General features: G+C 35.1%; 5 protein-coding genes, 2 long non-coding RNA genes and 1 pseudogene across 10 annotated transcripts; 6 read left to right on the top strand and 2 right to left on the bottom strand.

Moving 5' to 3' along the window:
* Positions 1–3,616: 3,616 nt before the first annotated feature.
* On the top strand, positions 3,617–7,423 carry LOC131020455 (uncharacterized). 4 transcript variants are annotated; one of them, XM_057949262.1, is made up of 7 exons: positions 3,617–4,597; positions 5,165–5,259; positions 5,429–5,486; positions 5,928–5,996; positions 6,096–6,191; positions 6,641–6,730; positions 7,081–7,423. In XM_057949262.1, exons 2-7 carry the CDS (start codon positions 5,165–5,167, stop codon positions 7,168–7,170), a joined length of 498 nt encoding a protein of 165 aa, XP_057805245.1. In that variant the 5' UTR covers positions 3,617–4,597; the 3' UTR covers positions 7,171–7,423. The 4 variants fall into 4 exon arrangements, with proteins under 4 accessions (XP_057805245.1, XP_057805243.1, XP_057805244.1 ...); XM_057949260.1 differs by having other exon boundaries at positions 5,165–5,313; XM_057949261.1 differs by having other exon boundaries at positions 3,617–4,791.
* A 14,142-nt stretch (positions 7,424–21,565) lies between these two features.
* LOC131020454 (uncharacterized) lies at positions 21,566–26,032 on the top strand. The gene is made up of 4 exons (XM_057949257.1): positions 21,566–22,300; positions 23,290–23,442; positions 23,562–24,251; positions 24,668–26,032. Exons 1-4 carry the CDS (start codon positions 21,947–21,949, stop codon positions 25,745–25,747), a joined length of 2,277 nt encoding a protein of 758 aa, XP_057805240.1. The 5' UTR covers positions 21,566–21,946; the 3' UTR covers positions 25,748–26,032.
* Positions 26,033–27,915: 1,883 nt separating this feature from the next.
* Positions 27,916–28,734, top strand: LOC131020453 (uncharacterized). The gene is made up of 2 exons (XR_009100707.1): positions 27,916–28,324; positions 28,451–28,734. It is a non-coding gene; the product is annotated as an uncharacterized LOC131020453 (long non-coding RNA).
* Positions 28,735–29,687: 953 nt separating this feature from the next.
* LOC131023598 (transcription factor MYB44-like) lies at positions 29,688–30,815 on the bottom strand (annotated as a pseudogene).
* Positions 30,816–31,270: 455 nt separating this feature from the next.
* LOC131020452 (uncharacterized) lies at positions 31,271–34,275 on the top strand. Its single transcript, XM_057949256.1, has 2 exons — positions 31,271–33,322; positions 33,404–34,275. Exons 1-2 carry the CDS (start codon positions 31,412–31,414, stop codon positions 34,124–34,126), a joined length of 2,634 nt encoding a protein of 877 aa, XP_057805239.1. The 5' UTR covers positions 31,271–31,411; the 3' UTR covers positions 34,127–34,275.
* A 7,135-nt stretch (positions 34,276–41,410) lies between these two features.
* On the top strand, positions 41,411–41,928 carry LOC131020450 (uncharacterized). The gene is made up of 2 exons (XR_009100706.1): positions 41,411–41,496; positions 41,623–41,928. It is a non-coding gene; the product is annotated as an uncharacterized LOC131020450 (long non-coding RNA).
* Positions 41,929–42,404: 476 nt separating this feature from the next.
* On the bottom strand, positions 42,405–42,962 carry LOC131023597 (uncharacterized protein At5g39865-like). The gene has a single exon (XM_057953140.1). It carries the CDS (start codon positions 42,960–42,962, stop codon positions 42,405–42,407), a length of 558 nt encoding a protein of 185 aa, XP_057809123.1.
* A 9,165-nt stretch (positions 42,963–52,127) lies between these two features.
* Positions 52,128–60,808, top strand: LOC131023596 (uncharacterized). The gene is made up of 4 exons (XM_057953139.1): positions 52,128–52,457; positions 52,582–52,635; positions 53,318–55,258; positions 60,768–60,808. The coding sequence occupies exons 3-4, from the start codon at positions 53,329–53,331 to the stop codon at positions 60,806–60,808; spliced, it is 1,971 nt and encodes a 656-aa protein (XP_057809122.1). The 5' UTR covers positions 52,128–52,457; positions 52,582–52,635; positions 53,318–53,328.
* Positions 60,809–72,089: the final 11,281 nt, after the last annotated feature.

The following is a 72,089-nucleotide window of genomic DNA, read 5'->3' as shown; positions in this document are numbered from 1 at the left end:
TACTCACCTTATCTTTCATTTTCAAGGTAAGCAAAGCTTTAATCTCGTTTCTTCTAATGATCTCATTCTCCGCCAGACCAACGTTGTCGTCCTTAGAATCCCAAACCAGTAACTCATCTTTCAGCTGCTTGATTCTTTGGTCGACAGAACCAAATGTTGACTTATTCCAGGCTTTCAAGATTCCTTTGAGTTTTTTGAGTTTCTCCTTGACCACAAAGCATTTCCACCCATCCATATCGTTCTCAGCCCAAGCTTTCCTGACCACCATCTCAAACTCCGGGTGATTGATCCACGTATTCAAGAAGCGAAATGGTTTCGGGCCCCAATCAAAAGAATTTGTGGAAAGAATAATTGGACAGTGATCCGACAAGGATCGTTGAAGGCCGCGACACCAAGAAGTTTCCCACTCTCGCATCCAACAATCGTTAACGAGAAAACGATCCAATTTACTCTTGCACGCGCCATTGGGTTGGTACCAAGTAAATTTTCTTCCCTGTAACGGGATTTTCGACAGGTCACACCCACGAATAAACTGGTCGAAGTTTCTAACTTCAGATAATCCACCAGTGTCGCCTCTTCCCACCCTTTCATTGGATTTTCGAACCGCATTAAAATCACCCAAAACACAAACGCATCGATCTGCATTTTGCTCAACAATGGTGCTCAGTACATCCCACAATCTGAGTTTATCCGCATAGCTGGACGGGGCATACACATTAACAAAACAACACTCAATGTTACCTTGTTTCCAGCAGCCATTCACCACCACTGCGCCTTGGACATCCCATTTACTCGACGCCTCAAAAGTGTCTCTGTTCCAGGTACAAACAATACCTCCGGATCGGCCCTCCGCATTCCTCACAGCATGATCGAAATTACTCGTACCCCACCATACCTTACAAATATGTTCCTCAAACACCTCCATTTTTGATTCCTGTAGAAAGCAAAAATCAAGTTTATTGGCTTTGATAAGCTCACCAACATCCCTCTTTTTTGCACAGCTCCCAAGCCCCCTTATATTATAGGACATGATATTCATTAATTAACCTCTCTCTCGACCCCCAGACCCTGAGCATCATTCCCATTCATCTGCTGAAGCACTATCTGATCGACCATCTCGTCATCTCGCAGGTCGCTTGAGAGCCCTATCTCTTTGCCAAATTGCCAAATTTTCAGAGCTTCCTCCCTATTTTTTGCCCTTTTTTCCTCTTCCTTGAGAACACCAGAAACAAGACTGTTACCCTCTTGAACACTCTGCTCATTTTGATTTGGCTCAATTTGGGAGATGAACTCTCCCCATCGGTGTATTTCTTCTTGTCTAGTGATTGCACGCAATTTTTTCCTCAAGAATTTCTGCTTACCTTTGTTCCCCCTTTTCTGTGCTGCCAAACCATTTCCTTTAGCTTTTCGATTTGATCCCCCACCTCCTTCTACCCCGTGCGCCTCCCGCGACCCAGCACCTCCACTCTCAGCTCCTACCTTCGACGCCGTGCACACATCACCCCTCCTCCCATCCTCACCATTCGAGCATCCTCCTACTTCTTTATCCTCCAAATTCGTGACATCTTCCAGCCGGATCGCATTTTCCGCGCAGCAAATGCCCTGTTGATTTATCTCAAGGGTTTGAGGCTGTAAAGTTGCACTAATACTCGAGTTTGACTGACCCAAATTCTGGAAAGGTGGGCGTAATAGCACTTTCGTCTGTTGGGCTTCGCACCCTTGGACTTGGGCCTCGGCCCATGCATAGCTAATCTCTTGGGCTTTAGACTGTCTCTCATCCCCATTCGGATATGGTTCTTCTTGCTGGCCCAACTGCACTCCGAGAACCGACCCAGCCGCAACAACCGACAGGTGGGGTCCCTGTTGGTATGGAACATTGCATGATATTCCCTTCGAGCTTTGTGTATCTTCCTTCTCCATAATATTCTTCTCGGTCATCGTGTCTTTGACGACAATTCTTCCCGAATTCGAGAGGTTTAACTGGGAGACTGAAACTTCCCACTCATTGTCGGCGCAATCGTCCTCACTCCTGATGCACGCATTCGCCGGTGCTTGAGATTCGTCAGAATCTGACCACTCGGAGTCAGATTCCGATGGCTCCTCGCCGTCGCCCTGAACTGGCTCCGGGAGTGAATTATCGTTCACTTCTTCAATCCGAATATTAAAACTCGCGCCGTCAATCCGGCACTCCACAACTCTATCAACAGAACGAAGCCCAGTGGAAATTTGAACGAAAGCAAACTCCAGATTTTCTCGATTTCTTGTGCCCTCTTCGATTTTAAGAACCCTCGCAAAGTTAGCACTTACAATGTCGAAAAATCTTGGATTCCAAGCATTAAGGGGAACGCCCAGCCATTTAGTCCAGATCACTCGGTTTTGGCAAACATCAACGTATTTCCACTTACGATACCATTGCAACCAAAAGGATCGCCACTCGTCAAGAACTTCTAACACTGCTTCCGTAGAGGACTCGCAGGTGCTGCATATTAACACCATATTACCTCCCAAATTTCTAACCTTCAGCTTCCCTGCACATTCACTATTGATCTCGTCCTTAATGTCCTCCCACAGGAATTCAGATTTGATAAAACCGGTGAAAGCTCCTTCCATCCACGCCACCTCCTCCTCGCAAGATTGAAATTGAACCACTTCATCTGCACACGTCTCACCCCTCGTCTTCCCTGTCACAACATCTTTAAAAGAGATCCCCTCTTTCCTCCTTCCTTTGGGTGAAATCAATGCCTTGGTTCTTCTTTCATCCACCCCGTTATCCTTCACTTGTGATGCGACTGTTCTCCTGCTGAACCTTGGATTGAAGTTGAAGCAGCAGACTCTCCTGATCCTTGACCTCAACAAACCTAACGAAACCGAAAGGTTTCCCTTTCAAATCTTTTTTCCTGGGGCAGAAAACATCCGCAGGTTTCCTCACCTCACTAAATTTCCTCATAAGGAAGTCGAAACTACAGTCGTCCGGAATGTTGTTAAAGAAGAAGGTAGTCATCCTCTCCATCTCACCAAAAACCTCCTCCTTCGCATGCCGACTCCGACCACTTGCTGCTCCGTACCTGGCTTCATCTCTCTTGTGATTAAGGTTCCTAGGATTAGGATGGAATTTCTGCCTTACCGGGTTACTCTCGGAACGAGGATAAGCTACCCTTCTCTTCCTCACCTCTCTCCATTCGCCCTTCAACATTGGATCCTACAGAATCAATTGTTCTTCTCAACACGATATAACATTTTGAGTAGGAGTTGACCATATTAACTGCACATGATATCAAACATCACACTAATCTGTATTAATTTAATTTATCCTACCTATAAACCCATATTAAACAGGCCTTAAAGGAATCTGAGTCCTAATAGTTAAAGATGGATGGGATTTGACTGGTTCCACATCCACATGCCTTCATTGCGTGACTTTATATTTTTCTCCTTATTTATTTTTAGTTTTAATTTTAGTTTTGTGGGGAAAGGTTCACTCCCCTCCTCCGCAAATGGCCGCCGCGTTTGGATCGTAAGGAAGAACCAGTAAACTATAACTTAAAAAATTATGCGCGTCTCCTCGACAATATTTTTATTTTTCAGTTCAGGTCCCCCTATAAAACCCCTCCCAACTCCCAAATAATATCAGAATGAGTTATAAAACAACAAAAAAGTTTGGTAATACTAGAAACAAACATGTCTCATCCCAAGCAAACATTAAAAGCATGGCGGCCGTTCGTCACTCCCGTCCGAAAAGGAGCCGTGAAGCTGCGAATCTTCGCCTCCTGTTCCTTTTTCAAGACCCATCTCCTTCGTTGCTTCCGTCCCAGTTAATCAGATAATACAAAACACTCATGTCTTCTTCTTCTTTAATTGTTTCAGAGAGTGTCTTCTTCCACGTCAGCTTCTAATATAGGAGTATTTGATTTGAGTATGATGTAATTTGTTGTACTAGTATTTAATTTCTTGAGATGTATCTTGTGTTCATTGCAACTTGAGTATTGTACTTTAATATCGTTTATTCTCATCTCAACAATAACTAAACCAAAATTCTATTGGTAAGAACTAAATGGAAATTAATATTATTAAAAAGTTGTTAAACCTATGAGTAATTACTACTATGTTTAATAATGTTAGCCACAAAAATAAAAATATATTTATTCTAATTTTGTCTTGTGTGTGTAAATAAGTATTTTATCCTTAATAATAAAAATAAACAGAAAATACACTGTCGAAACAGGAAAAATAGAAAAGGAAAAGAAAACATAAAAAAAGTATCCACTCTGCCATTTCCGCCTCCATCCCCAACCTTCAGTTCTTCTCTGCAAATTTTCCATCCCGCCGCCGTACAATCCCTTCTACTAATTTCCGGCCACCACCACCTCTCCTTCTCTCTAAATAAAAAAGGTTTTGATTTTTGTTAGAGACTTTCAAAATTAATGATAGGTGGAAATAGGGAGTGATTAACTTCATCACTCTGCTTCTTCTTCTTTCTTCACTCTGCCACTCTGCTCTCCCTCTCCTATCCGCCGGTCGGCGTTTCCCCGCCTCCGCCCGGAGACTCCACAGCAGCAGTAGTTTCCAACGCCGCCCCTAGTCCAACGGTCAACAGCAGGTAAATCACATCCTCCTTCTCGGCCGCTTGTCGGCGACGATGGGGAAGAAGAAATCCAAACAGGGATTGCGTTTGTGAAATAGCTAATGTAAAAAAGTGATTGCAAATCTGAATTGGGAGTGAAGCATTCATATTTATAGGGGCGAAGCTTGGAGGCTTCTCATCGGCTCCAAGCTCAAAATCTCAGAATTTAGGTATTAACTATCAAATTCTATGTTTACCCAATAGATTGTTAGATGCCAAACCTGGGCTCCAAGACTCACTGTATTCTTGGAAATTAAAGCACAACAATTTTTTATTTTTTTATATAAATACATAGCAGATTACACATTGGACATTTCATGTAAATACATAGCACGTTGGACAGAAGGTAACACCTTCAAACATGGATGTACTCAGCTTTTGTATAGATATAGATATAGATGTATGTATTTATATGTGTGTATTCTATCTGCTGGTACAATTTTCGTCGACTTTGTTGAACTGCATCCTCCCAGTTGATCTCAGTATGTAGTTGTAAACTTGTAATAGTCGTTAATGGCGCTGATTGTGCAAAAACTGATACAGATGAAGTACTTGAAGCCATTGAAATTGTATCAAGAATTGTTAAAGGCAAGTGAGGTCAAAAGAGGCCGTTTGCTTGGCTTGGATGTAGGTGATAAGTACGTGGGCCTCTCTGTATCTGATGATAATAACAAAACTGCATCGCCCCTAAGGTTAATGGTGGCTAGTTTGTCTGTTTCATAATTTCCCCCTAAAAAGGACTTATAAAACGTGTTTGCAAATATGTACATTCTGATTTATATGATGTTGATTTTTGTTTGGCTGCAGTGTCCTTGTACGTAAAAGAACAAATATTGACCTGATATCTTCTGATTTCCAGACTTTGGTGAGCATTTTTAGTATTCTTCTTAGTATGATGTGGTATTACTTGTGCTTTGCACTATTGCTTACCATTTAGAATCTTGATTGGGAGAGATGGATTGATATGCTAAACTTTTTGATATACTAATATAGTAGTGCTTGTTTTCAGTAAAGAGCAGATTTTATGCTACAAAAAAATCTCTAGTTGCAACCATGATCTTATTGAAACTAGTTATTTCAAATTTGTTCGTGACTTTTGTGGATGCTTTAAACTTTTGATACATTGTGGCATCTTCTTGTCATTAATGTATATCCCCTTTAGATGATTCATTGTTAGAGTTGTTTTGTGTTTCTCAACTTTTTTCCATGAAATGCTTGGTGCAGTAATACCTCCCCCTTATGCCCAACTGTTGGTTCTCGTGCTGGCTTATACTCATTTTTGCTGATTATTCTTGTATTCATGCAGATCTCTGAACTTTCCCTGGAAGGCTTTGTCATTGGCTATCCTTTCGACAGGCAGAAGAGCAGCCCAGATGTGTGTGGCCCTCATCTTGCACATCATTCTTACCTTAATTTTCACGCACTTCAATATTTTCTCATTTCATTGTGAGTTTCAAATGTGCAAATTTTGCAGGCAGTGCAAATGAAGCTTTTTATTGATGATCTCAATAAAACAGGGAAGTTTGAAGATTTGAAGTACACATTCTGGGATGAGTGCTATACATCAAAGGTGAAAGCTTCTTGTTTCTACTTTATTTTTGGTTATATCAGTTTGCAATTAGTTAAGAAGATGCTTCAAATACATTCAGTCATTCAGATAACTGTGGAAGTGTTGAGTTTTGCTTGGTTTAGCAATTAGCACCATCTTAGAAAACTATTATCATTTGGACTTGGTATTATATCAAAGTTTATGTTTCCAGCTCTGAGTGCACTTGAAGACAGTAATAAATCTCAATTACCGTGGTTGTGCTGTTCCCGTGCAAGACTCTGGGCATTATTATAAGGATCCTACATGTTCAATTCTTGCGTGTATGAAACCCACATTTTTTAGGGCTGCTAGTTTGTCAGTGATCTGGATTTGTTATTCATTAAGGGTATTTTATATTTCATGATTTAAAAAAAGAAGTTGTAAAGTTTTTATTTGCACGAGTTGAAGCTTTTAATTAATGAATGTTCCAGAATGTTGAGTTTCTCTTGAAGCCATTGACATTACATCCAGTACAACTCAAGACAATTATGGACAAATTTGCAGCTGTGGGAATTCTTCAGGTATCAATCCAATTTCCCCTCTATATTTTTTGGTTACCCAGTTTGGATCACGCATTCCTAATGCATTTAATATGTATCTTTTCGTAAAAATGAGTCAATGTCATGTTCCTCACAAATTCTTGCGTAAAAGTATTTGAAATACTAGGACACGAAAGTCCTGTATCAGAAGTTCAATATTTTCTCAAAGATGATATAAATGTTGGTTCTGTTTCTCAAGGATTAGCAATTTAGCAGTTTTAGTTTTAGCAAAGAAATGGAAGAAATGTATCCGACATATATCATTACCTTTGTATTTTATGTTCCAACATTGTTCCGTAGGAACTTTACGTTGCAGTTTTGATCTGTGGCAGGGTTACCTGGATTTTGCTAGCAGAAGTCGAGGTCTAAATCAAGAAACTGAAAACGTGCTTGATGAAAAATTGAGTGATAATCTCGACTGACTGGACGATGAATACTTGAAATGTTTCATTTGAGCAAAAGCTAACTCATTGCTGCATTATTCTCTCTCACCCACTTCCTTCCTTATTCCCTAATTTGAGTAAGACTAAACTGGATGCTTGTATTTTCTTGCATGTCCATCGCCACTTGGTTATATTTTTAGTCATGGAAATTATTATCTTATGAAGATGACTGCTCCGATGTTGGGCTACATTTTGTTATTTTAATGGATATGTCAGTTAGACTTAGTCCCAACCAGCAATACTATCACACAGGTTTTATATACTTTTTTTCCTTTTTTTCTTGTAATATGTATTCATGCATCTTCTTTAAAAGACACATAATATATTCTCTAAGGTGATCTCAATATTTAATTATTTATTATTTATTCCCGTGAGAGGGAGATAAAAGGTTTCCAATTTGAATACAACTAATACCTTCGCAATTGTTTGGTTTCCAGCATGCATTTAACTTCATTTTTTCAGTTAATTTATATTGTGTATGCTTTTATCCTCATATTTGCAGTTAATTCATATTTTTAGCTCTGATGGTTGGACACAGCCAAAATCAATCGGAATCTTCTCACAAAAAATATAAAATTAAAAAAAAAAAGTCCAATCTATATATGCGTAGGAAAAATCAGATTGACGCGCCACACTTCAAATCTTCAATCCGAGGAATTTTAAAGTTTGTGTAGAATTTACAATTTTATTCAAAGATAATTATTTTTAAGACAATTAACATTTAAATTGGTATACGCGTAATGATTAAAATTAAAGTAATATGAACATCACATCTAAAAAAAGTAGCTTTATTTAGACTCAACGCAACCACAATAATTGAGTTCATAGTCCAACTTGTGAATCACTTGAGTATGACTTAATTAATTGGTCAAACGAATTCACATATTAGTCATAGCTCATAACTTGAATGGGCCAGCTTATAATATAAAGTTCATCTCTTATCTCAAAAAATATATTAAGTTCATTTCTGACTCCTGGGTGCTCTTTATTCCTTGTTACAAATATTCGACATGACATGAGTTGAGTATTTAGAATATTATAAGCAATGATTATTCAATTATATTAGAGTTTATTATATAATACTCTTTTCGTCTCATTATAAGTGTCTTGTTTCTTTTGAACACGATTTTTTAGTAGAAGGTTAATTAAATGAGTGATGCTCAACAGCCACATTGTGATCACCCACAAACTAATTAAATATGATTTTTTTAAGTGAAAATAAGGAATGAAAAATGGTGAGCATCTCTTTTGCGTCAAATATTGGAAAAGGAATGAGACATTTAAAGGCATAAATTTGTGTTATCCATCTTTTTCCATGGATAAATTTATCCATCAAAGTAAACGCAGCCTTAGAGTTTATAATAGTTTTTTTATATTATTTAAGTTAATAGTTAATTAATTTAAATTTAAAGTATATAATTTTTAAATTTAAATTTTTAGTGAAAACTATTAATTAGAGTTTATTATATAATACTCTTCCCGTTCCATTTATAAGTGTTTTGTTTCTTTTGAGCACGATTATTTAGTAGAAGGTTAATTAAATGAGTGATGCTAAACAGTTACATTGTGACCACCCACAAATTAATTAAGGGTTAAGTATCAAATTCTCTCTTATCGATGGCGTCCCTATCACGTACAGGACCCTATAGTCAGGGTCAGAGCTGTTTACTACCTCAATGTGGCAAAATCGCACCAAATACCCTCTCGCGTTTTAACGGTGTTTAACACTGTTGGATTTTTTTTAAGGGTTAAGTACCAACTTCCCCCTATCGATGGCGTCCCTATCGCGTATAGGACCCTATAGTCAGGGTAAGAGCTGTTTACTACCTCAACGTGGCAAAATCGCACCAAATACCCCCCCTGCGTTTTAACGGTGGTTAACACCGTTAGAAAGGGGTACCAAATTCCCCCTATCGGGGGGGGGGGGGTATTTAGTGCGATTTTGTCACGTTGAGGTAGTAAACAACTCTTACCCTGACTATAGGGTCCTGTACGCGATAGGGACACCATCGATAGAGGGAAATTTGGTACTTAACCCTTTTTTTAATTATACTCTCTCCTTGAACCTCTAGCACTTTGACCTCCCCCTTCCACCCTCGAGGCCAGAATCAGATCGACGACACCCCCGTCTTCCTCTGTTCTCCGGCGGATAGCACTACTGCCGCCTCCTACGATCGCAGCAAGGCCACGACTGCCGCCTCCCTCTCTTCCCTTCCATCTCCTCTTCCCCGCCTGAACCCTAGGTCCCCATTCCAGACGCCACTTTCTATCCCCTTTGATCTCCGGCGAACGCATGGCCAGAGAGCCGCCTTCATCGAACCCAGGTCTCCAATCTCAATATTTTCTTCGCTCAGTCGGACGGCAGACCAAGCCACCACCGTTTGTGAATGATTCTTTCCTCGTTTTTAGATGGCGGACGAATTCAAGATGTTAGCGGTGGTGGCGTCCTCCAACTGGCGTACAGGACCCTATAGTCAGGGTTAGAGCTATTTACTAGGCACCGTTTAAAACGCCGGGGGGGTGGTATTTGGTGTGATTTTGTCACGTTGAGATAGTAAACAACTCTAACCCTGACTATAAGGTCCTATACGCGATATGGACGTCATCGATAGGAGAAATTTGATACTTAACCCATTAATTAAATATAATTTTTTTTATTTAACCTATTTTTTAAAATAAAAAAGATTTAGTTGTTTTCTGTATTATGCACATTGTAGTTGTTTTTTGTATTTTTTTATTTAAAAAAATAAAAATAAGAAAATGCAAAAAAATTAAGACAAAATAGGTACAATATAGACCATGGATTGCAATAAAAATAATTAAATCTTATTTTTATTTAAAAAATAAATCAAAATTTTCTTTACTGAACTAGTTTGTAGACGATCACAATGTGACTGCATAAATTTATTGTAATTAAATTATAAAGCAATTTGATGTACAGTTAAAAAGATATATGAACCCCAAATCTTTCACTTTGGAGCTTAATTTTTTCCATTAAAAAATAAAATATTTAAATATTTAATAATAAATATTACTAATAAAATAACAAGATCCTGTACGGATTGAAACTCCACCACATTTTCTTCAAAAAGTGCATCGTGCTGACGAGGAAAAACGTCAAGTTTATAAACGTTACTTAATCCACAAATATAATACTCATAATCCTAGTGGTCACGTAAAACCCAGTCAACATTAATTAAACTATCTAATTTAATATTTGAAAGTTAGGAGTGCCAGCTGTTTACGTGCATTATATATATACATATATACATAAGGTAAATATGAATTAAGAAATAATTTTTTTTTGAAACCGTAAAAGTGCCATTATATTAGGATAAATCCTCCAAAATAATATCGCTTAACCAGCGAGAGAAATCAGCAAACCAACACACTAGTGGCTGACAAGAACGCGCAAACTGCGCCAAGCTATTCGCCTCTCTATACATATGATTCACACTAAGAAGAATAGACGAACGAGCAACACAAAGAATATCCAAAATGTCGTCCTGGTAAAAACTGACCTTCCTTTTTCGGACAAAGAATAGTGTTAGATTACGAATTCATGTTAAAATTTACATATAAATTAGTTGTGAAATATAACACAAATTTGCTGTAAAAAATGAAAAAAAATTAAAAGATGAAATTTTGCTTCCAATTTTATATACTAATAATACTCCCTCCATTTCACTCTACTAGACTCACTTCTTTTAAGCATGGAGATCTAATGAAAAATTCCAAAAAAGAAAACGAGTCTATTAAAATGGGACGGAGGGGGGTACTATATATATACCAATAAGATTTACACTCAAAATCACAAATTCGTACAATAAAGTGATGAATTCATAAGAAATACAGTATTTTAAAATAAAAATCTAATAACAAAGGTATATACTATTTTTGTAGATAAATAAAAATAGCATAACAGAAGACGACGAAAGAAGAAGCGTTGCGGAAAGCGACATGCGATGCGCACGGCTCTTTTTCCCCAAAAAACAATGACATTTCCATTGTTTATTTCCTCATTATTTTAATTGTCTAATATTAATATACTCCATAACTACGTCCGAATTTGTCTTCTACCAATAATTTCCACAAATATAATAATACTCGTCATTATCTGTAGGAAGATCACATGACTTCAAAAACAGGTACGTACAAGTAAAACTTGATTAAATATTATTTAAACAAATATAAATACAATTCATATATCGACTAGACTTGAATCAATAATTTTTTACAAGAAAGATTTAAATGAAAATTTGAAGACCTCAACTTAGATCTCATCAACGACTCACACTATCATTATCTATGCCCGTGACAATATAAATAAACCACCATAAATTTTGAGGGTTTTATTTGTGACTTTAATGACCTAATTTTAAGTTTTAAAATTAATTTTTTGGGGACTATTATGAACCAATTTAACTAATTAGCACTTTTCAAATATGTTTCGACAATTGCACTAAATATTGCTTCCACACAGCTTTCTGAAACAATTTTTATTCCTATTCACAAAATATTTCTTTTAACAACTTTTGGGTACAAAATTATCCAATGTTGAGCATAAAACTACACGTATGATTTCAAAAATGTATATATACATTAACGTTACTTTATGTAAGCATATAATACAATTTTCAATAGATGCATAATTATATATATATATATATATATATATATACAACATTTACTTTATAAAATTGATGAGTACTATAGTACTACGAGAGGAAAGAGTACTACATAATCCTAACCATTTATATATAGAATTAAAATTAATTATCTTCCGCAAAGCTTAAACAAATACTCCCTCCGTCCCACGAATTTTGACACGTTTAGTTTTGACATGTGAATTAAAGAATTGTAGATTAGTGTTTTAAGTATGTAGTTAATAAAATATAAAAGTGATAAAGTATGAGAGAGAAGGTAATAAAAGTGATAAAGTAGAAGAGAAAATGTAATAATTATTAATTTATTTAGAAATATGTCCAGATTCGTGGGACGATCCAAAAAAAATGTCAAAATTCGTGGGACGGAGGGAGTACCTATTACAATACTATCAAAACCTTAACATTAGCGTGAAAGCCTTCTATAACAATATACGGAATTATTTCATTCGAATCTAATGCTCCATCTGTCCCATTATTTAAACATATTTTCCTTAAAATTTGATGAAATTAGTCAACCTTGAATTATAAAGTTGAAATAAATAGTTCCTTTTCTTTTACTACCAATTAACGCGAAAAAGAATCAGAACAAGTGATCATTTTATCAAAGACTATAGCCAGTGTCAAATCATTAATCAATACGAATAGAAATTTAAGTGCGGCCCCAACAGAAAAAGTTGGTGCAAATAAATACTCGATGAATAAGCTTTAATGTTAAAATTCTTGTTTTACAGCCACACTAAGATTAACCATAAATTAGTTAAATAAATAAATAAACTGATTCATTTAATTTATTCCTTCGAGGGTAAACACATTATATTGTTACAATAAGGATTATAAAATCCGTATCTTCAATTTTTTTTTCTTTTCGGATCACAGTCACAGCAGCCTTATCCATATATTATGTAAATTCGCTGATAAAAATTATTTGGAAAATTAAGTATCTTAGATGCCACTAAATTCCACATTGAAAACTAGTATATTAACATACATATCTGAAAGAGGAAGTACTATATACATCGTATTTGAAATGAAATATTTTGTATTATTTCAATATTTTGGAACAGGGAGATACCTATTTACAGACTACAGTATTCTGATAAATAATAATATGGAAAGAATTGTGAGTCGAAGTCCCTAAAAATGATTAAGAATATTGTAAAATTTTTCCTCAATAATTCATTTGTTGTGCATTGTTTGCGTCCGAGAAAGCGAGAACTATCCTAACTAATTTAGGGATATGAATATCATATCTGTAACTGATGATTTATTTGGAGTTATATGACATTCTCACCTTTTTTTCAAACTGTTTGAATTTCTCAAATGAATTTGAATTTCAAGACATAGTGTATTAAAAAATATATAAAATAGTACTATAAAATAAATTAATGTCATCACTGTGTATTACTCAAAATACTTTAAACTGGTAAATTTTCAAATAGGGAAGGGCTATCGTGAGAGCACCTATGAAAATAAGTCACATTTGAGTAAAATTTAACGATGGAAACTTTATAACCTAGATTTTTAGCTCTTTTAATTCTATTGCACCTCTTGAAAGCTTTCGAAGAGAAAAGAATGGCTCGCAAGTTCAATACCATGAAGTCTGAAAAATTTAGTGAGAGCAAATGAAGAAGCCCTTAAAGGAAAAAAGATTTTATACATTGGACTATTATCAGTGTGTGCATTGTAAAAAGGATGTGCTAATCAAGTATATATTATACATTGATAATTTTTGGTTATATTCTTTTGAATCAGGTAAATCTATCTCCTAGAAATGACTTCTCAGAGCTTAATTACTTAGAACTCATTTTCTTTAGTTGATTAAAAAGCCTTGAACATTAGTGTTCTGTTTAAAGAAAACATATATCCAGTTTTCTGTAAGATAAGAATAGTAACGAATAGATGCTTTGTGATTATTTGTATTGATGGGCAAATGATTAATGTTTTCTGCTGGACACCAAAATATGTGCACACATCTTCTGCTCATAAAAAAAATAAAAATAAAAATAAAAAGTGCCCCTATCTCTCAAGCCTCGACGAGTAGTGGGTGGCGGGTATTAGACGAGTAGCGGGTTGGTGGATACTCGACGGATGGCGGGTATCCGCGGGTCGCGGATATGGGTGGCAAATAGTAGTGTACAAGAAGTTGAAATTTTCTCTAAAATTTGTTGCAGTTTCGTGGTGATTTATTGCATTTGTTGGGTGGTTGATTGCAGGATGTCGACGCCGAGAAGCAGCAACGCCCCTACCTCTCAAGCCTCGATGGGTATCCGACGGATAGTGGGTAGCGGATACCCGATGGGTGGCGGGTATCAGCGAGTCGCGGGTATGGATGACAAATATATAGTAGTGGGTGGCAAATAATTTTTTCGAATATATATTTCGCTAAGTCATGTTAGAGATGAAAGTCCTATTTAATTTATTTTTTTATTTTAATTTGATATATAACATAGACCTATGTCATGTTAATACTTATTTTATTGAATAATATTTATCATTTATAAATATATTATGAAAGGGAGGTGGACTTTTTATTTATAAACTATAACATCAAATAATTCTCGTCGAATTTCGACGGACCACTGTTGGTACATCAATTTATTTTCTATGCCTGATATATTTCTTTCCTTATTTCTTTTTCTTTTTTGGGTTGGATTGGAGTTATAAATAGACGTCGCTGTTAAACCAAAATGGAATTTTCCAGTTCCCGAAGCTGGAGCTAGATGTCAAATGCATGCTGAAGAAAATTAATTTATATGTACATATATTTTTCGACGTTTGTTTGCAATAAATCTGCGACCATAAATATCTCCTACAAAATTTGTGATTAGAGCGACATGTTCACATTTGAAGGCTCTAAACTAAAGTGGCTAAGCTGTAAAGAAAGCTTTGATTGCGAAGGCCCAAATCAATGTGTGCTTGTCTTTTCTTTCAATGGCAGAATTTTTCAGTCATCAGCCTCCACCACATGTTTTAATTATCCCCCCTTCCCTTCCCACCATTTCAAGTAATATATACATACATACATACATCATAGAGAGAGAGAGAGTTGAATAAATGCTTTGCATGTGAATCAATTGTCCAACTTTCAAGTCACAATTTTCATGGTAAGCAAAACTATAGCAACTTGCAATGCTATGCTAATAATTAAATTTTTGGAAAAATAACGTTAAAATCCATCAACTTTGGACAATTTCTCATTTTTCCCATGATTTTCAAATGTTAGTGTAAAATACATAAATTTTACACTAACATTTGTTTCTGGCATTTTATCCAAAACGACGTAGTTTAATTTAAGTGAAAAAAGAATGTCATATCATATACTACCGTAGCCATGTCAGCTTGGTACTTCATCAGAAATCAAAAAGTGTGGAAAATTTGAACGAGCCATTTATTGCATACAAAATTTAAAGTTCATGTAAACGCTGTATTGAAGTGTCCCACATTGGATTGAAGATAGTGGCATGAGCCACTTTATATGGTGAGGCAACCCTCTCCCTTATAAGGCCTTTTAAGGGAGTAATGAGCCCAATATCCATTTCTAACATGGTATCAGAGCCAACCCAATCCAATGATGGGCCCCCCAATATCGTTGTCAACAGATGGCGTTTGGGATAGTCCACGCTGCGCGTGCGGAGGGTGTATTGAAGTGTCCCACATTGGATTGGAGATAGTGGCATGAGCCACTTTATATGTTGAGGCAACCCTCTTCCTTATAAGGTCTTTTAAGGGAGTAATGGGCCCAATATCCATTTCTAACACGCTGAAAATCAACTTAAAATTCATGAATTTTAATGTAATTAATCCTATTTATTTTTTAATTCTTAATTTTCGTTTTTTGTTGCATGACTTTGGTGACACCAATGAAAATAGTCTAAAAATCTAAGTGTAGTAGGTAAAGCTGATAAAATGAATGGATCGAGTCGCCTCAAGATCTTCGGCCTCAATAATACACACTTCATCACTATGCCATCATAAATGGACATAATTTGAGCCATTGGCTCAGTCACTTTATAATCAATAGGATTCTACTACGAAGCTCTAAATCTATCATGTGTTATTCCAAAAAGTAAATATAATTAATTATAAAATAAATTAAAAACTTATTTTACAATTGCAATCTAACTTTTAAATATTTGCAGACAACTACTAAATCTTTATAATTTTTGCAATTGAGGCTTCCTTATGATGACGTAGTCGTTAGCTTTCACATGAAGTAGACGTGTATGTTATAGTGGACTAATAAATGAAGTTTTTTAGTGTGCAATTAAACACGAAATTGATACTTTCACATATTATATATATCTTAATCGTGTATTATATTGCACACTATAAACGACATCATTTACTCTTTCTCTATCGGATTTTAATCAATCTATGTCCAAGTCATCTTTTGAATCAATGCGAACGTCCACTTCAATTTTCCGATCATTGAAATATTTGGAGAAACTGCAATTGCAAAAAAACTATAAAGATTTAGTATTTATTTACAAAGTAAGATAGAAATTATAAAATGGATATTAGTTCATAATTTAATTTCTAATTAACTTTAAAAAAGTAAGTTGGAGACATCTATACTATATTAAAAAGGGAGTTTCCAATTTGAAATCAATTTCAAATTAATTTCAAAATTGAGTAGCAATTTTGTAGTTATAATAAAATTAAAGGTTTATGTTTAAACTATATATTTTTTCGTTTATTTTTATTTTCTTTAACTTCTTATTTGTTGTTACATTTCTTTCCAAAATTGTGAAATTCGATTAATTATAAAATATTTAATATGCATATCAAATTAAGGATCACGATAAGAGCTTTAATATGATATATTTTATGAAAATATTTGATTTAAAATGTAAAAATTAAATTTGTCCAAATATTAAAGTTTTATAAATTTCTCCCTCCTCTCTCATATTTTTTGAATAAATATATTTTTAATTCTTTTTAATTAGTATTTTATTTTTAATTTTTTAACTTGTTTTTTTTGTTTTTGTTTTTGTTTTTCATAATATCAAACTTTATAATTGTGATTTTTTTTTTTCAATATTCAATTCAAATACATTCAATTAAAATTAAATTTTTATTATATTTATAAGTATAATAATTGAATTAGTAGTAATTTTATAAAAATATAAAATTTAAAAATATTTTCCCTGCATTGCACGGGATGCAAACGCTAGTTTTTAATTATATAAATCAATTCATCTAGAAACCCTTCTCTCTCAAGTCATATGAGAGCAGCGATTTTCCATGTTTTTTTTTTCCTCTGTATATTCACATTTTCTTTTCAAGTGCACAATTTCATGCAACCTTGACTTTGAGGACTCTATAAATCACATAATAAATGTATTAAACAACAAAATCTACTATACGATCCCCTATATATCGCTGCATTTATTGCTGCGAGAAGTTATAGAAATCTAAAGAAAGATAAATTACTCGAGCCAGGGGCCGAGCCAGGATTTTTTGGGGGGGGGGGGGGCTGAACTGTACCGCCCCCGAAATTTTTTTTTGGGGGCATTCAATACATTTTAGACATTTTTTACTAAAATACAAATATAATCATAATAATAACAACATTTTTATAGATAATATAGTTCAAAACATTTACTAAAATTTTTTTTGGAGCATTCAATACATTTTAGACATTTTTTACTAAAATACAAATATAATAATAATAATAACAACATTTTCATTTATAATATAGTTCAAAACATTTACTAAATTTTTTTTTGGGGCATTCAATACATTTAGACATTTTTTACTAAAATACAAATATAATAATAATAATAACAACATTTTCATAGATAATATAGTTCAAAACATTTACTAAATTTTTTTTTGGGGGCATTCAATACATTTAGACATTTTTTACTAAAATACAAATATAATAATAATAATAACAACAACATTTTCATAGATAATATAGTTCAAAACATTTACTAAAAATTTTTTTGGGGGCATTCAATACATTTAGACATTTTTTACTAAAATACAAATATAATAATAATAATAATAATAATAATAATAATAACAACATTTTCATAGATAATATAGTTCAAAACATTTACTAAAAAAAATTTTGGGGGCATTCAATACATTTAGACATTTTTTACTAAAATACAAATATAATAATAATAATAATAATAATAACAACATTTTCATAGATAATATAGTTCAAAACATTAGCTAAATTTTTTTTGGGGGGCATTCAATACATTTAGACAGTTTTTACTAAAATACAAATATAATAATAATAATAATAATAATAATAATAATAATAATAATAATAATAATAATAATAATAATAATAACAACAACATTTTCATAGATAATATAGTTCAACATTTACTAAAAAAAATTTGGGGGCATTCAATACATTTTAGACATTTTTTTACTAAAATACAAATATAATAATAATAATAACAACATTTTTAGACATATTATAATTTTTTTTTTCAAAATTTGGGGGGGGCTCTAGCCCCCCCTAGCCCCCCTGGCTCCGCCCCTGACTCGAGCCATAAAAATTTTGGTCAGGTTAAGAATTTCTTAATTACCATAAAATAAAAGTTATTTTGTATTATCAATAGTGACTAGTGCAAAAAATTACGAAAAATCTTTCATCTTGTTATCTTTCAATTTTTAGCAGGGGGTATCTCATCCTTACAAAAGTATTACTAACATCTAAAGAGGTTTAAATTTTAAACTAACATTCAATTAGGCCATGCCATAATCACATGAAAAATAAATAAATAAATAAATATCGACACATTATAGTCAGGCCTCCGCCCTCAATTTAGACACTTTATTCCCTTTTCACTCGTGGTCATTGAAAAAATGATTGATGATCTGAAAAATGATGAAGGTGTGCAATGGAAATACCATCACAAAGAATATTGAATTGTGGACGTACATATTTCACATGTATATACTATATAGGGAATACACAATTTTTTTTACCTAAGTTATATACGTATGTAGGGAATAAACAAAAACTTTTTATTACCTAAGTTAGGACCAATTTAAATTATTGATCTATATATAACATACCGTTGTTCTTGTGTATATAAAGATACATTCTAGAAAAAAGCATTGTTGTATTTATTATTGTTTAAGAAGAAATATTATTGTTAAAAAAAAAAAAACATGATTCCTAGATAACTAAGAGGGAGAGTCTCTACATGGTCACATTCCAATCGACAACACGGTACTCTTTCAAAAAATAAATAACCGTATATATTTATTTTGACGAGAGGCAAAAAATACCACACACACTCACAATATATATATATATATATATATATATATATATATATATAGGGAGAGGTTCAGGAAAGAACCATAAATAAAAAAAGATCGGAGAACCATTTTCAGCCATTCGATCATCAAGATCTACGGTGGATGCATCATCTTGTTGGATGAATGCAGATCCTGAGTTCGAATCCTGAAGGGAGCATTTTTTTTTATTTTTTTGAGTGCATTAATTTTAACAGCGGATGCATTAATTTTTACAGTGAATGCATTAGATTTGATGGTTCTCCCGTTCTCACAAATAATGTAGTTCTCTCTAGAACCACACCCTATATATATATATATATATATATATATATATATATGGAGAGGTTCAAATAAGAACCACTAATAAAATAAGAACGGAGAACCATTTTAAGCCATTCGATCATCAAGATCTACGGTGGATGCATCATCTTGGTGGATGGATGCAGGTGCTGGGTTCGAATCCTGAAGGGAGCAAAAAAATTATTTTTTTCGGATGCATTAAATTTAATAGTGGATGCATTAATTTGTATAGCAGATGCAGTAATTTTATTGGTTCTTATGTTCTCACGATAATTGTGGTTCTCACTATAACCGCACCCTATATATATATATATATATATATATATATATATATATATATATATATATGTGGAAGGGCTAAAATAAGAGCATTTCTTAAGATATATTATCAAGATCTACGGTTGATTCGTAATCCTGTTGGATGGATTTATGATCATGAGTTCGAATCCCAAAGGTAGCAAAAATTTATATTTCACAATTCATACCTTAATTTATACAGCGAATTCATACGTATTCTACATAAAATTCATACATTAAAAATTGCTCTTATGTCTTATTTTAAGATATGCTCTCACGGTACCTATATATATATATATATATATATATATATATATATATATATAATTAAAATAGATAGGAGTGGGCTAAAATAAAAACCTCTTAAAATATAAAATAGGAACAATTTCTAGCCCTTAGATCATCAAGATTTACGTTGATTCATAACCTTATTGAATGAATTCATGATCCACAGTTCGAATCTTATAAGTAGCAAAAAATTTATTTTTCGCAATTCATCATTTACACAGCGAATTCATACTTATTATACATATAACTTAGTTTGTTCGTATTATATATTTTAAGAGCTATTTTTATCCTAGCCTCTCACTATATATATATATATATTAAATAAACTAATTTTTAAGATGGTACAATGGACTTGAAGTGGAAATTTTCAGCTTCAATATTAACAAACTTTAGAACTTTTATCAAAAGAAGAAGAAGAAAAAGCATACACAATAATTGTTGCATGTAGTTAACTATTTAAATACGCCCAAGAAAGAGTAATATTGAATTTGTTATTTTCCTAAAAAAAAGGGCCCAATTTGATAAAGTTATCCTTTTATAGTTTTATTGATAACAAAATAAAAATTATTACACATCTAATTAGATAGCGATAGCAACTAGTAACTACTTAGATAGCGAGAATACCATACATTATGTTGATCCACGAATAATAATACATATATCATTGCAATCTATTTGTATAATATACGAGCCTTATTTTACCAAAAAAATATTGCACATAAATCATAATTTGTATGATAATGGCACCTATTCATGTTATTTTTTTCATTATTAGCCATCTCAAATTGACTCGTCTTGCTCTACCTTTACCTCTAAGCACCTTAAATCATGATTAGTACATGAAAAATATTTTTCAACACAAATAAAAAGGTTAAGCTTCATGGAACAACCACTAATAAATCAAAATGAGCCCATTTAAATGATGCAAACTCAGGGATTTGCACTTTGTTGTGTCTGTTTACTTTGGCTCCCATAAACATATACTCCATATCATATAAATATAAATATATCTAATATATTGAAGGGTGTAAATTTATAAGAAATAATTCTATAAATGCAGGAGTAACAAGACATACATAATTGCCAACGAGGCCTTATCAGAAGGGATTTAATCTCGTTGACGTGCAATCTAATTTTTCAATCTTTGTGATATACATAGAGAACCAATTTATATGCGGTCTAGTGATTTATTTGATTTATATATAGATATTTCTTGTAATTTTAAAAAAGGCAAACGTAAACATAATATGTAATCAATCTAATATCTAGCAACATGGGTTATGCTATCATGTTAATCAAATTACAAATTGAAAGAGGATTAGGATAAAGAGATAAAATTTGGATTGGATAAAGACCTAAATTTGAGGCAGGATTACCCAAACCATCTCAACAAACCAACTAACCCAACTCAGAATCCAGATTTTCATTGACCCAAAATATTGCAACCGAGTCAACTTCCTGATTTTCACGCCGTTCCTCTCTCTCTCTCTCTCTCTCTCTCTACATACATACGTATTTATTTGTCTCTTTCTCTCTCTAACATTTGACCAAACGCACATTGCACATAGACTCTACGCGCACAGAGTCCCACAGAATACCAACTTCTACGCACAAAAACATCTCTCTACAGTCTACATACGTCTCTCTCTCTCTCTCTCTAGCTGGTCTCTACAGGCACGCTGCTGTTATTACTAGTATCTTTGAAGGCCAGCAAAATAACGGCATATTCCCCTCTTCCTCTCACACACTTTTTAGAGAGAGAAATCCTCAAATTGAAAAAAGGCATTATTTTGTATATCTGCATTTGCCATATGTAAAAACAACCCATGTACATTCCACTCTTTCTTCTTCTTCAACCAATTTCTTCCGTTACTCCATAAAACACTAACTTCTCCCAATTTTCGTCAATCCTTTTTCCGGCTTCTTCAAGGATGGTGGTGAAGATAATGAGGTGGAGGCCATGGCCGCCTCTTGTTTCGAAGAAATACGAGATGAGGCTCAACGTGAAGAGGCTCGAGTGCGGGGATTGGGTGCATGAGGGCGCAGATAAGGATAATGGTGGACTCGCCGTTGAGATCAGGTGGAAGGGCCACAAGATTTCGCTGGGTTCTTTCCGGAGGAGCGTGCGGAGGAACTGTACTAGGGAACAGATGCTCAAGAGGGTCGATGGGCCCAACGGCGCCGTTTTGGTCGAGTGGGATGAAGACTTCCACACCGTTTGCACCCTTTCTCGCCACAAGGAGAATGTGTTTCATCCTTGGGAGATCAGCTTCAATGTTTTGCACGTCAGTTACTTCTTTTCCCCTATTTTCTTTTTCAATTCAAGATTTTGGGTTTCCTATTTGCGTTCTTGAATCTCGTTAACACTTTTGTTTTGAAGATTATTTTGTTTCCGTTATCTTTTGAATTTGTGAGAAATTAGGCAGATAGAGAGAGATTCAAGTTTGGGATTGATTGTTTTTTTGAGATATTGACAATCTGATAATATATGATTATATTTGTTAGGTTATGTAAGTTTATAGCTGTAGCACAATCCCTATATAATTTCAATTCTATCCAAAATTCCTGAGATTTGTGAGGATTACCTTGATTGATTCAGCATTTATAAGTCTACTTGGAGGGTATTGAAAACTTATAGTATGATTTTTCTGCAAGTCAAAACAGACTTATATATACTCCTACTGTGGGACTGGATGAGTAGTTTTACATTATTTAGACTACAGATTCTGGTTCTGGCATCGCTATGGAAGCTTTTCGATGCTTCTAATTCGTGTATCTATGTGATCCTGTTAAATGCTCTGATCATTCTTTGGATGGTTTTCAAGTGATTATGAACTGTTACCTGTTTTGGTGGGATCTACACTCTTAGTATGCCTTTTCCTTTTTGTTGTTTGAAAGTTTGAGTTGTTAATTTAAGTTGGTTGTTTTCTGTTTAAAGTCTTATCATCTATCAATCAACACACTGCAAATTGGGTAACCTATATCTTTCAAGTCAGTGAAGGTGAAATCCTATTTGGATTTCAATCATTGTGTCATTTTTTTGAATCAATGACGTTTTGTACTAAACATAGACTACTTAGTACTTACCAATAGCAACGAATAGAGTTTTCACTTCAGTTTCAATTCTGCCCTTTTCTGCAATTAAAGTCGTAATTTTCATTGTTGTTGAAAGTTTTAAGTTTTACAATTTTCTAGGGGGCGTGCCTTGGGAATTTTTGTTGGCTTTGCTGATTATTATAGAGAACCATGCTTTATAATTTTTGTTGTGTATCAGGGCCTGAGTCAAGGGACGAAGAACAAGATATCAATTGTCGGTTCAGCGTCCTTGAACCTTGCTGAATATGCTTCCAAGACTGAGGAGCATGTTGAAGTCAAGATTCCTTTAGCTGTTTCTGGCATTGTGGTTGAGTGTCGTCCTATGCTCTGTGTAAGTAGTTATTCTAATTATATTATGACCATAAATATGTGTGTAGCTTTTCATCTCTTGATTCATTGTTTTGTTCGTTGCACACATTAGTGACAACAAATCTTTCACCTGTCTTGCAGTTATCTTTCAGCTTGCTGGAGCTTATAGATGTGCAGGAAGCAGCGGCTGTGGTGCAAAGTCCAGTAATCTCTCTTCCGTCTCCTTCAGCACCTGGAGAAACTTGTGCTACAGAGAAAGATGAGGTTTCTGCTCTTAAAGCTGGTCTGAGGAAGGTAAAAATATTCACAGAGTATGTTTCAACTCATAGGGCTAAGAAGGCCTGCCGAGAGGAGGAGGGTAGTGAGGAAAGGAGCTCTGCCAAGAGTGAGGAGGGTGAATATTCTTATTCTTTCGACTCAGATTCACTTGATGAATACGAGGAAGGAGAATCTAATGAAACAAAGGAGGATTCTGCTGTGAGGAAATCATTTAGTTATGGTACATTGGCTTTTGCCAATTATGCAGGTGTTTCGTGTTATTCAAGTGCTAGAATCAATAATGAGGATGAGGATTGGATTTACTACAGCAACCGACGTAAATCAGACGTTGGCTGCTCTCTTGTAGAGGATATCGCATCAAATATCCCTGAGCAGACACCATTTCAGAACTCTAAACGTAGTATTCTGCCGTGGAGAAAGAGGAAGCTGAGTTTCAGATCTCCTAAAGCTAAAGGAGAACCGTTACTTAAGAAGTCTTATGGAGAAGAAGGAGGAGACGATATAGACTTTGATCGCAGGCAGCTCAGTTCTGATGAATGCGCCTCCTTGGGGGTAAGAAATCTTATATTTTCCTTTTACCTTAACTAAAGTTATAATAAGAAGGCAATGACAACAAAAGTTCTTCACTTTATATACAACTAAAGATGATAATAAGGTGTGCGTGTGTTGGCCAAGTCGTAAGGGGTAACGTAACGCCTAAGGCTAAAGGTCTTGGGTTCGAGTCCCCTGTGGTGCAGCCTTTAAATTTCTTTATTTAATACTGTTAATTTATCAAAAAAAAAAAAGATGGTAATAGGATCTTCTGTGTTCTTCCTGTTTTTTTTATTTGCAGTTCTGATTAGTAGTTGAACCTTATAATTAAAAGACCAACCGTAGTTGGATTTATGCGATACTATCTGTCTTTGGCATTCTTGAGCAAAGAAATACAATTTTCAGGAGAAGTAAAAAGCATATCCATTTTTTTGCAGTGGCATAGAACTGATGAAGAGTCGAATACAAATCGGACATCAGTTTCTGAGTTTGGTGATGATAGTTTTGCTGTTGGCACGTGGGAGCAGAAAGAAATAACAAGCCGGGATGGTCATCTGAAGATCGAAACTGAGGTGTTCTTTGCTTCTATAGATCAGCGAAGTGAAAGGGCTGCAGGAGAAAGCGCTTGCACAGCACTAGTTGCTGTTATTGCTGATTGGTTGCACAATAATCACAACCTCATGCCTATCCAGTCGCAGTTCGACTCTTTAATCAGAGACGGCTCTTTGGAATGGAGAAACCTCTGTGAGAAGGAAACTTACAGGGAACGGTTCCCTGATAAGCACTTTGATCTAGAGACGGTCATCCAAGCTCAAATCCGTCGTCTTTGTGTAGTTCCCGAGAAGTCCTTCATCGGGTTCTTCCATCCTGAGGAGGGGAATTTCGATTTTCTGCATGGTGCTATGTCGTTTGACAATATTTGGGATGAGATCACCACCTGTTCAGAGAGCAATGGCGACGCCCCTATTTTCATTGTCAGTTGGAACGATCATTTCTTCATCCTCAAGGTTGACAGCGATGCTTACTACATCATCGACACATTAGGGGAGCGACTGCATGAGGGATGCAATCAGGCTTACATACTGAAATTTGGCACGAACACTACCATCTATAAACTGCCAAGTACAAGCACTGGTACTAGTCAATCATCACAAGAAAAACCTGCTGAGCAATGTGCGTCTCCTGCAGTGCAGAATGTGAACGCCCAACCAATCAACTCCGAAGAAGATACCCCGGTGACAGTAGACATGGAAGCAGCAGTAGTGAGGGATGAGCACGGACAGGAAGAAGGGGTCGTTTGTCATGGCAAAGAGTCGTGCAAAGAATACATAAAGAGTTTCTTGGCAGCCATCCCAATCAGGGAACTGCAGGCAGATATGAAGAAAGGCTTGTCCATGTCGACACCTCTCCATCACCGACTGCAGATAGAGTTTCACTTCACTCAGGCGGAGGAGCAGTCCGCATCCTCATCTCCTGCAATGGAAGTCGTAACCTGCGCTACACAACAAGTTTGGTAGAAAACTGGTAAACTGTGATTATGGCTAACTTTATGTTTCCTTTTAGAAGTTTAGTTTTGGGGTGAATTGGCAGCAAAAGAGCATCCATTTCATCATCTTTGTTGAAGAGAGGGTGTGTGTCCTTTTCTTTTGTCTAGGATGTAAAAGTGTAACCAACTTTGCTAGGCAGCTTTTTTGTCTATACTTGATGTTTCTCATTTCAATTTTATTAGGGATAGTTCCTGTAAAACCAAGTGTTTCTGCACCTTAAACTGGCTAAAGCTAATCTTAGCCTTTTTTTTTTTTTTTTTTTGTAGTTCCTAATTTTGGGGTTGCCATTTTAACAATTTATACTGCAGTTTTGTGATTATTGACTTTTATGTTGGAAGGTGGCATCTTATTCACCTTATAGTTAGGTATCTAATCTTTTTTTTTTTTTTTTTTTGATGAAATTACATTATAAATAATACAAATCACACACACACCCCACCTAGTGATTATTGTGGCCGAGAGTACTCGAACCTGTGACCTCTTGGACAACAGGCAACCACCCTAACCACTAGGCCATCCCAAGGGGACTAGGTATCTAATCTTGTGGCTTTATTTGCTAGATATCATAATTTTGTGTGATCATTGCACCTTGTGCAGAATTAGCATACAAGCTTTAGCGCAAATTATACCCCATGATTAGTTTTGGGACATAGTAATGATTGAGATAAAGGGAGATAATTGGAGATGATGGAATGTTGGGCCGAAGCCTAAACTAAATTATTCAATTTTGTTAAGCTCTTGTTTATTTCAGAAGGTTGTTGGGAAAAGCCATGCTTCTTTTATTTATTACACAATATGATTAAATTAAACACAAATGTAGAGAAACGTCTTGGCCTCACGTGGGTGGGTCCAATAGTGAAGCAACGGTTTCCACTAGCAAGTATTTTCTACTAATTGTTTTTGTATAGTCGTTTTACTAAATACTACTCCCTCCGTCCCAATAAAAGTGGCCACATTTCCTTTTTGGGTGTCCCATTAAAAGTGGCTACTTTCTAAAAATGGCAAAAGTTTACTTTAATTAAGTCAACAATTACTCACTAATTTGGTCAACAATTGTAGGTCACTTTCTAAAAATTACTCGCTAATTTTGGTGGGTCACATTCAATTAAAACATAACAATCCCCTTCTTAATCTCCGTGCCCAAAAAAAAATGGCCACTTTTATTGGGACGGATGGAGTATTTAATACAAGTTGCATAATTGACACATAAGCTTCTTTTTATCATATCTAATATAATCTCAATTAATTGACCCCAACAAATACTATAAGTTAAAAATAAACTAAAGCATCGATTGGGGTTTCTATTTTTTTTTAATATTAGATAATATAACATAAAAGTTAAAACAGTTAGTTTAATTTTTTTTATTCAATAAAATGACAAGGAGAATTAAAATGAAAATATATCGATATCTTTTTTTTTAAAAAAAAAAACAGAAAATATATCGATATCTTATTACTGAACAAACATATCATGTTCATGGACTTGTCAATTGGGCCAATCCAGGCGTTATAGGCCCTACAAGCAATATATATTGGTTCGTCCCAAGCCTGATAGAAAATTTATATTGAAATCAATTTGAATGTTAATTAATAAATTATAATTATAAATTAATCAATTCTAGTAATTGAGATTTGTTGAATCCCAATCAGTGATGCCTAATTGAATCTAATTGTACGATACATCTGAATGCACACAATTTTTTGCCTTATTTTATGAGATAAAAATCATAAAACCAATTTGAAAACCTCAAAAGGTGCTACAAATGTCATACTTCATACTTGTTATAAGTATATAATAAACTATATGTTGATAATATATTTTTCCTATTATCGATTAATCATTCAATTTAAGTTTATGAATATTATATATATTTAGGCGAAAATGAATATTATATACTATTGACCACGAAAGATAACGTCGTATCATACTAAAATATGGTGTCAAATTTTTACCAAAAGTCAATAAGGTGCGCAATCTTTTTCGTTAGGAGGTGCAGCAATAATAAGAGATTAATGAAAGCACTGAGCAAATGTTATTATAAACATTTATTAATTTTCATAAGATTATCAATCATTCATTGAATTTCTGAAATAGTCTTTAATATGATTATTAAATGAATAATTATGTATATTTATTATTGTAAACACAAATTTTTGTATTTCAATTTGATAAAATACAAAATGCGTTACAAAGATAATTTGATAGATTTGAAGATAGATTTATGCGGGTTGCAATCTCTAGTTAATCCTCTGATTCTTCTCTTCCATTTGATTCTTGAACAAGCTCGAAGGTTCTTGAAATACTTGATTTGATGACGCCAATCCAAGGGACTTAAGTCATGATTTTGGATTGAACGTTGAACTTGATTTGATTTGATTTGAAGAACGTCCTTAGAATTTGTAAGAACGCCTTGAAGCTTTGGGACTTGGTTGATTTGATTTGAGGAAGATCGTTCTTGGAATTTGTAAGAACGCCTTGAAGCTTTCGAACTTGATTTCTTTGGATACTTGAAGATCACTTCAAAGATTTGCAGGAATACTTGAAGAGTTTGAAGGATACTTGAAGATTTGAACGCTCAAATACTTGAAGATTCGAATGATACTTGAAGATTTGAATTCTCAAATACTTGAAGATTCGAAGGATACTTGAATGTTGCCTTGAAGATCTTGAAGATTTGAAGGATACTTGATGAATACTCGAAGACTTGATAGAATTCTTTGAACTCCTCAATCTTCCACTTCAACTTGTGATACTAGAGAGAATTCTTTATGCTCTTCGATCTTCCGCTCCTTCGAGTTTTTGATAATGAGCACCCCAACACCTCTATTTATAGATTTTAGAGATGGGCTTCGTGGGCTTTATGGGCTTTGGGCCTTCATGCATGGGCCTTAGGGCCTTAGGTGTCCATAAGCCCATTAATTCATTTATATTAAATATTAATTATATATCTATTTAATTTAGGAATAAAATCCCATTTAATAAAATAGAAAATATAATTGAATATTTAATTCATGAATTTACACGTGGCATGATTTAATTCGACGACAAATTTAATTGTCTACAAATTGCCCCATCGAGACTTGTTTATGGACGAAATGCCTTTGGTAATAGACGAGTCTCGAAATATATTTTGATAGTTTAAACTCTTATCGCGGAGTTCTTGATTTTGAATTTTGTAAATAGTTTATACTCGTATTTAGGAGTTCTTGAATTTCTTTGGATTTATAAATAGTTTATACTCGTATTTAGGAGTTCTTGAATTTCTTTGGATTTATAAATAGTTTATACTCGTATTTAGGAGTTCTTGAATTTCTTTGGATTTATAAATAGTTTATACTCGTATTTAGGAGTTCTTGAATTTCTTTTTCTTTTTTTTTTTTTTTTTTTTTTTTTTTTTAAATCTTAACAATTTGGGTCATATAGTATCCTAGCCCATTAATTAAAAGTCTGGTCTTCAAACTCGAATCATGGCTTTCAAGTGCAATTCTTGGTTATATCATATGGAACTTATCAAAGCCAAATAAGACATCTCCAAAGCATGACATATTGGGCTTAATAAATCAACATGGCCCAATGTTGCATGAGTTTTGTTCCAATTTTTTTTTTTAAAAGAAGGGCAGCCCATGCGATTTGCTATCCAGAAACGCAGCTCTACTTCCTAACTTACGTACCTTCTTTCACCATTTAATAAACTTTGAATATATATGCCAAAGGTACTGTCGCCCCTCAACTCAAACTTTCTCAGTTGCTTTGCTCAACTCAAAATATTTTCCTCCATCTTCGTCGTTCATGATGAGCTTCAATCACAAACGTCCACTTCTATGTTCTACTTTTGGCTATTTTAAATATAGTCCCTTTTAAGCTTTAACAGCTTGTTTTGAAGGGCCGTTCATAGCTGGAAGAATAGTTGGAAGAATAGCTGGAACTCCACTCTTCGTACACTGGCGGTTATGTTTAGGGATTTGGTAGCTAGGATTTTTGGTGAGAAGTTTGCCTATAAATAGAGACAATGTTGCCACTCTTCCTCATTCACCAATTTCCTTAGCAGTAGATTTCAGTAGCCATTTGCATTTCCGATACTAGCAGTAGGAAATCTCCTCTTCTTTCTTTCCTATTTCTTCTCTCCACCTTGGTTTTCTCTTAGCCTTGCAATAGATTATCTTCTCCATATTTTAGAGATAGAACTATGTCACTTCACTCTTTCTCTTTTTGTTTGTTTTAGCTTCAACGCCGGAATGTCGTCGGCGACGAACTTACAATGCCTTGCTTTTATTTGATGTTCAGCTCTTTTCCGACGAAGTTACTACCGTAACGGAGTAGAGGTTCGAGCTCGGAGCTGCTACGGTGTTGGTGATGGAAAGGCGTAAGCTTTGGGTCGGCGAAGGAACAATGTCGGCAGCGACGTGACCGTGCTTCATCAAGGTAAAACTCCTTTGTAGTTTCTCTTATATTGTTTTCGAGCTTTTAAATTGTGTATAGCGTGCTCCTTTCAAATGCTTCGCATGCATACATTTTGTCTTCGCATTGCCCATTTGAGCTACACTTTGGAGTAGCTGCTGCTGCTGCTTCTGTTGCTCAATTCCTACCATGTAATTCCTCACCTCCGCCTTAATCATCTCCTGCATCACCTCCATCAATTTCGCGCCGAAAGGCGCAATCCTAGTGTCAATCGGCGGCGGAGGCAGCAACTGGATTTGGATGGGGTTAATTTGGGGCTGAGCTGACTCGGTCGACTCGGCCGAGTCAACTCCGGATAGGTAGAGGCTTAGGCTAGTTGGCGGGTAGGCGCCCGCTCTGGCGACGGGGAAGCTGGTGTGGCTGGAGTCCGAGCCGGACGGGCTGGCGGGGCTCAAATACATGGGCCCCGAGCCGGCGCTGGCGAATTTCTTAAGCGGCGGGGCGTTCGCCGTCGGAGGTGAGGGAGGAGCACTTGCGCTTGAGGGTGGAGTTCCAGTGGTTCTTGATGGCGTTGTCGGTGCGGCCGGAGAGGAGTGTTAGTATTAAGGGAGGACAGTCAGTGACGACAACACCAACCGACTATGCGTCGACCTCGCCGGAAGAGGAGGAGCCACAATGGCAGATTTCGCGAGGGAGAAAAGCGATGCTGTGTCCCTGTCTCTTGCTGGCAGAGATACGATGACGGTTGTGTGAAGAAAAGAGGGAGATATCGAGGAAGAGGGGGGGCGCTCGCCGGCGGCGGTACCGTCGTGAAGGCAGTGGCGGCGGCAGAGAGGCAACCGAGAGAAATGAGAGGGTAAACTCCTCTTTTCTTCTTTTTTTAGACGATGAGGGAGATTTGTGTTGAGTGAGAAGGAAATGAGTGGACCGATTTTTTTTTTTTTTTTAATGATTGAATTTCTATATATATACACACATATATATATATATATATATATATATATATATAATTCAAGGAGTGGTGGCCTTTTTTTTGTTTTTTTTTTTTTTTTTTTAATGATTGAATTTCTTCTTTTTATTATGTATATATATATATATATATTTATATATATATATAATTCAATCTTGCCTCCTTTTGCTTGCCTCCTTTTATCTTGACTAGAATTTAATTCACATTTTATTTAAATGCAAATAAATTTCTAAGTCTGGATGTGTTGCTTCCTTGCAGTGTCACGATGGTGGTCTTCAAAGATATTGTGGTCAAGGGTCAAGACTATTTGCTGATTTTGAGTGATGATGAGCAAGAGACGGAAATGGGCATGCATCTAAGAGTATTTCCGGCATTGATAGGCCACTATGTGAAACCTTGGCCCAAACTTTTGAATTCTCTATATCAGTCGGAATGGACCAGCGAGATCAGTTTGAACAAAGCGTCGAAGGCTCATACATTGCATCCGGCCCGTCCTTGGCAAAGCAAGGAATCCAATTTTCTATTGACTTTGAGGCGAAGGATCATCGATAAAGATGCCAAATGGGGAAGGGTTACAAGCTTTCGTGGGGAATTTCATTTCTTTGAAGGCTATTGGGAGTGGACTGAAGATATCCTTAGCCGCTGCGGGAATGAACTCCGAGTTGTTGGTATCTATGATGCAGTTTATGCTTCTCTTTTCACTTATGATTGCCAGCCCGAGATGGTTAAAGCGTTCTGTGAAGCTTGGTGTCCTGCGACGAACACCATTCTCACTTCATCTGGCGAGATGTCTATTTCTCTATGGGATTTACAGTATCTATCAGGGCTTCCGTGTACCGGGACACTGTATGATGAGGTTGTACCCTGTGCGAAAGAGATTCTTGGCAAAGATCAGTTTGGCAACCCGTTCATTCCCTTGAGTTGTAGATATTTACTCTCTGCTTACTATTCTCTTAAGCATCGTGATGGCAAGGATCCTAAGAGCTCAGTTTCTATCGATGAATGGATCAAATTTTGGTCGAAGAAAGCTTCAAAGTATTCTCATCCTCCTGCTCGCAGGGCAAAGAAATCTCAACGCCCCAAATCGACTTATAATCCGAGTGGTTCATTTGAAGCGCATCAACCATGGTCTTCTGAAGAAAGGGCTCCATTCATCGAGCTTGATGCTAGTGACAAGTATCACACCACTATGTACTTGGCAGCTCATATAGCTTGCTGGTTGTGTATCTTTGTTTTTCCAGATGGTGATGCCATGTCGATTAGACCAACCTCTTTCAAAATGGCAAGTTTGATGGCGTGCAAACAGAAAGTTGCCCTTACAGCTCCAGTTCTAGCCAGCATCTACAAAGGGTTGAACACTATCTCTAGTTCTATGGAGCCTTCTCTTGTCCTGGTGACGCTACCCTTTCATTTCATATATGGTTGGATAGCGCTCTATTTCAACACTCACATTCCCCTTCCGAGAAGCCTTGGTGTCGCCAAGATGACTCTATACTCAGGCGAAGGAGCTGCGAAGTATTATCTGCCTGTTGTGTGCCGCGAAGGAATTCAGTCGTACAATTCGATTCGTTGGAATTGTACCTCATTCACCAAGGAAGATGACATTTTCTATGTCGATGGTGAAAATACAAGAGAGATTGAGCAATGCTTCTTCATGGCTATTCGCTCGAGTTTTTTGGTTCGCCGGCTGGATGACCACTTCATCGTGGAGTCTTATGGTCCTCACCGCTTCAGCCGTCAATTTGGCTATTACCAAATCGTACCCAGCAGCCTTACTCAGAACATTCGAAGGACATCTTTGGAAGAAGGTCTCAACCTTTGGCGCATGTGTTTGCTGCACAGATCGCGATCAAGGGCATGTTTTCCACGATCTTCTTTGGACATGAAGATACATTGTTCAGTCGACTATAAGACTTGGTGGGATAGGACGTACAGATTTTCTTTTGAAGACAAAATCTCTTCTCCGGCTCATATCACTTTTAAAAGAAAAGATCAGGAAGAAGCAATCAACTCCAAAGATGGAAAGAGGAAGGTCGTCTCTACCACCCTTATAGCTGATTCTGGTAGTAGCAATTCTGAGCGTAATTGGAAAAAGAAGAGAATTGCGGGGTCCTCAAAACCGGCCGAGGGTCACGTCGAGGAAGAGCCAACTCTAGTGGATGCCGATGTGAACAAGGTCTTTCCTCATCTCGTATCTTCTTTTCGTATTGATATATAATTTCCATTCTAATTGCATCTTCTTCTTGCCCTTTTGTAGACTTTGAAAGAAGTGTTTGGAAATAATCTTGAGAAGGGCTCACCAATCGACTGCGTATCCATTGAATCCAATAAGTCAAACGAGATTCCTTGTCTTGCTAAACAATCCCGCCCCCGACCAATGCCATCATGTGGGGCGCCTTCCGAGTTCAATGCCACACGCATGATCGATGATGAACTCAAGTCGTGCTGCAGGATCATTTGGGGAAAGCTTCGTGACAAGGTTGAGAGAACCAAAGTCGAGTTTCTATCGGCGCTTGAAGACGAGATACGGAGTGGCATTTCCCGTATGAAGATTATTTGTGGTCTTGACCTTTCCAACCTTGAAGATAGTATTGATGAACTATTCTCCAAAGCCACCACTTTTGATAAAGTAAGGTCGGCTTCTCATGAGATCAATGAAGGCCACATACTCAAAGTTCGAGAGGTCAAGGTTTGCCTTCAAGAGAAGTTTGCCAAAGAGAAGAAGGATGCTGCGAATTGTGATGCTTTAAAAGCGGATCTTGATGAGTTGGAGAAACGCAAGAAAGAATTGTTGGTGTCTTTGGAGCAGCGAAGCCTGATACTCAAGACTACTCGTGGTGAGATCAAGGTACTCAAGGAAGACATGGCCAAGCTTGAGGAGGCTTCGAGAAATGATGAGGTCTTGAAGAATTTGGAAGCCTTGAAGCTTTCACTAGAGTCTATGCAGCAGATTTTGAGAGATCAAGACCCTTTTGTTTAGTATATTGCATTTTTATCATTCCTCTTTTGATGATTCTCATTTGGTTTGTCATGGATATTTTGACATCTTCTCCCAATGCTTGTGCTTCTTTTGATGACTTGATTTCTTTGCTATTTTGGAATGAAACGTTTTTGGCTTCACATAATCAACTTAAATCATAACTTGATGATATAAATTGAAAAGAGTCAAACACAACTTATGACTGAACTTAGAAATTATCTAAGCTGCCTACGTACCCTTTTGAAAGGGATCAAGTCAAAACGTAGTTCATAGGATCAACAAGTGTTTGAGATTGGGTGCCGTGCACAGTTTATACTCGTGCGGGCCAGGAGTAACATGCAGTTTAGGCTCGTGCGTCAAGGAGCTGTCTTCATATGTTCCATTTTGTTGTTTTTCTTCATTGTTTTGTGGCTTTTCATCTGACTCATCTTTTTGGCTTTTCTACTTTTCTATTTTTTTGGCTTTTTTTTTTTGGCTTTTTTTTTTGGCTTTTTTTTTTTAAATAACTATACACATATATACATGCTTCAACTTCTACCACCTTTCAAGGATAGTAACGTTTCAGGAACTTGCCGTTGATAGGCCCAACTCTGACGTTGTCATCAGAAAGAAGCCTGTATGCTCCGTTTGTGTAGACTTCCTTGACAACATATGGGCCATCCCACCTTGATACGAATTTGTTTCCGACACGATGAGTGACAATGATTGGCCTCCTCACAGCGAGGACCAAATCTCCAACTTGAAAAGAACGCACTCGCACCGTCTTGTTGAAAGACTTTGAGAGGCGAGCTTGGTAGCATTCTAACTTTTGCTGAGCTTCCAGCCTTTTCTCATCTAGAGCTTCGAGTTCCTCCAGACGCAGACGTGCATTTTCTTCTTCAGTTAGCCCTTCCTGAATGGCCATTCTCAAAGAGGGAATTTGTTGCTCGAGAGGAATGACAGCTTCAACCCCATATACCAAAGAGTAAGGCGTTGCCTGCGTAGGAGTTCTATAGGTGGTTCGATATGCCCACAATGCTTCCCCAATACGTTCATGCCAGTCACGCTTTGATTTTGAAACAATTTTCTTCAACAGATTGCACAAAGTCTTGTTGAATGCTTCAGCCAACCCATTTGCCGGTGCATTATACATCGATGACTTCCGTTGCTTGAAGCCGAATTTTTCACAAAGCTTGTTTATCACCGTGTTGCTGAAAGGTGTTCCATTATCAGTTATGATGTAGCGAGGAACTCCATAGCGATAGATGATGTTGGTCTTGATAAACTCAGCAACGGTCTCTTTCTTCACTTCTCTTAATGGTATCGCCTCAGCCCACTTGGAGAAGTAATCGGTCGCTGCCAAGATGTATAAATGCCCCCCTGATGATTTTGTCAATGGACCAACAACATCCATGCCCCAGGCATCAAAAGGCCAGGACGCAACCGTGGGGTGTAGTGGTTCGGGCGGCTGATGGATGAGGTTTGCATGAAATTGGCAGGCTTGACATCTTTGCGCATAATCCAAACAATCTTTCACCATAGTTGGCCAGTAGTAGCCCATCCTCTTGATTCGAAAGTGCAGCTTTGGACCTGACTGATGAGCACCGCAAATGCCGGAATGCGCCTCTTCCATGGCTTTAGCAGCTTCCTCACTACTTAGGCACCTGAGAAATACTCCATCAAAAGACCTCCTATAAAGCGTCCCTTTGAAGAAAATGAAGCGAGTGGCGCGCCGTCGGATGTCAACCTTTCGACGTGGATCATTTGGTAATTTATCATACTTCAAATAATCAACCAACAATTGGCGCCAATCTTCTTTCTCAATTTCGAAGACCTCAACAAGATGACTTTCAATTTCTTCGCATTTCTCTTCTTCAAAAATAGGTGGTATAACCCATCTTTCACACACTGGAATTTGAATTTCGCCACTGATCATAGCTATGGTAGATGCGAGTTTAGCCAAGGCATCTGCTTGCTTATTTTCACTTCTTGGAACATGTTCGATTTCCACATCTCCAAGCCACTCAATGATCTTGCGAGCATACTTGACGTATGGCAATAATTCAGGTTTCTTCACTTCATACAGTCCAAGTATTTGATTAACCACCAATTTAGAATCACCATATACTTTGAGGTGAGATTGCTGCATATTCAACGCCATTTCCAAACCGAGGATCAGAGCTTGATATTCTGCTACATTGTTAGAGCAATTCTCAGTTAGAGTGAAGGAAAATGGCAGCACCTGACGTTCTGGTGTCACGAACACGATTCCGGCACCAGCACCTTCTTTATGAGATGCTCCATCGAAAAACATCCACCATGGTAGGGCGACATCGATTACAAGTGCATCTTCATCCGGGAGGTCATCACTTAGCTCCCATTCAGCCGGAATTGGGTGGTCTGCTAAGAAGTCTGCCAACACTTGTCCCTTCACAGCCTTTTGAGGAACATACACAATCTCAAATTGTTGCAGTTGGAGGTACCAACGTGCAAGCCTGTCAGATAGAACAGGTATGGACATCACAAACTTTAAAGGGTTTGCCTTAGATACGAGGCGGACAGTGTGAGCTTGAAAATAATGCTTAAGCTTCTGGATAGAGAAAATCAATGCCAAACACAGCTTCTCAATTGGAGCATATTTCAACTCATTTGGTGTCATTGTCCTGCTCAAGTAGTATAATGCATTCTCTTTTCCACCTTCATTCTCTTGCGCAAGCAAAGCTCCCATGGATCGTTCTTGAGCAGCAATATATAAAATCAAGGGGCGTCCTGGCACAGGTGCTGCTAATACAGGAGGCTGCATCAAGTAAGATTTGATGTTCTTGAAAGCATTTCTACATGACTCATCCCACTCGAATGGTATACTCTTCTTCATAATTCGGCTAAATGGTTGACACCTTCCAGCTAAATTTGAAATAAACCTTCGTAAGTATGCCAACTTCCCTTGCAAACTTTTCAGGTCATGAATATTTCGAGGTTCGGGTATTTTTAGTATGGCATCAATCTTTGCTTGTTCAATTTCTATCCCCTGATGGCGAACGATGAACCCAAGAAACTTGCTGGATTTGACGCCAAATGCGCATTTTAATGGATTCATTTTCAACTGATGCTTTCTCAGTCGCTCAAAAATCATTCGTAGATCTTGCAAGTGATTGTTTCGTTTTTTGGACTTAACCACCAAATCATCCACGTAACACTCAACATTTTTATGAAGTATATCATCAAATATCTTCTGCATGGCTCTTTGGTAAGTGGCACCAGCGTTCTTCAACCCAAATGGCATCACTTTGTAGCAATAGATTCCTTTCGGGGTTCGAAATGCTGTTAACTCTTCCTCATTTGGTGACATGCGAATTTGATTGTAACCGGAAGATCCATCCATGAAGGTTAATGCTTCATGCCCAGTTGTGGCATCGATCATCAATTCGGCAATTGGCAATGGAAAGTCATCCTTGGGGCATGCTTCATTCAAGTCCCTGAAGTCAACACATACACGAATTTGCCCATTTTTCTTTCTCACTGGAACAATGCTTGAAATCCATGTTGGGTATTTGACTTCTCTAATAAACCCCACATTGATGAGTTTGTTCACTTCAGCCTCAATTAGAGGAACTAATTCTGGTCGGAATCGGCGCTGGGCCTGCTTGACTGGTCGTGCATCCTTTCTAACGGCTAAATGATGAACAGCTATCTTGGAGCTCAACCCCGGCATTTCCTTATAAGACCATGCAAAGATGTCTTTAAATTCTTTGAGCAATTCGATATATGAGTATTCCTCATCAACAGTCAACAACGCGCTGATGTAAGTGGGTCGTGGATCTTCAATAGTGCCCAAATTAATTTCTCTCAATTCATCAACAGTAGCCTTAACTCCTTCTTCAAACTGTTGAGGAGCTATTTCAGCGTCTTCTTCTTCGACAACCACTTCTTCACATGAGGTGATATGGTTTGATGTAACAATATCTTTGCAACGCACTTGACCTTTATTAGTATGAGAAATTGGATTGTTAGCACCATTAGTAATGTAGTAAGATGAAGCCACACTCTCTCTATCTTCATCATCTTCGGCATCCCGTGTAAAGATGATTGTTTTCATTTTGGCCTTCAATTCTTTTCCACATGATATGAGCAAAGTGGTACACCTCTTCATACGAGAAGGAATCGAGCTCCTTAGCTTTTCTGTTATGTCCAATTCATTGGCCCTTTTTGTCACGTCCTTTTTCCATGACTTGCCTTTGCCAAGCCTTTTAAAGACAGATATTCGTTGAGCTTTTCTTTCATCCAATCTTTTGAAAACAGAAACCCTTTGGGTTCTCCGATTGCTTGAAGATTTCGGGATTTGCTTGGTGCTAGCATAGTTAGCAGTGGCTCTCTTGATGGCAATACGAATGGGGCTTTGCACCATGTATCCCAAGCCTGCCTTGGGATTTTGGCTTGTATTAGCAGTTTTTCTCACATAAGACTTTGACGTGGAGCTTTCTTGGGGATTGTATCCAGCATTCACAAGGAGTTTGTATGCCTTCGGACCAAAGTGTTTTGAGAGTTCTTTGTCTGAGAGATCTCCATGTTCTGTGGCGCCACTTTGCTTTGGTTGGACAAAATCTTTGAGTGACTGAGGAATGGGCTTTTTGGCATCAATCTTAGTCAAAGGGATGGTGAAACCTTCCATCTTTGGGCGAGATTCTTTCTCTTGGCGGGATCCTGACTCCTCCTGTGGTACATCCCTTTCCACCATTGTTGCTTTAGTTCTTCCCAAATAGAATTGAGCATCGGCGAAATGTGACTCTGCTTCTGTGAAAGGTTTGTGATCACCAACCACTTTTCTTACGGTGCCATTTTGATAGTATTTGAAGCATTGATGCAATGTAGAAGGAATGACACCATTTTCGTGAAGCCATGGTCGACCCAGAAGCATGTTGTAGGATGTCCTTGCGTCAATCACATGAAGCAACGCTGTGGACTCCATGTCCTGCATCTGCAATCGCAGCCTTATAGTTCCAAGAGCTCTTTGCCCTTCATGGTTGAAACCTTGAATCATCAATCGACTGTTTGACAGCTCTTCTGCTTGGATTCTCAATTGCTTCAAAGTCCTTAGTGGCAAGATATTGACTGCCGAGCCTCCATCGATGAGAATTCGATTGACCTTTTGCTCCTGTGTATAACAACTCACGAACAATGGCCTGTTATGAGGTTCGAATCCAAGTTGCAAGTCTTCATTGGAGAATGTGATTGCCAATGCATCATCGCCTTCTTCCATGTTTATTTCAGGTTCTTCATCTACTTGGTTGGATGTATCATACAGGGTTCCAATACCTTCTATTATGTCATTCAAGTCGGTGGAGACCATATTTACAGTATTAGTGTCTTCTTCAAGAGATATTTTCCCTTCTCGAGCTAACCGCATGACCCTGTCTTTGAAGATGAAGCAATCATGTATGGGGTGCCCAACCAGACGATGGTATTTGCAATAATTTGGATCGTCTGTCCTCCCTGCTTCATTTGGTCGCTTCATTTCTGGCAACTCGATAAGCTTTTCTTTGAGCAGGTCATCAAAAATTCCTGAAACATCAGAGTCTAAGAAAAGGGTATTGCTTTTGTTGCATTTCTTTCAAGGTAAGTCTTCTTTGCCCCATGTCTCGGGAAGAGTTCTGATTGTCTCGTGGAGCATTCTGGTTGTCTTCCTGATTAACTTCTTTCTTTAGAAATTTCACAGAAGTTGCTTTCACTGCCATAGATTCCTTCTTTGGTGCTTTGTCATATGGTTTTCCTCCTTTCTTGAATTCTGGCTTGAATTTGCTAGACTCCTGGATTGGTGGTCCTTCGATCCCTCTTGCCATCATGCTCAACTCCATATCATGAGCTCTAGTGGCTAGTTCCTCGAATGTTCTTGGCTGGATTCCTCGCAGAATATATTGCAAGCCCCAATGCATCCCTTGAATACACATTTCGATGGCAGATGATTCAGACAATCGATCTTTGCAGTTGAGACAAAGGTTTCTCCATCGGTTGATGTAGTCAATGACTGGCTCTTCTTTGAATTGACGTGAACTTGTGAGCTCCACCATGCTGACAGTTCTTCTAGTGCTATAGAAACGGTTGAGGAACTCATGCTCCAGTTGTTCCCAACTATCAATTGAGTTTGATTCTAAGTCGGTGTACCAATCAAAGGCATTACCTTTCAATGAGCGAACAAACTGTTTGACCAAATGATCTCCATAAGTACCAGCGTTGTTGCATGTTTCAATGAAATGAGCCACATGTTGTCTTGGATTTCCTTTGCCATCAAACTGTTGAAATTTTGGTGGTTGATAGCCAAGAGGCATCCTCATACTGTCAATTCGCCGAGTATATGGCTTGGAGTAAGTTAACGATGACTTGGAGCTTCCATCAGAGTTATTCTTCATTGTTGCTTCGATGAACTCTTTGAGTTGGTCAATGGGAATGAGGCCACCAGACGAGAAGAGAATGTCTTTTCCTGAAGGCCTTTTTCCATCACTCTTTGATTTGTCTTTGGAGATTTCTTCATCGTTATTCTCTCCATCTTCTTCGCTTTCTTCGCCTTCCCTATCGTTGTTGGCGTGGCTTGAATCTCCTTTTTCTCCTTTAAGCTTTGCAATCTGGGTATCTTGCTCTTGGATGTGCTTGGTTAGAGATTCAACCATCTTTGTCAAGTTCAAGAGTTGTTCCTCCATGGTGGAAGTGTTTGTCATCATGACACTTGCATGGAGTTGATAATTTTCAGTGGGGAACGTGAAGCTTCTCTCAAAGTTGTCATCTTCTTCATGGATAGATGGAAGACGGGAGGTCGACTTGGACACCTCTTGCATCAATTTTGCTTTGCTTCGCGTGATCATACCGATGCCTTCCGAAGAACCTTTAGATGAAGTTGGAGTAGTTGTATTTGGTTGAATTGACATTGTTCAAGATTTTTGGTGAAGAGTAGAGATGAGAGGTAGAGATGTCCCACCGGGCGTGCCAAAATTTGTAAACACAAATTTTTGTATTTCAATTTGATAAAATACAAAATGCGTTACAAAGATAATTTGATAGATTTGAAGATAGATTTATGCGGGTTGCAATCTCTAGTTAATCCTCTGATTCTTCTCTTCCATTTGATTCTTGAACAAGCTCGAAGGTTCTTGAAATACTTGATTTGATGACGCCAATCCAAGGGACTTAAGTCATGATTTTGGATTGAACGTTGAACTTGATTTGATTTGATTTGAAGAACGTCCTTAGAATTTGTAAGAACGCCTTGAAGCTTTGGGACTTGGTTGATTTGATTTGAAGAAGATCGTTCTTGGAATTTGTAAGAACGCCTTGAAGCTTTCGAACTTGATTTCTTTGGATACTTGAAGATCACTTCAAAGATTTGCAGGAATACTTGAAGAGTTTGAAGGATACTTGAAGATTTGAACGCTCAAATACTTGAAGATTCGAATGATACTTGAAGATTTGAATTCTCAAATACTTGAAGATTCGAAGGATACTTGAATGTTGCCTTGAAGATCTTGAAGATTTGAAGGATACTTGATGAATACTCGAAGACTTGATAGAATTCTTTGAACTCCTCAATCTTCCACTTCAACTTGTGATACTAGAGAGAATTCTTTATGCTCTTCGATCTTCCGCTCCTTCGAGTTTTTGATAATGAGCACCCCAACACCTCTATTTATAGATTTTAGAGATGGGCTTCGTGGGCTTTATGGGCTTTGGGCCTTCATGCATGGGCCTTAGGGCCTTAGGTGTCCATAAGCCCATTAATTCATTTATATTAAATATTAATTATATATCTATTTAATTTAGGAATAAAATCCCATTTAATAAAATAGAAAATATAATTGAATATTTAATTCATGAATTTACACGTGGCATGATTTAATTCGACGACAAATTTAATTGTCTACAATTATATACTGATAATTAATAAATGTTATAAAGTACGAGTGATATTTGTGACATACAATAATATGATTAATATCCTATCCGTGCATCGTACATGTGTAACACGTAGTATTTCCTAATTGTGAATACCAATCAATACGTGATCATTAATTAATTTCCATTAAGTTACGTATTTCTTCAAACTTTCACAACTCCTTCAACCATAGGTTTCGCCATCTGATCAAATGACTATTATAATTAATCTTGATTTTTGATGAGCTCATCTAGATACAAACTAGCTAGAGTTGGTATGCGATGCACATAGCTCAGACATAAACATATATAATTAACCTTTTTACAAAATTATTCAGAAACTAATTAATTAAACTAAACCACATGATTGATTGATTTGAATCTAAGTTGACGTACAAAGCGAGCACTTAACCAAGCCATTCTCGTTACAATCGGGGCACCTGGCACGTGCCCCGTTAGCTAGGACCCTGCGGCTCCCGTGGCAGGTGGTGCACAAGAGGAAGCGCACCCCGGCGCAGGCCCGGCACGGGGGAGCCGCAGGGGCCAAAGGTATCCCGTGCAGCATAGCCCGCAGCATGCCGCTATCGTGTAGGCCGACAACCTCGTCGGCGCCTCCGACGTAGCTGCCTCGAATGAAGAGCTTGGGGGGGACGACCCTGCCGCCTAGGATCCGCCAAAGCTCATCCCGATATTCCATGTGCATCGACACATCCCTCTCCGAATACACAACCCTAAGACTCCCCAAGAGGAACTTGATGGTCTTGCAATCCTCGAAGGTCTTCCTGATGCCCCTGAGGCTGGTGGTGTAGAGCACCACCGACGTCGATGGTTGCTCGATGGCCTTGTCTCGGATTTCCGGCATGGTTAGGTTCTCGGGTGAGACAGAAGTGGAGGAGATTTTCTTGAGTTTCCTAAGCATTCTTCCTTTGATGTTTCTCATTGTTTGGGTTTTGGAGGTGTTGATAGCTAGAGATGCCTATCTAGATTGCTATAGGCTTTACCCTTTTTCTCTTTTGCAACTTCTTATGTTACGACTACTAAGGCCTATACATGGTGTTGTGGCCGCGTCTATATATATATATATATACAACGAGTTTTGTTAGACAGACTCCCACAAGGCTAAAGGTTTTGAATTTTGTAAATATAGTAGTATATCAAGAGTCGATGTGACAAGTTTTTTTAATATAGCTAGTTTGCGGGTTATCAAAACACTATTTTTCAGCCTTGAGGGAGGGCCGCTTGACTTTGACATCACTACCATCTTGTAAATTGAGTTTTACTATTAGGGGCGTTTATTTTGAAAGGTTAATCTTGATGAATAAAAATAGTAGTAAAATTAATCTTTTGTTTATTTTGATGGATTAAAATTTTGGGATATCTCAAGACACTTGATTATTTATATCATTTAACCTAGTTTTATTTGATTCTTATCCCATTAAAATGATGGAATTAAAAAAAAAATATTAAAGATAAAAATACTCAATCATACAAAGTAAACGTTCTTTATACTCTTCTTCGTTGGATGGTTTGTGGGTTGTGCATGACACAAAAACATACATGATTTACTGCCCGCACTCTCATATTATGTGTCCCCAATTGATGTTTCATTTTATGTTCCACTCCATGTATTAAGAAAATATTGTTTGCATGTTATATCCCTATTTAATTTGTATTCATTTTTTTTGGAAAATATATATAATGTGATATATATATATATATATATATATATATATATATATATATATATATATATATATATAACAGGGTTATTAATTGGCGTTAAAACACATCGATTTTGGTCGATTTTTGATTTTGCACCCCAAAATTTATGCCACCAAGTTGCAATGCAAATTTTATTTTTTATTTTTGTGAAAATCTTAATTGTTGTAAAATCACAACAATTGTTAAGTTTGTGTTAATTTAGACCAGTTTTTAAGTTGGTGTACACTTAAAAATCGACCAAAGACGTATTTTAGTGCCAATGCAATAACCTTATAAAAATGTGCATTCCCACATCTTTTAGTTATACTTATAATATCTTTATGTTTGAAGATAGTTTAGTAATTTAATTAATGTGTGTGTATATATATATATAGTCAAGTTCAACATAGAATTATTATATATATTCGTTCTGAACAAATCTATACATTTTACAAACAGCATAACTAACGAACAGACATATTTAGCAAAAATAGTGAAAATCTCGCCCCCATCAGGATTCGAACTCAGGTCAAAATGTTTGTTCATACGGTACATTAATTTGTTCATCAAAATTGTAGATCTGTTTGTTTTTGTTTTCACACATTCTCTACTTTTTAAATATTTAGCATTCTCTGTTGAACCTTTCTCTCTCTCTCTATATATATATATAGATTAATAGATAGGTGGATTTTGTATATTAGATACTAGCTACATGGTAAAAATAATTTGTATCTATTTAAAAAAAATGATAAAATTTGTATATTTTACAAATTTTATTATATAAATTCAATATTTCTGCATGACTCACAATCATCATCCATTATAAGGAAATAAATGATACTGTATAAGATAATTTGGAATGGAGAATCTCGATTCTATTTTTTGCTTGATTGTTGGAAAGTAGTACTCCATTTTTGATCACTTTTCCCAATTTTTCCATCATGCAATTGGAAGACGAAGAGTTGTACGCTGCGTAAGAAATGCTTCTCGACAAAAGTAGAAGCCAATAAGAAGAGTCCACGTGGAAGAAGAAAGGGCGTGGGGGTAATTTTGATAGAGAAATAAGCGACAATGATTGGTTGTAGGCGATGGTGGTGGGGAAGAAGCGAAGGGGAGACAAGGAGTGCCATAGTTCATAATTGAAGCACAAAGGGAGCAAAAGCAACCTCCTTTTTTGCAATTCAAAACTCTCGACTTTGTGGATATAAAGCAACTATAGCTACTATGATTGGAGCTTTTTGGTACCAGCCATGAGGCATGTCTACCAATTTTCAACCCTTCCAACTAACTAATATATGTAGACATACATTTTTCAAGTCCATTCTCACAACCATCATCGCAATCTTCAATCAACATCATGTAGTATCAAAATCAATTTAATTGTGTGCTTGGCCGTAAGGAGTTAATGTCTAAGGCCAAATATCTTGAGTTCGAGTCCCCTATGACGCGACCCTTAAATTTCATTATGTAATACTGTTAATTTTTTGATAAAAAAAATACTGTTAATTTATCAAAAAATGATTAATTTAATTTTTGTATGTCCTAAACTTTAAGAAATCATTTAATTATGATCACGATCAAGATCGAAATTGTGATAGTAATTATTTTTTTTTATTAAAATTATACCTGATATGATGATCAGTTGTCATGAAACTAAGCCTAAAAAGTTTACACTAAAGTGGATTTTCAACAGTAGCTTTCTATGACTCACCTATGTCCGCTGGGACTGAAGGTAGAATTATATTACACATTTATGAGTCGACCGAACAATTATCACCGCTAGGTTTCAAACTAAACAACTACACATGCAAAATATCGATAAAATATCTCACAATAAATAAGCACCAGAAATCACAAATCATAGACTACAAAATATAAATAAATCAAAATCATAATTTAATTAAGCATATAAACTCAATAATAATCCAAAAATAAATCAGTCAGATATAATTAAATAAAGACAAAAAAAAAAATGAAAAAAAAAATATAATTAAATTGAATAAATAAGAAAAAATTGTAGGTGAATTCACGATGAACAACTCGATCTTTAATTCTTGACAAAAATAATCCACGCTCTAAAAACTTAAAGAACTAAGAAAGCAAAATAAATCTAAACCTAATAATGAAGTGTAAATTGTAAAAATAGTACAGAAGGTCCAATATAGTATAATACATGGGGAAATCCTAGTAAAAATTCAAGCAAAACATTGGAAAGGTCTTAAGTTGATTATACTTTGACCGAGTCAAAACAATGTCATCGGCTTCTGGCGATCGAATATAATTCGAAAGTGAATAATTTGTGACTTGGAGAATGTTAAGATCATAATAATTATGATGATTAAATTTCCGTTATGGCCTCGGATTCTGTAAATCACACCGGAAAGGTTAAAATAAATAAACAAAGAGGTTTGTTGATTGACGGTAAACTTAACCTACTAAATTGATTGATGATAATTAAACTCAACACCTACTGAAAAACATCATCTCAAGATACATCAAACGTGCAGGATGTAGTTTTGATAGGTTTCCATTAAAATACGTAGTAGAAAATATCACAATGTTTAATTTTTTTAGCGATACTATACCATATACTCCATATTTTATTTTATTTTTATCAAAATAGTTTTAATATATTTTCGAGGATGTGTGGGTGCCTGTTATCTAGCGTTGGAATGTGTAAAATGGAAGAAAATGATGTTTGTGAATTGTGATGTATGCTGAGCTTGAGTCCTTAATTTGGTAATGAGAAATTAAGGTCCACTCCTTTATAGCCCACGGATTGAAGCAACGTTTTATTTGGGCGTGGATTACGGAAACTCAACACTCTCAAACAAACTTGGAACGGATTCGGAAAAAAATTAGTTTTCAGCCCATTCCTACTCTTCCATTGCTATAGTCTGTAGATGATTTCGACGGGATTTATTAAAATATAAATTTATAAAATTATTTAATATTATATTTTTTGTTTCATGAAATTCTTTTCACTAAAATAAAGAATTTAATAAAATTGTTTTAAAGTAAAAAAAAATGTAATACTTATTTAAAATTGATCTAATTTAAATGTCTTATGAATTTTATATGTAAGCAGAGTTTCAATCCATAAAATATTAAAAGAGAAATTGGAACAATTATTTAAAACGTACCTAAATTAGATGCATGTAACTGGAACCAGTAACTAAAAAAAATAAGAAAAACATAAATTAAATAATACTCACCAATGACTTAAACTATCAAAGTTTGAATAAATTATTAAATTTGACACGTACAATTGTCCATGACTAAAAACAGATTTCGGTAAGTATAATCCTACATTTGAAAGAGATTGTCCCTGATTTAATTTAATTTATGTCTCGTTTACGACCCAAAATTATAACAGATATAGTATTGAGTATTGACTAGCGAATTGAGCTGCTAATCATTTTTGTGAATCTATATTACTAAATAAGTATGATGGCAATTTACTCGTGGATAACGGATATCCGCGATTACCCGACCCTAATTAATAGATATGGATTTGAGGGGCATTTGATATTCACGGATAATTTTGTGGTTACAATTCACTATTTATTTAGTTCGCGTGTATGAGTTTGGATACTTACTATCCATACCCGTGAAAAATACCCGTGAAATACCCGCAAATTATCACGAAATACCCTTAAAATATGAGCTTTGAATATACATATCAGATATGGGCCAACATATCCTTTATGAAAAAAGGCCCAAACACTACCTAAACCCTAAGATCCCTAACAATTCAGTTGATTCCCCAAGTCCCTAACAAATCAATTCGCCGATTCCTCATGCTCATACACGCTCAGTCGCAACAATTTCGCCGTCCGGCCACCCCATGATTCAGTGGTGATTTTTTTTTTGTGCTTTGTGGTGATTTTTTTGTGTGTGTTAAATTTGTTATTAATTTATATATAAACTTAGTTTTGCGGGTATCCGATGAATAGTGGGTGGCGAATATCCGACAGGTAACGGATGGTGGGTATCCGACGAGTGACGGATTTGGATAGCATTTGATATCCACAGATAATTTTATAATTAAAATTAATTATCCATTTAATTCACGAATATGAATATGGATAGCCACTATCCATGCTCATCGTATCTGATGAGGAGTAATATATGCAGAGCAGAGGAATGGGCTTGGGCAGAGGAATCACTCGGGTCAGAGGAATCGCTGAGGTCAGAGGAATGCTCCACTCACGGACAGTCAACGGCAGAAATGACCACTTTAACTGGGAAGCGTCAGAGCAGAGGAATCATATGTCCGCAGAGGAATCCAAAACTCCCCGATACACACGGTTTTCTATCTCCGAGCAGAGGAATGAGCGAAGGTAGGCGAAATTACCATAGTACCCCTGACCACGCGGGGAACGTGACTGCAAGGCTGAAATTACTGTTTTGCCCCTAAAGTGTATTCTATAAATACCCATGCACTTGTACCATGTATCCTTACGTGCTCTTTCTCAATACAACGGCGAACTCCTTTTTGTTCTTGGCAATTCGATTCTATTCCACTCTCTTTCGATTCTCACGTTCAAAACTAGGTAAAATTCACAACTCGATCATGATTCCCCGGTTAAAACCTTATCCACTCAATTACGATTCACCATGATTTCTTAAAATTCCTTATATAAATTGGTAAGGACTGATTGATTGATTTGTATTTGTTGTAGATTGTGTCAAACGGATTTTATTTTCTTATTTAACATTTGTAGATATTTTTTCTCTCAAAAAAAAAATTAACATTTGTAGAACCGCTCCCCTAACCACGTTGTTGACACAAATTAACGTGTCCATTCCTAATGTGGCACCATTCCTAAAGTGGCAATATCACTTCAGGACAATAAATTAATAAATTTTTAAATGACTAAATTTAACTAGGGTGTCACTTTTTATGTAAGTGTTAAAATAATTAAACTGACACCTACATTTGCTAAAAATAAAAATGAATATTATAATATGAAATGGCCAAGAAAAGAAATATAGATACTAAAAGTTGGAACTGAGGAAGTACTATGTTAACTTCAATTTTAAATAAAATTTTCGTGACAATATCAAAATAATTTACCTTTTAATTCACGTCCACAATCACTTTCACCATTTATTTTTTTCTTCTTGAGACTTTCTAAGTTATATATTTTCCGAGATTTGTTTTTTCCAAGATTGACGATTTCTAAGTTAGATTAACTTTAATGAAGTCGAAAAATGAAAATTAATAGTTTCTATAATATGAGGATGTATTGATATATAGTTTGATCATTAGTTAAATTTGATGGTTCAAGGGTTGACTCTTTTGTTTATTTGGCATGTACACATTAAATTGTGCTACAGTGTGGATAAGGGAGCAATTGTGTATATATATTTTAGAAAATAAAATAATTATGTATGTATACTGAAGTTTTGACGTTTAATATATATATATTTTTTTACAATAAAAAAATATTAGTAATTTTTAAATATAAATATCTCTGAACTTATGGGGAAAAAAAGTACCGCGGGGTAAGTGAGCGTAGATATATAACTCACGCAAAACACTCATTATATCGGGTCAATGTCATGACACCAAATTTATAGTCTATCAGGTTATAAATAAATTTCTAAATTGATTTGCCTATAGTTTGAAATTTATTTAATTTTTGGTTAAAGGACAAGGATTTTTTGAATGCTTTGTGGAAACAGATTCCGTGACAGTGAATCTTGAAAGATGAAAGCACAAAGGTTGAGTCCAAAATAATGCATAGAATAACAGAAGAAAGTGGAAATTGGTGGGTTTTGGTGCAAGGAAAAAAATGCTTAAAGAAAAGGGTGTCTTTCTTAAAAAGAAGTTTAGATGGTCATCATTTTCCACACTAAAGCTGTACATGTATAATAAAGTACCAAGTATCTTTTAAAGCCTACTCAACCTATATATACACAAAGATTCTTTTGCTAGACCACTATTTCATTCTACCTTCACTCATGCATGCACTCTCAAACAAATTAATCCACCTCGTTAATTAATTGTTCTCTAAATAAACACTCGATATACTTCAATTCATGATTTAATTAATTGTTTTCTAAATAACCATATGCGACTTATAACTGATCACATCAATTCACGAGACAAGATTGAACAAACAACGTGAAGCCGTGCCGCCGGTAATTACCGACGGCAAAATCGCCGCCGATAATTTTCGCCGCTAATTTCGCGTTTTTTTGTCATTAATGCAATTCAGAGTTTTGGAGAGCGCACACACCAATTACTTATAGTCTCACACAAAGAATGGAGATAATGTTTGAAATTAAAGGTCTTGATTGAATTCAAATTTTTCGTGATATGACCTTTAAAATTCATGCTTATTAAATCAAACTCGAGATAACTGAGAAAGTTAGTCTATAAGCGAGAGAGAGTTAGTTTGTAAGCTCAAACATGCACCCTGATCAACAAACCATGCGGGACAAATGCCGATTTAATTTTTATGTTTAAACACGCATACTCACATAGTCACATGTCAAATTCAAAAGACAAATTAACTTTCAATTCATATATGTTTTTTCTAGCTAGTTACAATTGATTCACATCTACACTCCTAGCTAGTTACAATTGATTCACATCTACACTCGCGCATACTATGTGACTCGAACCCCTAATCTATTTACTGATTTGGAAAGAAAATATTTTACTAATTGAGTTGTGCATCGTTCGCATGACATTTGTTAGGCAACATTAATTTATGTTGAAGGGTTTGATATTTGAGGGAGAGAATTTAATGGAATCCAAAAAGACCACTTCTTAAATAGCTCAAAATGTGAATTATGGATTAAAAATCTATTACAAGGCAACTTATATATATAGAGAGAAAGAGAGAGAAAGAGAGAGAAAGGTTCAATGGAAAAATGCAAATATTGTTAGAAAGGAGAAACAATCTCAACTATTAAAATAGCTCAATCAAACGATCAATAATTAAGAATAAATCCAGTGTCCAAATTTTGATGAACATGTCAATAGTTTTGAATTTATTGAAAATCTCGCACTCTAGGATTCGAACTCCCAACCAAAATGCTTGTTCAATAAAATTATTGGTACGTACATCAAAATTATTGATTTGTTCAACGTTTCTAAATTTTGCAAAAAAATTAATTTCTCCATAGAACCTAACCCTAGATTTTTATTCCATAATTCACATTTTGAGCTATTTTAGGGTTAGGATCGGGTGAGAACCACATTTTTTTGTGAGAACGGAGGATCATGAACAAATACATAAAATATATGAACAAAAGACAGTAATATCTGAACACAAAACACTCAAAAACACATGAACAAAGATGTTCAGATATTATTGTTCATATATTTTATGTATTTGTTCATGGTTCTCCGTTCTCACAAAAAGATGTGGTTCTCACCTGATCCTTTACCTATATATGGGTGAGCTAAAATAAAAACACATTTTAGAATATAAAATAGGAACTATTTTAAGCCCTTAGACTATCAAGATCTACGGTTGATTTATCACCTTGTTGGATGAATTCATGGTCCCGAGTTCGAATCTCATAGGTAGCAAAAAAATTATTTTTCGCAATTCATACAGTTACACAACGAATTCATACGTGTTATACATAGATAGAATTCATGCATTTTAGCTAGTTCGTATTTTATATGTTAAGAAGTGTTTATACCCTAGACATCCCCTATATGGCTCTATATATATATATATATCCAAATAATCTCGATTAGTTAGTTGTTTTAATTATATTCCAAATCTTAACAATTTATTACTTCTCGATCGAAATTAAAGCGTATAATTGTGAAGCACATGAAGTTGATGGTGAGCAAGGATACAAAGACATGTTAGCGATATTGGTAAAGCAACAACAAAATCTAGAGCCCTACAAGCATAAAATAAAGTATTATGAAACATGAAATATCTGGTGCTGCGGAATCCATGCATCCAATAATTCTAAGGATCCCAAAAATAAAAGTGATGCAGAGTTTGTTTTTTTGTTTTTTTATGGAAGATGATATGATGGTAACCGTAACCGTGCCATATTTTTATGTGATATATCTTGCAAATCGATGCAACTTCAAAATTTAAAACCCTCAGATCTCATAAAGAATACTTATTCAAACTTTTTTTTATTGATAGTACTATTTCCCAATTAATTATCCTTGATTCTTAATTACCACTAGTAAAAGTACTATGCGTACAACTATATATATATTCCATGCATGATAATTAACTATCTGTTAGATAATGTTCACAACTAAAATCACTCACGTACAACTTCATTAATTAATTAGAACGTTCGAACACTACAAAAAAGCGCGTATTTACCGGCGAAAACTACCGGCGGCGATTTTGCCGTCGGTAGATAACGGCGGCAAGGCGGCGGCATGGCAGGCGACCCGAAATTTCGAAATTACCGGCCAGTTACCGACGGCAAACTCGCCGCCGGTATGTAACGGCGGCGTCGCCGTCGTTAATGTTAAAATACGCATTATTTAATTAAATTTATAGACTTAGCGGCGGCAAAATCCCCGCCGCTATATAGCGGCGGCATTTGCCGTCGGTAACCTTTAAAATATAGGGCAGCGGGTTTGCCCATTTTTTCAGTATCTGCGCCGCAACCAACCCCCCCACGCGAACAGAAACTACCCCCCCAGCCCCTCCCCTGCTGCTGCTGCTCTTCCTTCGCCGCCGCCTCCGCCGCCGCCGACCGCCGCCGACCGCCGCCGACCCAGCAGGTATCTCTCTCTCTCTCTCTCTCTCTCTCTAGATCTATATATATATATATATATATATATATATCTAATTAATTTTAATTATATATATATAATTATATAATTTCACTTATATTATTTATTGTAGTTCGACGACCTCGTTTCACCGCCTTCTTCACGACACCCACCGGAAACCACCACCGTACGCTCTCTAATTTATTTATTTAATTATTTAATTATGAATTTATTTATGTATTTAATTATATATTAATTAAATAGATTTAATTATTTGTTATATATAGTTAATTAATTTATAATAGATTTTGTTTATAATTAAATTATATGAAGCATGATTAATTTTAAATTATATTAATCCATTTAATATATGATGTTGTTAGTTAAATTTTAAATTATGAAGCATGATTAATTTTAAATTATATTAATTTTAATCAATTAGTTTAAGTTGTTTGTTAGAATAATTTATATATGTTGGATAATTTTGTTAAATTCAATGTTATGTGCTATGTGTTTATGAAATGTTATATTATTATATATATATATATTGTGGGATAGATTTAATCAATTTCTTAAGGATCTTCTCCCTTTGGGATAGAAATTGATTATTTCTTAAGGATCTTCTCCCTACAAATGATTGTTTTTAATTTAATTACCATGATTTTTATTGCTTTTATTTGTATTGTATTATTGCTTCGACATTGGGGGGTCGGGTAGACCTAGTATAGGCTTAGTAAATTAGGACCACTATGGTCACTATAGTTGCTGGTAGAGTCGAGCACTTGGTAGTTAGGATAGTGGGGTTATGCTGTCGAAATTTTGTTAGATTTCAAGTAATTTATTATGTTTTATTTGTTTTTTTCAATTAGAATTTGCAAGAATGAGTGATAATCGTACGTGGATGTACGCGAGATACAATGATCGTACCGCATTTGAAACGGGGCTTGAGTTTTTCCTTGAGTGGGCGTTCAATCAAACGGCGTACACAGATGGACAAGGTAACATTAGGTGCCCGTGTAAGAAGTGCAAGAATCAAGCGTATTTAGATGTACCTATGGTCAGAGAACATGTTAGTAGGCGTGGATTTGTCCTGAATTACAAAGTTTGGGTTTGTCACGGGGAAGCACCGCTGTCTATGCCGAGAGAACATGCTATAATGAATGAGGATGATGGATTATATAATAACTACGAAAGGATGGTGCATGACCATGCTGGACCTAGTAATTATCAAGATCCTCCAAATCTGGAGCAGCCGCCCAATAATGACGCTCAACAGATTTATAATATGTTGGATGCAGCGGATACTCCATTGTACGCAGGATGTGACACGTACTCACAATTAAGTTGGATGACTCAATTCATGAGCATAAAGACTGAAAGCCACATGTCAGAGAGGACTTACAATCAGATGTCTTCGATGATGAAAGCTGCTTTACCAGAGGGTAACAACTGTCCAGAAGACTTCTATAGTACGAAAAGAAATCTACGTGGTTTGGGTTTGCCAGTAGAGAAGATCGATTGCTGTGTTAATAACTGCATGTTGTATTGGGGGGAAACTAGTGAGCTACATAGTTGTATGTTCTGTGACCAATCACGATATAAGGACAGCTTGCGTGCATCTGGGAGTCGCAGAAAGAAACAAGTGCCCGCTAAACAGATGCACTATTTTCCCTTGACGCCCCGATTGCAGAGATTGTTTGCATCTCCTGCAACTGCTGAACATATGCGGTGGCATGCGACCTCCACAGACGATGGGATAATGCGCCACCCGGCCGACTCTCCGGCATGGAAACATTTGAATTCAGTCTTTCCTGGATTCGCCGATGAGATTAGAAATGTGAGGTTGGGCCTCTCTACAGATGGTTTTGCCCCATTTGCACAATCAGGGCGTCAATATTCTTCTTGGCCAGTTATTGTCACGCCGTATAACCTGCCTCCGTGGTTGTGCATGAAAGAACAATTCATGTTCCTCACAGTCCTCGTGCCTGGCCCATCAAACCCAAAGATGAAGTTGGACGTATTCTTACAGCCATTGATACACGAGTTAAAATCTCTGTGGGAGGTTGGTGTGAACACTTACGACATATCGTTGAAGCAAAATTTCCAGATGCGAGCAGCTCTGATATGGACTATCAGTGATTTTCCAGCGTACGCTATGTTGTCTGGGTGGGGTACAACTGGGAAATTGGCATGTCCACATTGCATGGAGAATACAGAAGCATTCACTTTGCCGATGAGTGGAAAACAATCGTGGTTTGATAATCATCGGAAGTTCTTACCTCCTAACCATGTGTTTAGGAGAAACAAAACTTCATTCTTGAGGAATAAGACATGCAATGTTGGTCCACCAGAACAAAGATCAGGAATACAAATCTTGAATCAAATCGAGGGGTTAGGCTTCGTGAAGGTTACCGAAGACTTCGATGGCAGGAACGCTCAACTCGCCAAATATCAAGATGTAGGGTGGAAAAAGAAAAGCATATTTTGGGATCTACCCTATTGGAGATATCTTTTGATTCGACATAATCTGGATGTTATGCACATTGAGAAAAATGTGTTTGATAACGTGTTTAATACTGTCCTGAATGTGAAGGGGAAGACAAAAGATACAGAAAAATCTAGAGAAGAATTGAACACCTTCTGCAAGCGGAAAGAGTTGAAGAAAGTGGATGGAACTCGAGGGTATCCGAAAGCATGTTATACGCTTGACAGGGAAGAGAAGAAGATCTTACTCCAATGGATCAAGAGTCTTAAGTTTCCCGATGGGTACGTGTCAAATATTCCCGATCGGGAGTGCCGGGCAGAGTCAGGCTAGTAGGGGGTCTATCCGCAGCACGGACACTTCTGCGGTGTCTCAGCAGCTTTATGAGACACGGATCTCCACGCTGGAGGAGCGATTGGCGGCAGAGCAAGCACAACGCCAACAGATAGAGGAGCGCATGGCGGCAGAGCAAGCAGAACGCCAACAGATGCAGGACCGCGTGGCTCAATTGGAGGCGTTTATGATGATGTATAAGGCTCCGCCACCTCCACACCCTGATGCCGATGATGATGATGATGATGATGCTTAGACTTATGTTTATGTTTTCAAACAAAATTACATTTGCACTTTCTTTTCAAATTTATGTTTTATTGAACTATATATTTCAAGTGCTTTAATTATTAAAACTATAAATGTTTTATATATTTATGGCAATGATGATGATGATTGCATTTAACATAAACAAATAAATTCAAATCACATTATAATAACCAAATTAAAACACTTTTGGTGTATTAATGTTAAAAAAAAAAAAAAAATTAATTAATTAATTAATTAATTAATTATTAAATATTAATTAAATATTTTACCGACGATAAAAATAAGGACCGAAACGAACTCGCTCACTAATTAACAACATATTTAAGGTATTATCTCCACATATTCAAAGATTATAATTATATGAGTGAGTATATAGCATTTAAATGAATTAATAGATGTAGATATATCAATAATACGAGTGTTCTGTACTGGTGATCACTCGAAAAGAATTTCAAAGTTAAGCGTGCTTGACACATAGCACAAGCAAGATGGGTGACCCACTGGGAAGTCGGGTCGCCGACTGGGAAGTTCGTCTAAAGTATGCAATACCGTATAAATACGGAAATAAATTGTGGATATACAATATACAATAAAATAAATAAATAAATAAATAAATAAATAAATAAAATAAAATAAAATAAAATAAAAAAATAAAATAAAAACTATTACCGTGGGCAAAACGCCGTCGGTAGTTACCGACGGCAATTTCCCCTCGGTAAATACCCGGCCATCCTCCGGCGTGAACCACCGGCCGGCGGTAGATTTTTACCGACGGCGATTCGCCGCCGCTAGTTAGCGGCGGTACTCGCCGTCGGTAGTTTTCCGGCAGGGTCAGCCGGACTCCGGTGGCTCTCTACCGACGGCAAGATAGCCCTCGGTAACTAGCGGCGGTGTCTGCCGCCGCTATTTCTCCGGCTAGGCTCCGCCGTTTAACGGCGACAATTCCGGCGGCAGCGCCGCCGTTAACTGCCGACGGCGGATGTTCGCCGCCGTTATTGTCGTTGCCGACGAACCGTTTAGCGGCGGGAGATTGCCGCCGTTATCGCCGCCGGTAACACTATTTACCGGCGGCCGTCTTTTTTTACCGACGGCATTTAGCCGTCGGTAATCAGCGCTTTTTTTGTAGTGGAATTTTTTATTTAAAATTTCATTGAACTTCCGTGATTAGCAGTAAGTAAAAGATAACGTTTCATATGATTACATATCTTTTTCTCAATCATACTCAGCAGGGAAAAAAAAAACCCTAAAATAAGAAAACTCATGCCAGAAGGCTCCGAGCTCAAGCGAATTAAAAGAGTACTGAAAATTAAGGGGATGAAGTAGTGAATTAATTCTGAAATGAAGAAAACAAATAAAAAGACGATTGGAATAATTAAATCTAGATGTTATTGATTGAGATATTAATTTACAATGCGATGAGGATAAGAAATAGAAATAGAAATAGAAATATATATACAAGGAAGAAACTAGTCTTCGGCAGAAGAGTCGAGGTTTCCCCATTTATGAGTAGTTAGAGAGATGTAAGCAGAGGCCTTCTCATCGATTCTGGGCTCAGCCACCCACCACCGCCCTCTGTCTTCGTCGCTGGGATACACTTTGTAAGCTTTCACATACTCATCCTGCTTCTCTCTCCCGCCCCTTCTGCCGAACAAGCAGCTCAGGAAAGACGAGGACGATTTTTTCTTGTTTCCTGCAGCACCCATCTTTAATTTAATTGATTACTTGTGTTGCAAGAGATGATATATATGATGTTGTGTTTTTTTTGAATCATCACTTGTGTTGAATTTATAGTGGGTTTGGAGAGAGAAAGAGAGAATCTAGCTACCTTCTGATTGATGGTTGTGAGTTCATGATTATGAAGTTACATATTGTTGGTTTGCTGCAGCTAGGTTCAAAGTAATTGGATGCCTAATTATTCTCTTCATGTAGGCCAGCTACATTCAAAAATCACATTTTTTTGATGAGATAGAATCGTTGGATCTTTAGTTTAGATAGCTTGGGGCATGTTTGATAGCCCTAGATAAAGCAAAATAGATAAATAACCATGTTTTATCTAAGCGTTTGATAGCAATATTGATTAATAATTAAGAAGGCCCGCATTAAAGGAGAGGCACGTTCTTATATCACTGTTCCATTGAGAAATTTAATATCTCTTCTCCCCTGGTATTATTTATCTGGTTATTATTTATCTAAGTTTTATTTATCACCCTTTATCTCAATTTTATATCAAACACACCCTTCAATTTCATCTGTACTTCTATCAGAGCTGACAAATGCATCTGCGTTTCCGTTATATTATCTCAACAGAGCATCTCTTCAGAGCTGACCATGACATTTCAGTGATCTTTCTTCTCACAATATCTGTTGCTCGATCTAGCTTATTCAAAGAATTTCTTCACCTATATATTGATTAGAGCTTAAACCGATAACTGGTTATGGCACAAACACGAGTCAGCTCTGATTACAGATATTAAAGCAGTCTCTGGTCGTATTCCCTTTTACCACAATCAAGACTATTTTATTTTAGTTGGAATCAGATAAATATTTGGAGAAGAATAAATTATTCCACATCAACACTAATATTTATAACATTTTAATATATTGTTTGGTATAAAATATATCGCACTTTATAAATCAAAAGCCCGAATTTTTTTTTGATGTTTTTATATATCACTTCAAAAGATAATATACGTATATAATACAAATTATAATTATAAACATTATTAAATATATGTATATATATATGTGTGTGTGTGTGTGTGATTTTAATAGAGTCCCATTTTGAGATAGAGTAAAATACAATATTTGGCCACCCATGTGAAAAACACAAATTTTGGTCATTTTTTGCGTTTTAAGACTGTTTTGCCCTTAATTAGGGCGGATTAAATTCGGGTTTACGCACGAATTAGGTACACTTGACACTATTAGTGCCAAAAGTACCAACAGAAAAAAAAAAAAAAAAAACCCTAAATAAATTGGTACTTGATAAAACCAGAAACTTCACCCTAATCTATTTATTATATGAAAACACAGTTTGTGGCAAAATGGTAATTAATGAATCATGTTAAGGGTATTTACAAAATTCAACAAATTCTAATTTTATGGAGTATATTTTCTCTCTCCTCTCTCCTTTTCATCACACGATTTCTTTCAATTTTCCATACATACTTTTTTTTTCTCTCTCTCATATTCTCTTTTTCATATTTTTGTGATTTTTTTTAAAAAACATCAAATTTTATTTAAAAAAAATATTCATTGTATATATCTTAAATTAAAGGTAAATGCAAGATCTTTAATTTGGTATAAAAATTATCAAATATGAATTTAAGATAAATAAATTATTATATTTTAAAATTTTAAGATGTTTATTTTTTCTCTCTCCTCTTTTTTTAATCAAATTTTCATATTTTTTTGTCTTTTCTTATTTATATGGTTGTTTTAAGGTTATCGCTATTATTAATATTTTTTCTCTTTCTTTCTCAACTACAAAATTTTGTTTCTACTCTCTTCTCTTTTGATAAAAAAAAATAAATATCATTGAAACATTATATTTATATGTTGAATTATTTTATTAAGCATAACATAAAGATACCTTTAATTCTTTTGTGGAAATATCACATCTCCTTAATAATAAACAAACGTTTACTTTTTCTCTTTGGTTTACTATTGTATATAAATTTAGTGGCCTTTGCACATCAATTTTGAAATATATATTAAAATTATCCAATTATTATATATTTTTTTATTTTGCATACTCACTTATTTTTTGGTCAAATTTTGTACTGAAATACGATATGAAATCCTACGTACCATATTTGTCGATTACTAATACAATGTTAATTTGGGCATATTAAAATAATGTCATTTACATTTAAAATTAACATCTAACTAAATAAATTAAGAATAGAAGTATTAAATTGAAAGAAAGTGAGATGAATGAAGCTAATGAGAGAAAATGACAAGAAGTAATCCAAAAAATCAAAGTAATAGATAGAAACTCTTTTTGCTGCAAAAAATATGATTAGATAAGGATTAGGAGAAAACGAAAATAGGAATTAAAATAATTTTAGGGTTTTTAATTGTCTAACAGCTTGAAACGACGTTGTTTCCATCCAGCTGACGTTATATCTATTTTACACACAATCATATTTATGTCCAGCTGGGATTATATGAAAAATAGAATTTCAAAAATAATTTTATTTTATGATTGTGAATGAAGATATTTAATTACTATATAATAATAATGTGTGATGTCAATTGCCATTATAAGTAATTTAAATAGTTTACAAATAATTATAAATATACGTTTATATACCATGTTCAAAATTATAATCAATAAAATTTTATAAACTTTGAAATAATACCTTTTTAGCAAAAAAATGATTTTAGAAATATATTTAAATAAGTATGTTTGAAGGAGAAATTAAGCTAAAGCAAAATGATATATTTCATTTTTATTGGGGTTTGTTTTTTGGCATCAAATAATTATTCAATTCTTTTATTAGTATTCTAAAAAATTCTAATAATATAATTTATTTTCCTACTGATCAATTGAAGCTTTTCTAATAAGATGACATTGCATGATTAGCTCATGTTTAAAAAAATATATATTGTGATGTGAATACTTTTTTTATTATTATTTCTTCGTTTCTTTTAATTTGAATGATGTGTTTATTCTATAATTTTAGGGAAGAAAAACAAAGTTTTCCATCAAATAGGTGGAAAATTAAAAATGATACCTTTGAAAATTATAAAATAAAATTAAGGATCTTTACTGAGTAATTGATTTAGATTATTTTAATTTTTTAAGAAAAAATAATTTACATTTACTTATATTCTAACTATATTTAATATTTATTTTTTTATTCATTTGATACATCATTTAATTTTTTTTTATAAATTAATATGATTAAATAAAAAAATTTAAAGGTCGCGCCACAGAGGGCTCGAACTCAAGACATTCGGTTTTAGACATTAATTTCTAATCACTTAGCCGATACACACACTATATCGTTTAATTTTGATGCAAAGCTATATTCGCCGTGCATCGCACGGGCGAGTGTACTAGTTATAAAATGATAAAAGACACAAGAATTTACGTGGTTTGGTCATTAAGACCTACGTCCACGGGAGATCTTCGAGTGTTTTCACTATATCCGGGAGGTTTACATTTTACATGAGGAAAGAAGAATAATCATGAATCCCCTTAATTCTAATGATAGACCTTCTATTTATAGGTATGAGAGTAAGCCCTAAGGCCTTTAAGCCTATTCTTTAGATACTTGGGCCTAAGGCCCTTATTACATTAACTTTGTTCATTGGCTTGAGTTGCCTGCGCTGGGAACTGAGTTGCTTCTTGACTGCACAGACACTTCGGGTTCTCTTCACTTCGGGTTCTCTTAATTCAAGGAAAAAAAAAAGAGAGGATTAATTGTTGATCAATATTTTAATTCAAGGAAAATATGGTGAATGTTGTGATGATGCAATCTTGAAATGAAAAATGGTGGAAGTGATTTGGCAAACGTAACTAACAAAAATGAGCTTTTGTAATTGATAAGAAAATTTAGATTAACTTATTGAAGTTGAAAAGTAATAGTTTCTGTAATATGAGGATGTATTGATAGTTTGATCATTAGTTAAATTTGATGGTTCGAGGGTTGACTCTTTTGCTGATGTGGCATCGATGTACAAATTAAATTGTGCTACTGTTACAGTTGGATGAGGGAGCGATTGTGTATATATATTTTAGAAAATAAAATAATTATGTATGTATACTGAAGTTTTGACGTTTAATATATATACTTTTTATGGTAAAAAAAATATTAATTGTTAAATATAAATATCTCTGAACTTATGCGGAAAAAAGTACCCTATGGCTATGGATAACATAGTGCTTTAGAGCAACCCCTAACTCACGCAAAACACTCCTTATATTATATCATTGTCATGATACCAAATTTATAGTCTCTCAGGTTAGAAACTTCCAAATAGATTTGCCTATAGTTTGAAATTTATTTAATTTTTGGTTAAAGGACAAGGGAATTTTTGAATACTTCGTGGAAACAGATTCTGTGACAGTGAATGTTGAAAGATGAAAGCACAAAGGCGACTCCAAAATAATGCATAGAATAATAGAAGAAAGTGGAAATTGGTGGGTTTTGGTGCAAGGAAAAAAATGCTTAAAGAAAAGGGTGTCTTTCTTAAAAAGAAGTTTAGATGGTCATCATTTTCCACACTAAATTCTGTACATGTATAATAAAGTACCAAGTATCTTTTAAAGCCTACTCAACGTCTATATATACAATTAAACGATCAATAACTAAGAATAAATCCAGTGTCCAAATTTTGATGAACATGTCAATAGTTTTGAATTTATTGAAAATCTCGCACTCTAGGATTCAAACCCCCAACCAAAATGCTTGTTCAATAAAATTATTGGTATGTACATCAAAATTATTGATTTGTTCAACGTTTCTAAATTTTGCAAAAAAATTAATTTCTCCATAGAACCTAACCCTAGATTTTTATTCCATAATTCACATTTTGAGCTATTTTAGGGTTAGGATCGGATGAGAACCACATTTTTTTGTGAGAACGGAGGATCATGAACAAATACATAAAATATATGAACAAAAGACAGTAATATCTGAACACAAAACACTCAAAAACACATGAACAAAGATGTTCAGATATTATTGTTCATATATTTTATGTATTTGTTCATGGTTCTCCGTTCTCACAAAAAGATGCGGTTCTCACCTGATCCTTTACCTATATATGGGTGGGCTAAAATAAAAACACATTTTAGAATATAAAATGGGAACTATTTTAAGCCCTTAGACGTCTATCAAGATCTACGGTTGATTCATCACCTTGTTGGATGAATTCATGGTCCCAAGTTCGAATCTCATAGGTAGCAAAAAAATTATTTTTCGCAATTCAGTTACACAACGAATTCATACGTGTTATACATAGATAGAATTCATGCATTTTAGCTAGTTCGTATTTTATATGTTAAGAAGTGTTTATACCCTAGCTAGACATCCCCTATATGGCTCTCTCTATATATATATATCCAAATAATCTCGATTAGTTAGTTGTTTTAATTAGATTCCAAATCTTAACAATTTATTACTTCTCGATCGAAATTAAAGCGTATAATTGTGAAGCACATGAAGTTGATGGTGAGCAAGGATACAAAGACATGTTAGCGATATTGCTAAAGCAACAACAAAATCTAGAGCCCTACAAGCATAAAATAAAGTACTATGAAACATGAAATATCTGGTGCTGCGGAATCCATGCATCCAATAATTCTAAGGATCCCAAAAATAAAAGTGATGCAGAGTTTGTTTTTTTGTTTTTTTATGGAAGATGATATGATGGTAACCGTAACCGTGCCATATTTTTATGTGATATATCTTGCAAATCGATCAACTTCAAAATTTAAAACCCTCAGATCTCATAAAGAATACTTATTCAAACTTTTTTTATTGATAGTACTATTTCCCAATTAATTATCCTTGATTCTTAATTACCACTAGTAAAAGTACTATGCGTACAACTATATATATATTCCATGCATGATAATTAACTATCTGTTAGATAATGTTCACAACTAAAATCACTCACGTACAACTTCATTAATTAATTAGAACGTTCGAATTTTTTATTTAAAATTTCATTGAACTTCCGTGATTAGCAGTAAGTAAAAGATAACGTTTCATATGATTACATATCTTTTTCTCAATCATACTCAGCAGGGAAAAAAAAAACCCTAAAATAAGAAAACTCATGCCAGAAGGCTCCGAGCTCAAGCGAATTAAAAGAGTACTGAAAATTAAGGGGATGAAGTAGTGAATTAATTCTGAAATGAAGAAAACAAATAAAAAGACGATTGGAATAATTAAATCTAGATGTTATTGATTGAGATATTAATTTACAATGCGATGAGGATAAGAAATAGAAATAGAAATAGAAATATATATACAAGGAAGAAACTAGTCTTCGGCAGAAGAGTCGAGGTTTCCCCATTTATGAGTAGTTAGAGAGATGTAAGCAGAGGCCTTCTCATCGATTCTGGGCTCAGCCACCCACCACCGCCCTCTGTCTTCGTCGCTGGGATACACTTTGTAAGCTTTCACATACTCATCCTGCTTCTCTCTCCCGCCCCTTCTGCCCTTGAACAAGCAGCTCAGGAAAGACGAGGACGATTTTTTCTTGTTTCCTGCAGCACCCATCTTTAATTTAATTGATTAATTACTTGTGTTGCAAGAGATGATATATGATGTTGTGTTTTTTTTGAATCATAACTTGTGTTGAATTTATAGTGGGTTTGGAGAGAGAAAGAGAGAATCTAGCTACCATCTGATTGATGGTTGTGAGTTCATGATTATGAAGTTACATATTGTTGGTTTGCTGCAGCTAGGTTCAAAGTAATTGGATGCCTAATTATTCTCTTCATGTAGGCCAGCTACATTCAAAAATCACATTTTTTGATGAGATAGAATCGTTGGATCTTTAGTTTAGATAGCTTAGGGCATGTTTGATAGCCCTAGATAAAGCAAAATAGATAAATAACCATGTTTTATCTAAGCGTTTGATAGCAATATTGATTAATAAGAAGGCCCGCATTAAAGGAGATGCACGTTCTTATATCACTGTTCCATTGAGAAATTTAATATCTCTTCTCCCCTAGTATTATTTATCTAGGTACAGTTTATCTAAGTTTTATTTATCACCCTTTATCTCAATTTTATATCAAACACACCCTACAATTTCATCTGTACTTCTATCAGAGCTGACAAATGCATCTGCGTTTCCGTTATATTATCTCAACAGAGCATCTCTTCAGAGCTGACCATGACATTTCAGTGATCTTTCTTCTCACAATATCTGTTGCTCGATCTAGCTTATTCAAAGAATTTCTTCACCTATATATTGATCAGAGCTTAAACCGATAAATGGTTATGGCACAAACACGAGTCAACTCTGATTATAGATATTAAAGCAGTCTCTGGTCGTATTCCCTTTGACCACAATTAAGACTATTTTATTTTAGTTGGAATCAGATAAATATTTGGAGAAGAATAAATTATTCCATATCAACACTAATATTTATAACATTTTAATATATTGTTTGGTATAAAATATATCGCACTTTATAAATCAAAAGCCCGAAAAAAAATTTGATGTTTTTATATATCACTTCAAAAGATAATATACGTATATAATAAAAATTATAATTATAAACATTATTAAATATTGTATATATATATGTGTGTGTGTGTGTGTGTGTGATTTTAATAGAGTCCCATTTTGAGATAGCCATTTTAAATAGTAAAACACAATATTTGGCCACCCATGTGAAAAACACAAATTTTGGTCATTTTTTGCGTTTTAAGACTGTTTTGCCCTTAATTAGGGCGGATTAAATTCGGGTTTACGCACGAATTAGGTACACTTGACACTATTAGTGCCAAAAGTACCAACAGGAAAAAAAAACCCTAAATAAATTGGTACTTGATAAAACCAGAAACTTCACCCTAATTATAAAATGATAAAAGACACAAGAATTTACGTGGTTCGGTCATTAAGACCTACATCCACTGGAGATCTTCGAGTGTTTTCACTATATCCAGGAGGTTTACATTTTACATGAGGAAAGAAGAATAATCATGAATCCCCTTAATTCTAATGATAGACCTTCTATTTATAGGTATGAGAGTAAGCCCTAAGGCCTTTAAGCCTATTCTTTAGATACTTGGGCCTAAGGCCCTTATTACATTAACTTTGGTCATTGGCTTGAGTTGCCTGCGCTGGGAACTGAGTTGCTTCTTGACTGCGCAGGCACTTCGGGTTCTCTTAATTCAAGGAAAAAAAAAGAGGATTAATTGTTGATCAATATTTTAATTCAAGGAAAATATGGTGAATGTTGTGATGATGCAATCTTGAAATGAAAAATGGTGGAAGTGATTTGGCAAACGTAACTAACAAAAATGAGCTTTTGTAATTGATAAGAAAATTTAGATTAACTTAATGAAGTTGAAAAGTAATAGTTTCTGTAATATGAGGATGTATTGATAGTTTGATCATTAGTTAAATTTGATGGTTCGAGGGTTGACTCTTTTGCTGATGTGGCATCGATGTACACATTAAATTGTGCTACTGCTACAGTTGGATGAGGGAGCGATTGTGTATATATATTTTAGAAAATAAAATAATTATGTATGTATACTGAAGTTTTGACGTTTAATATATATACTTTTTATGGTAAAAAAAATATTAATTGTTAAATATAAATATCTCTGAACTTATGCGGAAAAAAGTACCCTATGGCTATGGATAACATAGTGCTTTAGAGCAACCCCTAACTCACGCAAAACACTCCTTATATTATATCATTGTCATGATACCAAATTTATAGTCTGTCAGGTTAGAAACTTCTAAATAGATTTGCCTATAGTTTGAAATTTATTTAATTTTTGGTTAAAGGAATTTTTGAATACTTCGTGGAAACAGATTCTGTGACAGTGAATGTTGAAAGATGAAAGCACAAAGGCGACTCCAAAATAATGCATAGAATAATAGAAGAAAGTGGAAATTGGTGGGTTTTGGTGCAAGGAAAAAAATGCTTAAAGAAAAGGGTGCATTCTTTCTTAAAAAGAAGTTTAGATGGTCATCATTTTCCACACTAAATTCTGTACATGTATAATAAAGTACCAAGTATCTTTTAAAGCCTACTTAACCTATATATACACAAAGATTCTTTTCCTAGACCACTATTTCATTCTACCTTCACTCATGCATGCACTCTCAAACAAATTAATCTACCTCGTTAATTAATTGTTCTCTAAATAAACAGACACGATTTATAACTAATTATATATATACTTCAATTCATGATTTAATTGTTTTCTAAATAACCATATGCCACTTATAAATGATATATCAATTCACGAGACAAGACCGACAAACTACGTGAAATTGAACGCAATTCGGAGTTTTTGAGAGCGCACATACCCCCCCCAATTACTTATAGACCAACATATCACACAAAAAATCGAGATAACTAAAGTGTATCTGAATGGTAGAGTAGTTAATGCTTGAGACTAAAGATCTTGATTTAATTTAACTTATCGTGATGTGATCTTTAAAATTTATATTCGTTAAATAAAAATCGAGATAACTTCTAGGTTGAGAGAGTTATGCGCCATCAACAAACCATGCGGGACAAACCACGATTTAAATTTTTTTTTTTTATGTTTAAACACTCATGCACACTCAACTTATAAACTAATTACTAACATGTCAAATATTCAAAAGACAAATTAACTTTGAAATCGCAGAGTGATTCACAACATTAACTAGTATATATATATATATATATAATTCATTGTTTTACAAAGTGTAACTTTTTGCCTACACTACATGAAATTGTTTGTCACGTATATAGGAATTAACTGTATTATATATTAAGCCCCTAGCTATTAAATAGATATTTCTGTTCTACAGCTTGATTGCTTGAATACATTTTTATATGTACATCTATAATTAAAGTAACAAGATAAAAGAAAATAATATAGTCCGTTGACTAATTTGAAAAATATAGATCCAACATGTATGACAAATTTCACATTTCACATCTACACTCACGCTCACACACACTGTGTGACTCGAACCCCCAAGCTACTTACTGATTAGAGAGGAAATGTCTTACTAATTGAGTTGTGCATCGTTTGCATGACATTTGTTAGACAATAAATGTTGAAGGGTTAGTCTGATATTTGAGGGAGAGAATTTGATGGAATCCAAAAAGATGACTTCTTAAATAGCTCAAAATGTGAATTATTATCATATGGATTAAAAATCTATTCCAAATAATCTCGATTAATTAGTTATTTTAGATTCCAAATCTTAACAATTTATTACTTGTCGAAATGAAAGCGTATAAATTGTGAAGCACATGAAGTTGATGGTAAGCTAGGATACAAAGACATGTTAGCGATATTGGTAAAGCAACAACAAAATCTAGAGCCCTACAAGCATAAAATAAAGTATTATGAAACATGCAAATATATGTGGTACTGCAGAATCCATGCACACAATAATTCTAAGGATCCCACAAATAAAAGTAGTGCGCATGCAGATTTTGTTTTTTTGTTTTTTTATGGGAAGATGATATGATGCTAACCGTAACCGTTATTATATCCGAGGTCGAGGTGCCATATGATACTATATCTTGCAAATCGATCAACTTAAAAATTTAAAACCTTATTCAAACTTTTTTTAATTTCTGCGTCCACCCATATTCGATACTATTTCCCAATTATCCTTGATTTTTAATTACCACTAGTAAAAGTACTACATCAAACAATATATATCCCATGCATGATATCTGTTAGATAATACTATATGTTCAATTCACAACTAAAATCACTGATCACGTACAACTTCATTAATTATAACGTTCGAATTTTTTATTTAAACTTTCATTGAACTTCCGTGATTAGCAGTAAATAAAATATCACGTTTCATATGATTATATCTTTTTCTCAGTCATACTCAGCAGGAAAAAAAGCCCTAAAAATAAGAAAAGCTTCGACCTCAAGCGAATTAAAACACTGAAAATTAATTAATGAGATGAAGTAGTGAGTTCTGAAATGAAAAATAACAAGACGATTGGAATAAATCTAGATGTTATTGATTGAGATATTTACAGTGCGATGAGGATAATTAGAAATAGAAATATTGCAGAACAAACATATATACAAGGAAGAAACTAGTCTTCGGCAGAAGAGTCGAGGTTTCCCCATTTATGAGTAGTTAGAGAGATGTAAGCAGAGGCCTTCTCATCGATTCTGGGCTCAGCCACCCACCACCGCCCTCTGTCTTCGTCGCTGGGATACACTTTGTAAGCTTTCACATACTCATCCTGCTTCTCTCTCCCGCCCCTTCTGCCGAACAAGCAGCTCAGGAAAGACGAGGACGATTTTTTCTTGTTTCCTGCAGCACCCATCTTTAATTTAATTGATTACTTGTGTTGCAAGAGATGATATATATGATGTTGTGTTTTTTTTGAATCATCACTTGTGTTGAATTTATAGTGGGTTTGGAGAGAGAAAGAGAGAATCTAGCTACCATCTGATTGATGGTTGTGAGTACATGATTATGAAGTTACATATTGTTGGTTTGCTGCAGCTAGGTTCAAAGTAATTGGATGCCTAATTATTCTCTTCATTGTAGGCCAGCTACATTCAAAAATCACATTTTGTGATGAGATAGAATCGTTGGATCTTTTAGTTTAGATAGCTAGGGTTAAGAATAAATAGTTTATAGAAATAAATAAATAAAAGAGAGAAAAATTGATTTTTTATACTAAATTTGTCAAAAAATAAGAGATATAAATGAAAACATTATTTCTTTTAATTAAAATGAATGATAATTAAAACGTTATTTACATTAAATAACGAGTTATATGATTATGTAACTTGTTATATATTAATTTTCTATTTTAAAAAGTAATCTATTAAATAAGACGTTCAAATAAAAAAAATATAATCTATTAAATTGGAACGGCAAGAATACATGCTATTGCATATAAACGAAATTTATCCGGTGAACACTCCGATGAAATTTGCACGTTAAGATTCATCATTACTAAAAGAAACTATTGTTATTGCAAAAAGACATGATTTATCTAGGCACACATTTTTTTAATTAAATAACTTAATAAAAAAAAATTAAATACCGCGCCACGAAGCACTCAAACCCCAAAATTTCAAATTTGGACATTAACGTCCTACCGCTAGACCAACACACTTTAGATAGTAGTTGAGTTGCCCGTATTAAAGAAATACAGAATATAATAATAGGTTTAATTTGGAATTTGCCTCTCGTTTATTTAGTTTTTTAAAATAGTATAGATTATCTGTTTTATAATTTTATGTGATTTTGCTGTGTGATTTTCAAGTTTCCAAACAAAAATATGGAAAATTTGTTAGATATTGAACGTCAAATTATCAAAATTATGAAAGAATATATTATATGAACATATTGAAAATGCTTAATACACTATATATATATATATATATATATATATATATATATATATATATATATATATTTCAAAATTTTTCTAGACCACTAACTTAAAGCGCTTTGTAAAAGTAGGCCACATTTTTTTGGCCTTGTAAATTTGAATCATTTATTATTAATTTCGGCGTAAGTGAGCCACGCTTGGGTCCGATCGGGCTATTTTACACGTGAGGTGCGCGTGACTTCACAACTGGAGCTCGAACGCTGATGTGAAATTTTATTTCATTATTTTATTTGGCATATTTATACACATGTAAAAATAAATCATAAAATAATACATAATTAAAAAAACACAAATAAAAATGAATTAAAAAATATTTTTAAAATACACAAATAATTGTCTTTGCTCGACGACACATTGGAATATATATGTTCCTCAAGATATCCTAATGCACCGTGTAAAAAATATACATGTTCATCAAGATAACAATAATTATTTATTTGTTTATAAAAATACATCTTATAATATATAATAGGAAAATATTAATTTTTTATTCTACATGACAATCTAAAATCTCACTATTTGAATTTTTCTCAATTTTTTTTTGAAAGCAATTCCATCCATATAATTTCTGAAATAATCCTTTTTTACTATGTATCATGTTTATGGGGGGTTGAAGCATGGAAAGCATTTCGCACAATTTTCTATCAACATATCAAGTTATCAACCTTCGATTACTCGAGGCATAGTGGCAGAGGTGGAGCAGAGTGTATTGTCACTGTCACCGAGAGAGCAGCTCAGAGAGTATTGGGTTTTACAAGGTCAGTTTACATTCAAAGGTGAAATCAACTTTTGAGTTTTCTTCCTAAAACGAAATCACTGAAACGAGGAGGCATCTTCCGAAGTCGAAAAGGCCGAGTTGAGTAAAGCTCCCAAAGCTTGACAGAGCCATCAACACTGCCAGAAGCGAGCAGCCAGTTTTCCTCGAAACTTCTGGAACACCATTGCAGACAATTTACACTCGCCTTGTGAGCCCTTTCTTGCCTACAGAGCAGTTTGTATGGCGGTTCAGTAGCCATCTGCAGCTCTGCTGCAGATGATTCCCAACGATGACTAGTGGATGGAAAAAATTGGTTGCTCGTGATAACATATAGTATGTATATGTGTCCAACGTGCTTCATTTGGATGCTTCCTCAAAATATCGAAACCCCATATCAAGATAGTTTGATCAGCACTGCAGGATGTCATCCTATTTCCGATGGCATTAAAACAAATGACCGATACAATATTAGTGTGACCCCTTCATTAAATAAGAAAGACCAAACATCAATATACTTTTATAGTCCCTCCCCTTGAAAAACATAAACTGCATCCCTGATCGTTAGAATGCAGCTTTCTGATCCATCCCAACCCCCTGCCCAAACCTTGATAGTACTGTCGGAGATACAGGAGCACGGGAGATCGACTGATGGATGTTATAGCACCATCGCGACGTCTGTTGAATGTCATAGTTATTTAACTAAATTACTTAAAAATATAAATAATCTATACTTTTTAAAGTTGAATGTCTTTTTACATTATACAATTATAATAAAATTAGTAATATTTTTATAACTTAAAAGATAACATTCATATTTTTTTTTAACTTTTAAGACAAATCTCACTAATACTATAATTATTCAAATAAATGTGACTTTTTATAGTTGTATGTGAGTCAAATTAATGACCAATATCTCAATTAACAACATATTTTTATTAACTATTATTATTATCTAGTTAAAATGTTCATCCAAATATTCATCTATTTTTTATTTTAGGTTTCTACTAAGCAAAGAAGAGTTTCTAAAACTTTTTTTTTTTGCATATTAGTAAAAAATATTTTCTAGAACTTCCTAATATGCCCATATTTATTATTTGACAATACATTAATGTTGGAATAAAGTAATAAACTTGATTTGTAAAGAATATTCTAGAATTAGAAGAAAAGAAAGAAAAAAGAAATTTGAAGAAATTTGTAGAAATATCTAGAATAGTTGAGAATGAAGAAAAATGTAGAATGGTTGAGAATGTATTAGAGAAAGAGGAATAATCTAGAATAGTTGAGAAAATTAAAGTTAGGATGAAAAGAAATAGATAAACTAGAGGATTCTAGAGAAGTATTAGAAAAATAATAGTTGAGAATGTAGGAATCATCTACTCACCACTATAAATATGTAACCATGTTTGGAATGTAATGAAAAAAAGAAAGTTAGAAAGAAAGTGAATTGAAGAAAAGATTGTGTTAGCAAACTCTAATCCTCCCACTCAAATTCTTAAGCACACACACGTCCACAACCAATTTCTCCAAATTTCCTCCTACCAATTAAATAAATTCTCCATTATATATACTTATATTCCAACAAAGTGGTATCCGAGCCATAAAATCCTACCTGTGGAATGGCCAACCTACAATCCTTTCAAGTCCCCATGCTCAACAAGAGCAACTTCGACAATTGGAGCATCAAGATGAAGGCGCTATTGG

The sequence above is a fragment of the Salvia miltiorrhiza genome, chromosome 4 (genome assembly GCF_028751815.1).
Source record: "Salvia miltiorrhiza cultivar Shanhuang (shh) chromosome 4, IMPLAD_Smil_shh, whole genome shotgun sequence".
NCBI lineage: Eukaryota > Viridiplantae > Streptophyta > Magnoliopsida > Lamiales > Lamiaceae > Salvia > Salvia miltiorrhiza.
This window is presented reverse-complemented; position numbering and strand designations above follow the sequence as displayed.

Bases quoted from the DNA above. Each gene is read 5' to 3' on its own strand.
- LOC131020455 (XM_057949260.1), top strand. From the start codon at position 5,165: ATGAAGTACTTGAAGCCATTGAAATTGTATCAAGAATTGTTAAAGGCA. The intron at 5,314-5,428 runs GTTAATGGTGGC...GTTTGGCTGCAG, and splicing joins AAAACTGCATCGCCCCTAAG to TGTCCTTGTACGTAAAAGAA. The intron at 5,487-5,927 runs GTGAGCATTTTT...GTATTCATGCAG, and splicing joins CTTCTGATTTCCAGACTTTG to ATCTCTGAACTTTCCCTGGA.
- LOC131020454 (XM_057949257.1), top strand. From the start codon at position 21,947: ATGGTGGTGAAGATAATGAGGTGGAGGCCATGGCCGCCTCTTGTTTCG. The intron at 22,301-23,289 runs GTCAGTTACTTC...GTTGTGTATCAG, and splicing joins TCAGCTTCAATGTTTTGCAC to GGCCTGAGTCAAGGGACGAA. The intron at 24,252-24,667 runs GTAAGAAATCTT...ATTTTTTTGCAG, and splicing joins ATGAATGCGCCTCCTTGGGG to TGGCATAGAACTGATGAAGA.
- LOC131020452 (XM_057949256.1), top strand. From the start codon at position 31,412: ATGGTGGTCTTCAAAGATATTGTGGTCAAGGGTCAAGACTATTTGCTG. The intron at 33,323-33,403 runs GTCTTTCCTCAT...GCCCTTTTGTAG, and splicing joins TGGATGCCGATGTGAACAAG to ACTTTGAAAGAAGTGTTTGG.
- LOC131023597 (XM_057953140.1), bottom strand. From the start codon at position 42,962: ATGAGAAACATCAAAGGAAGAATGCTTAGGAAACTCAAGAAAATCTCC.
- LOC131023596 (XM_057953139.1), top strand. From the start codon at position 53,329: ATGAGTGATAATCGTACGTGGATGTACGCGAGATACAATGATCGTACC. The intron at 55,259-60,767 runs GCTAGTAGGGGG...TTCTATTTATAG, and splicing joins GGAGTGCCGGGCAGAGTCAG to GTATGAGAGTAAGCCCTAAG.